The 70157-nt window shown below is 32.9% G+C and overlaps 7 protein-coding genes, 1 long non-coding RNA gene and 2 other non-coding genes across 16 annotated transcripts in view; 2 read left to right on the top strand and 8 right to left on the bottom strand.

The window, feature by feature from the left end:
* The window catches only part of MOR1 (ARM repeat superfamily protein), a 19630-nt gene extending 10616 nt beyond the window's left edge, over positions 1 to 9014 (top strand). Inside the window, exons 22-54 of one of the 4 annotated variants that reach the window (XM_085739648.1) lie at positions 1 to 2; positions 136 to 241; positions 319 to 398; positions 485 to 634; positions 756 to 831; positions 1017 to 1141; positions 1240 to 1350; positions 1427 to 1576; positions 1672 to 1746; positions 1836 to 1917; positions 2035 to 2150; positions 2222 to 2320; positions 2405 to 2479; positions 2567 to 2662; positions 2752 to 2853; positions 3258 to 3359; positions 3552 to 3734; positions 3813 to 3924; positions 4239 to 4315; positions 4393 to 4472; positions 4926 to 4985; positions 5101 to 5227; positions 5442 to 5564; positions 5646 to 5723; positions 5809 to 5967; positions 6124 to 6282; positions 6447 to 6544; positions 6628 to 6784; positions 6859 to 6975; positions 7556 to 7651; positions 7766 to 7837; positions 7954 to 8239; positions 8322 to 9014. The exon at positions 1 to 2 is cut by the window's left edge and continues 106 nt beyond it. In XM_085739648.1, coding sequence (XP_085595774.1) covers positions 1 to 2; positions 136 to 241; positions 319 to 398; positions 485 to 634; positions 756 to 831; positions 1017 to 1141; positions 1240 to 1350; positions 1427 to 1576; positions 1672 to 1746; positions 1836 to 1917; positions 2035 to 2150; positions 2222 to 2320; positions 2405 to 2479; positions 2567 to 2662; positions 2752 to 2853; positions 3258 to 3359; positions 3552 to 3734; positions 3813 to 3924; positions 4239 to 4315; positions 4393 to 4472; positions 4926 to 4985; positions 5101 to 5227; positions 5442 to 5564; positions 5646 to 5723; positions 5809 to 5967; positions 6124 to 6282; positions 6447 to 6544; positions 6628 to 6784; positions 6859 to 6975; positions 7556 to 7651; positions 7766 to 7837; positions 7954 to 8239; positions 8322 to 8590 — 3800 coding nt within the window. In that variant the 3' untranslated portion in view covers positions 8591 to 9014. Of the gene's footprint in view, positions 3 to 135; positions 242 to 318; positions 399 to 484; positions 635 to 755; positions 832 to 1016; positions 1142 to 1239; positions 1351 to 1426; positions 1577 to 1671; positions 1747 to 1835; positions 1918 to 2034; positions 2151 to 2221; positions 2321 to 2404; positions 2480 to 2566; positions 2663 to 2751; positions 2854 to 3257; positions 3360 to 3551; positions 3735 to 3812; positions 3925 to 4238; positions 4316 to 4392; positions 4473 to 4925; positions 4986 to 5100; positions 5228 to 5441; positions 5565 to 5645; positions 5724 to 5808; positions 5968 to 6123; positions 6283 to 6446; positions 6545 to 6627; positions 6785 to 6858; positions 6976 to 7555; positions 7652 to 7765; positions 7838 to 7953; positions 8245 to 8315 lie in introns of all 4 variants that reach the window. The other 3 variants (XM_085739647.1, XM_085739649.1, XM_085739650.1) reach the window with 3 other exon arrangements.
* A 2883-nt stretch (positions 9015 to 11897) lies between these two features.
* LOC146957980 (vacuolar acid trehalase) lies at positions 11898 to 15027 on the bottom strand. Its single transcript, XM_085739646.1, has 8 exons — positions 14809 to 15027; positions 14461 to 14534; positions 14158 to 14199; positions 13599 to 13640; positions 13025 to 13108; positions 12516 to 12603; positions 12230 to 12327; positions 11898 to 12140 (listed from the first exon to the last, which is right to left on the bottom strand). The coding sequence occupies exons 1-8, from the start codon at positions 14960 to 14962 to the stop codon at positions 12123 to 12125; spliced, it is 600 nt and encodes a 199-aa protein (XP_085595772.1). The 5' UTR covers positions 14963 to 15027; the 3' UTR covers positions 11898 to 12122.
* Positions 15028 to 20385: 5358 nt separating this feature from the next.
* Positions 20386 to 26032, bottom strand: LOC146957979 (serine carboxypeptidase-like). The gene is made up of 9 exons (XM_085739645.1): positions 25648 to 26032; positions 24641 to 24809; positions 24396 to 24515; positions 23780 to 23923; positions 23541 to 23694; positions 22830 to 22918; positions 21888 to 22146; positions 21637 to 21770; positions 20386 to 20779 (listed from the first exon to the last, which is right to left on the bottom strand). The coding sequence occupies exons 1-9, from the start codon at positions 25962 to 25964 to the stop codon at positions 20651 to 20653; spliced, it is 1515 nt and encodes a 504-aa protein (XP_085595771.1). The 5' UTR covers positions 25965 to 26032; the 3' UTR covers positions 20386 to 20650.
* Positions 26033 to 27715: 1683 nt separating this feature from the next.
* LOC146957978 (uncharacterized) lies at positions 27716 to 31005 on the bottom strand. Its single transcript, XR_015024499.1, has 2 exons — positions 28627 to 31005; positions 27716 to 28499 (listed from the first exon to the last, which is right to left on the bottom strand). It is a non-coding gene; the product is annotated as an uncharacterized LOC146957978 (long non-coding RNA).
* Positions 31006 to 32878: 1873 nt separating this feature from the next.
* Positions 32879 to 32951, top strand: TRNAR-CCU (transfer RNA arginine (anticodon CCU)). Its single transcript has one exon. It is a non-coding gene; the product is annotated as a tRNA-Arg (tRNA).
* A 1106-nt stretch (positions 32952 to 34057) lies between these two features.
* On the bottom strand, positions 34058 to 37018 carry LOC146957976 (zinc finger protein). The gene is made up of 5 exons (XM_085739644.1): positions 36855 to 37018; positions 35623 to 35928; positions 35418 to 35505; positions 34605 to 34671; positions 34058 to 34344 (listed from the first exon to the last, which is right to left on the bottom strand). The coding sequence occupies exons 2-5, from the start codon at positions 35780 to 35782 to the stop codon at positions 34288 to 34290; spliced, it is 372 nt and encodes a 123-aa protein (XP_085595770.1). The 5' UTR covers positions 35783 to 35928; positions 36855 to 37018; the 3' UTR covers positions 34058 to 34287.
* Positions 37019 to 41154: 4136 nt separating this feature from the next.
* TRNAE-CUC (transfer RNA glutamic acid (anticodon CUC)) lies at positions 41155 to 41227 on the bottom strand. Its single transcript has one exon. It is a non-coding gene; the product is annotated as a tRNA-Glu (tRNA).
* A 449-nt stretch (positions 41228 to 41676) lies between these two features.
* LOC146957974 (Papain family cysteine protease) lies at positions 41677 to 44124 on the bottom strand. The gene is made up of 4 exons (XM_085739631.1): positions 43451 to 44124; positions 42929 to 43048; positions 42461 to 42704; positions 41677 to 42241 (listed from the first exon to the last, which is right to left on the bottom strand). Exons 1-4 carry the CDS (start codon positions 44087 to 44089, stop codon positions 41937 to 41939), a joined length of 1308 nt encoding a protein of 435 aa, XP_085595757.1. The 5' UTR covers positions 44090 to 44124; the 3' UTR covers positions 41677 to 41936.
* A 7478-nt stretch (positions 44125 to 51602) lies between these two features.
* On the bottom strand, positions 51603 to 53011 carry LOC146957973 (uncharacterized). The gene is made up of 2 exons (XM_085739643.1): positions 52079 to 53011; positions 51603 to 51877 (listed from the first exon to the last, which is right to left on the bottom strand). Exon 1 carries the CDS (start codon positions 52978 to 52980, stop codon positions 52108 to 52110), a length of 873 nt encoding a protein of 290 aa, XP_085595769.1. The 5' UTR covers positions 52981 to 53011; the 3' UTR covers positions 51603 to 51877; positions 52079 to 52107.
* Positions 53012 to 68322: 15311 nt separating this feature from the next.
* Positions 68323 to 70157, bottom strand: part of LOC146957972 (protein indeterminate-domain 4, chloroplastic-like) — a 4392-nt gene continuing 2557 nt past the window's right edge. For all 4 annotated transcript variants that reach the window (XM_085739640.1, XM_085739638.1, XM_085739642.1 and 1 more), the window contains exon 4: positions 68323 to 69540. In XM_085739640.1, coding sequence (XP_085595766.1) covers positions 68487 to 69540 — 1054 coding nt within the window. In that variant the 3' untranslated portion in view covers positions 68323 to 68486. The remainder of the gene's footprint in view (positions 69541 to 70157) is intronic.

The raw sequence follows: 70157 nt of genomic DNA, 5'->3' as shown, positions 1-70157 counted from the left end.
AGGTCTGTTATCTGTTTTTTTTTTTTCCCCAGTAATTCAAGCTATGTCGTCTGTGATTGCATGTATTTTAAATACTTCGATTTTTTTTTTTGGCTATAAAAATTTCTAAGTTTTGATGCAAGTCCTCTTTTGCAGGATTTAATTGATTTTCTTAAAGAAACTGGGCTGCAGTCAAGTGCAGCTGCTACTAGAAATGCTTCAATTAAACTCTTAGGTGTTTTGCATAGATTTGTTGGTCCAGGTAACTTTGCGTTGACTTTTTAAATTTCCATCTCTCACTATTTATTTGGGTTAGATCTAATGTTTTTTCCCTTGCAGACATAAAAGGGTTTCTTACCGACGTTAAGCCTGCACTACTGAGTGCTCTTGACACAGAATATGAGAAGAACCCATTCGAGGTATGTTGCGTTTGGTGCTGTATCTTCTATGTAGTATCATGATTTCTAATACTAATTTTATTAATTTTTTATTTGTTTTGTTTCAGGGAGCATCTGCAGTTCCCAAAAAGACTGTCAGGGCATCAGATTCATCTTCATCTGCGGTAGCTGGTGGGCTGGATAGCTTGCCTCGTGAAGATATTAGTGGAAAGATTACCCCAACTCTCTTGAAGAGTTTTGAAAGCCCTGATTGGAAGGTTTGTTTGAAATAATCTTGTATTAGATCACCTTTTGTTTTGTATTTTTCGCTTGTTTTTAACTGCCAGTAACTGAGCAAGTACAATTTTGTGTAATTGCATTACATTTTGCTTAATGTAGGTTCGTATGGAGTCTGTTGATGCTGTAAACAAAATACTGGAAGAGGCTAATAAGCGCATTCAAGCAACTGGAACTGGTAATTCATTAGCATTAGTATTTTGTGCTTTTTAAGGTTTTAAATTTGACTGTCTGCCCTTCCCATCTCATTCATCTGCTTCATAGACTCGCATGCTTTGTTTTATTAATTCTGAGTTTTATCCTGTTCATTTTAAAATTTGTCAACCTTTGAAATTGTTACCGAGTGATGATTGTTGTTACCAGGTGAATTATTTGGTGCTCTTAGAGGACGGCTCTTTGATAGCAACAAAAACATAGTCATGGCTACCTTGACAACAATTGGTAATGTTGCATCTGCAATGGGTCAAGCTGTAGAGAAGTCAAGCAAAGTTAGTGAATTCTGTTCTGATTTAGTATTTTCTTTCCAGTTGTTAATGTTCTATTTCCTTTTTCAAATGTTTAACTTTATTGAAATGGTTTATTGCAGGGCATTCTGTCTGATATATTGAAATGTCTCGGTGACAATAAGAAGCACATGAGAGAATGTGTACTGAATACTCTAGACTCTTGGCTAGCTGCTGTTCATCTTGATAAAATGGTCTTTCCTTTCTCCTGATTTTGTATTCTGTTATTCTTCTCTTTTTGTCTTTTGCCTGAACATGATGTTACTGTAGGTTACATATGTTGCAATTTCTCTGGTTGATTCCAAACTTGGTGCGGAAGGGCGTAAAGATCTTTTTGATTGGTTGTCTAGGCAACTTTCTGGGTTAAGCAGTTTTGCTGAAGCTGCACAACTGCTGAAGCCAGCCTCTTCTGCAATGGCAGTATGTTCTGGTTACTCAATCCTGTCCGTCATTATCTAATCAGTTCTAATGCACAATTTCCTTGGGTTTAAATTTGTGATGGCTCCTTTGTGTAGGATAAATCCTCTGATGTTCGTAAGGCAGCAGAGACTTGCATTAATGAGATCCTGAGAGTTAGTGGGCATGACATGGTATGTTCGATAATAATGCTGGTTTTTCATTCATTGTTTCCCTAAGATTCATTTGATGCCAAGCATAAGTAAATTGCTTGTTTTTTTAGATTGAAAAGATAGTTAAAGATATTCATGGACCAGCACAGGCACTTGTTCTTGAGAAGCTAAAACCCTATGGAGCTTTTCAAGGTGTGTTCTTCGGTAGCCAAGCTTATTTTCCTACCCATGTTTGATGCTTATCATGCTAACTATTTTGCCTTTTATACTTAAAATTTCTTACCCCCTACCCATAACGTGTGTCCTCAGAGTCATTCGAGCCAGCCAGATCAGCTTCAGTGGGAGTAACATTGAAAGGTGTTACGAAGGTTGGGAAATCAACTGCCAACGGTGTTTCGAAACCTGGAAATAGATCTGTATCTTCGGTATGTTGAGTTTTCCTTTGTTGATTACTCTTTTGTTTGTTTGAATTTCTAACTGTACTTTCATCATTTAGCGGGCCGGGGCAATAAAGGGCACTAAATCTGAACAAATATCTGCACAAGATATAGCAGTTCAAACTCAGGCCTTGCTAAATACCAAGGATTCAAATAAGGTATTGTTGGCTGAAGTATTTACCAAACATTACTTAAAAACTTCAAAAGATATATGGTTGAACGGCCAATTTTCTCACATGCAGGATGATAGAGAGAGATTGGTTGTTCGAAGGTTTAAGTTTGAGGATCCACGAATTGAGCAAATTCAAGATCTTGAGGTGACTTGTTTGAGGAATTAGGAGTTATCATGTATAACTCAAGTTTCCTATAATGATTGAATTTTAATAAATGGTTGCGTTTTTCAGAATGATATGATGAGGTATTTCAGAGAGGATTTACATAGGAGACTCTTAAGTGCAGATTTTAAGAAGCAAGTTGATGGACTTGAAATTCTGCAGAGGGTCTGTTCTTTTCACATTCGTTATAAGTTGTGTGCTTTTTAAGTGTTGAATGTACTGTTAACTATACAATCTTCTACTGCACATCACAGGCACTTCCATCCATTGCTAAGGAAGTTATAGAAGTTTTGGACATTCTTTTGAGGTGGTTTGTGTTGCAGTTCTGCAAATCAAACACAACATGTCTATTAAAGGTACAGTTTAGTTTTCCCTTCTGTTTTCACCGTTTACTTTCAGATTTCTTCTCCTCCTATGTTCTTTGGTTATGAAGTGTTTATGGCCATGTTTGGATTAGCAACTTAATTAAGCCCTTATAGCATAAGCATTCATCATTATGTGTAAGCTATTTCTATAACAAAAGTTAAAATAAAGTCAAACTGTTCTCATTTAAGCTTTAAACTGTTTCCATAAGTGTTGAAGAGTCCCATATCGGACAAAATATGGCTTGAACATGTGTTGTGCGGGCAATCCTCACCTCACAAGCTGGTTTTTCTGGGGATGTGTTAGGCCCAACCACGATTTCTAAGAATAAGCTATCATGGAGAGCATATGGAAATAAGCTAAAAACAGATAACATTTATGCAATTTAATTACCCAGGTGCTGGAATTTCTTCCTGAACTGCTCGACACTTTGAAGGATGAAGGGTATTCTTTGACAGAGTCTGAAGTTGCAATCTTTCTTCCTTGCCTTGTAGAGAAGGTTTGTTTTAACAAATTTGATAAGTAGACATCAATATTTCAGCAAATTTGTGTTTTTGTCAGTTTAGTAACTTTTGGTTTCAGTATATGTAAGTAGCTGTGAGTAGTGAACTTTCTTGGGTGCTACAAAAAATGACGAATTTAATTCACAAATGAAAGTAAGTAAAAGTCTGATATTCTGTAATTGTTGCAGTTAGGGCATAACATTGAGAAAGTACGTGAAAAAATGCGGGAGTTGACTAAACAATTTGTTGTAGTTTATTCCGCATCCAAATGTTTCCCTTATATATTGGAGGGGTTGCGCTCTAAGAACAACCGAACTCGAATTGAATGTGCTGATCTTGTAGGATTTATTCTTGATCATCATGGGGCAGAGGTATCGTTGCTAACACATCTAGTGAATTACTGTTTTCAGTATTATTTTAGATATTTATTCCTTGGATTATGTGGACAGATTAGTGGGCAACTAAAGTCATTGCAAATTGTTGCAAGTTTAACGGCCGAACGGGATGGGGATATTAGGAAAGCTGCATTAAATGCACTTGCCACTGGTTATAAAATTCTCGGTATGGTATAACCCTTCACAAATCCATCTTCATTGAACTTGTAAAAGATTTGTTCTCGCCCCTTTCTATTATTTTTCTGAGGTTGAAAAGGAAATTTATTTGTAAGCAAGTATATCTGCATCATTTAGTTGACTTGGGCTGCTGTGTTTCCTCCTCCATATTTAAACTACATGACTCATTCAGTCATTTATGTCCTTATATATGGATGAAGTGATTATTTTTCAAGAATTCAGATGCAAAAATTTGGTTTATTTTTTATCATGATACCTTTTGGCCTGTCTGAGTAGTTTTCCTTCCATGACATTGCTATGCAGGTGAGGACATATGGAGATTTGTCGGGAAACTAACAGATGCTCAAAAAAGCATGTTAGATGATAGATTTAAGTGGAAGGTAAAGTTCTTACCTTCTTCATTTCTCCTCTCTTTTTGATATGCTGCATTACCGATGAAGGTGGTGTAACTTGACAGGTCCGGGAGATGGAAAAGAAGAAGGAAGGAAAGCCAGGGGAAGCTAGGGCTATTTTACGGCGTTCTGTCAGGGAAAATGGGCAAGTTTTTTAATTTATGTTGTATAGTTAAAGCATTATATATCTTCTAAGCTTTGATATGCTGATTGTGATCATCAAATATAAAACGAAGACATAAATTTAACCGGATTGTTTTGAACATTGATATTTCGTTATATATTTGGCATGAGCCCTATCTAGCTTTTGTGAGAAGATTGATTTTCCTTTGTGATGATGAGTCCTAGAAAAGGCCGGAATGTTTACTCTTGAAATCTTTTTATGTTTTTGTTTTATTAAGGTGTTAGATTTTTGTAGATTAACAACTTAAGGTAAGGAGTTAAAATATTCTGAAGATTAGGGAATAGATGAGAAAAGGCTGGAACTTGTACTCATAGTTTAAAAATGATGATGATTAGAAAATGAATTAAGTCAATCTCTGTTTCTATGGTCAACATTTAAATTTAATATTCAAGATGTTCTTGCTTCAATTACCAGGTCTGATGTCGCAGAGCAAAGTGGAGAAATGGCTAGATCTCTTCCTGGTCCGTTATTGAGGTATGGAAATATTTTTGTTGAGTTTTTTTTCTTTCTTTTACCCCTATATAACAACCCCCACCAAAAAAAGTACACTGCTAATATTATTCTTAATCATCTTGCTTATTAATGTCAGGAGAAATTATGCTCAACCTGATAGTAACATTGAGAGACAATTGATGCCTCGTCCTGTGGCTGTTGCCAGTGGCCCCACTGATTGGAATGAAGCACTGGACATTATTTCTTTCGGTTCTCCTGAGCAGGTGGATGACATAGCATAGCATCTTGCATTATTTTGAATATCTTCATCATTATTTGTGGGACAACAATTCTTGCATTAGTCATCCACTTTGAAAATTGGCAATTCTATTCACACATAGATACATGATACATCGTTGGAGTTTTTTTCCTATTCCCAGTTTGGTTTTGGAAAATGGTGTTTTTGCATCTGTTTTCAAAATAATTTCTGTGATGCAGTCTGTTGAAGGAATGAAAGTTGTTTGCCATGAGTTGGCTCAGGCCACTAGTGATCCAGAAGGCAATGCCATGGATGAACTTGTAAAGGATGCAGATAGGCTAGTTTCATGCCTTGCAGATAAGGCAAGATAGTTTTGTCGATAACTCCTCTTTGTTTGGAGAGAAATCATGAAGTATTAATGTTTCTTTTGCTATTTCAAACAGGTTGCAAAAACTTTTGATTTCAGTTTGAGTGGGGCTTCATCGCGGTCCTGTAAATATGTGCTCAACACTCTCATGCAGGTAAATGTATTTCCCGTTTTTCTTCAGGGTATATTGAGATTATTGCGTCTTTTAATAATTGTTTCTATTTACAACCCCTTTACAGACCTTTCAAAATAAAAGATTAGCACATGCTGTAAAAGAGAGCACTCTTGACAGTCTCATTACTGAGCTTCTTCTGTGGCTCTTGGATGATAATGTTCCACGCATGGATGATGGAAGCCAGTTGTTGAAAGCATTGAATGTATTGATGCTTAAGATTCTGGTAAGAGACTTGCTTTTAATTGATTTGTTTTTATTTTGCTCTTTTGTTTGAAATGAAACGTCATATCATGGTAGTAATGATAATGTTTATTTTTTTATTTTTATGCTGAAAATAACAAATGCAAGTTAGTTTACTGACTAGCAATCATCATTACAGGATAATGCAGATCGAACTTCATCCTTTGTTGTCCTAATTAATCTTTTACGTCCGCTAGATCCATCAAGGTGGCCTTCACCTGCACCAAATGAGTCACTTGCTACCAGAAACCAGAAGTTTTCTGATCTGGTTGTGAAATGCCTTATCAAGCTTACAAAGGTAACATGCCACCCAGTAGCAAAAATCTTAAATTATACAGTATTATTGATAATTGACTGGATTTTTCATCGTAGACTCAGCTGAAATTTACATAATTACATCTAGATAGACTTGATCTTTAAAACTTGGTTGCATTATTTCACATGCATTTTGATGCGATTCAGGTCCTTCAGAGCACCATCTATGATGTTGACTTGGATCGCATACTTCAAAGCATCCATCTGTACTTGCAAGACTTGGGAATGGAGGAAATTAGGAGAAGGTACATGGCTATAGCTATTGTTGTTGCATCGAGTTACTTCTATTTGACTAGAATCAATTTTATAAAATGTTTCAATTTAACAGGGCCGGTGCTGATGACAAACCCTTGCGAATGGTGAAAACTGTTCTGCACGAGCTTGTTAAGCTTCGCGGTGCAGCAATAAAGGGTCATCTCTCAATGGTTCCTATCGATACGAAACCTCAACCCATCATCCTTGCTTACATTGAACTTAATCTTGAGGTAGGCATTAGATTTTTTGGGGGGGCTTTATATACATGTGTTAATATATATTCTTTCTTACACTTGAACTTCAGACTCTGGCTGCTGCAAGAATGTTGACTGCATCTGGACCCGGGGGGCCAAACCATTGGAATGATTCAGCAACCAATAATTCAGTGGCTGGAACACATTCTGCTGATGCCCAGTTGAAGGTACCATTATGCATTATTTGTTAGTGTTTTGGGTATCGCAATTAGTGCTCGGATGGCATGCATGCTTCCTTAGGCATGGCATTTTCTATTTGTAAATTATACATCACAAATTTTTCAATAGTATAAACGTATCTTATACATGAATATGATGGATAATTTTATGATGCCTTAAGGTGTGGATGAGTTTTTGATTGTATTCTAATGTATAGAAGGTCGTAAAAACCTTCACATTATAGTCTACTAAAATAGTCTATTTTATGCAAGAAATAGTTTTGAATTTTTTGTCACCGATGTTTAGTTTTATTCCCTGCATTAAGTTTATCTTGAATAAAGTCAGGATGTATTTAATCTTTAGCTTTTATAATTAATTTTTCAAACTTTCATGCTATTATACTTGGAAATTTAGTAGTTAAAAGCATACTAGGTCTAATGCCACTGTGCTTTCTATGTCTACATATCTCAATTTAATCAGTTTTACTGTTTTTTGTGCTTGTATGAGTTATTGCATATATGATCGTAACTGCAATGACCTAACATTCATTGTCTTCTGTTTCTATACTTGAAAATAAATAAATTGTAGCAAGAGTTGGCTGCAATATTTAAGAAGATTGGGGAGAAGCAAACTTGCACAATTGGTCTATATGAACTTTATCGGATTACTCAATTGTACCCAGAGGTATCGAATTAAGTGTATATTCAAGTTTCATGTTATTGTTCACATATCAATAAACCTCTGGCTTGTATCCTTTTATTTATCTTATATTTGATTAAGGTTCTTGGTTTACCATAGGTTGACATATTTGATCAGCTTCAAAATGCCAGCGAGGCATTTCGCACTTACATCAGAGATGGTCTTGCCCAGGTTGATGAAAATACTTATGTGCTTAACTGAACCTGCATTATTATTTCTATGTTTATGATTGTGACGAGTACAGTTGAGTATTTGACAATTGGCATTTGATTTTAACATTTCGGCAGATGGCAAAGAATGCTGCAGCTGGAAGAACTCCGTCAAGCATGCCAATGCCTACTCCTCCACCAGCATCTTTAAATATATCTTCCCCAGATTTTGCACCCCTCTCTCCTGTAAATGCAAATGCATTGAATGACGCCAGATTAAATGTGAAATCCGAACCAACAAATTTCAATCTACCGCCATCATCATACAGTGAGGAGAATAGGGCTGTGAATGCCTTTGCATCGAGAGTGTTAAGTTCTGATTACACCTTAGGTGACCAAAGAAATGATAAATTTATGACTGGAGGTATGGTAAGTTTTGTTTTTCGTAATTGTTTATTTTAAAGAAAGAATATTGACTTGGAGAGGTTACTCAACTGCAGTAACAGGTGGGACGTTGGATGCAATCAGAGAAAGAATGAAGAGCATGCAATTAGCAGCTGCTGCTGGGAGCACAGAATCTGGTACTAGGCCATTGACAAGTGTTAACGACAACTATAACCACGGACTTCCTCATAGTCAGATTCCTCTTGCATCCGAACATGTTGGAGCTGAAAATACTTTGCAAGGTGGGGTACATCCTGTGGATGAAAAAGCTTTGTCAGGGCTTCAAGCACGGATGGAACGACTGAAAAGTGGATCCCTTGACCCTCTGTAGCGTGATTAAGGTAAAGGGAATTAATTTCCTTACCTTTCCTAGATTTTGAGGACATATTTGCCACTGATGCTGTGGCATGCAATCATAATTTTTAATGCGGGTGGATATATATTGAATGTATAGTATAGTCGATAGAGCCGTTATCCATAAAACTACAGAGATTCTGATGTGAAAGAGAATCAGATGACCACGCCATCATTTCCCCTTATCCTTTGTCCACTAGGCCTTTGTATATTGTAGCTGTGCTGTATTTTTGTGACAGGAATTATGTAGATTCGTCCATTCAATCCAATCACGACCATTTCAGTAGTGACGGGTTTCCTGGGGTTGTATTTTTTAGCTTTGTCAGAGGAAATTTTGACATAGAATTGCATCTATTTATGCAAATGATTGTAGGACATAGTGTTTAATGTCCTTTCATTAACGTTTCGATTGTTTCATTTCTACATATTTTATTACATTCAGAATTACTATACTCCACGATATATTAACCCACGAAACACAAAAATTAACTTCTTTCTTTTCCGGAATACAATTGTGGCCTCTAGGGTGAGGCTCAATTAAGCCCCTCACCAGTATACCATTCCATTTAACTGTTAGATTAAATAAGTACATGCAATCTCTTTATTTATTCCCCACTGGATTACTTCTTCCTTTCTCCCCAACATATCTCACTACCGCATGGAGCTTTTGCACAAACCATGCGGTTTGTTGTCGCTGTTCCAGCTTTATTTTTTCCCATCACTACGTACTCATTCACTGACGAGTTTACAAACTAAGCCTTGTAAGATTTTGCCAATTTTCCTTCAGATTTCAAATATCCAAGAATGCGTCAAAGCAAGCACCAGGAAATGGAAAAATCTAGTTCGTGATTATCAAACAAGATAACATGGAAGGAAGGTGTCGTTGTGGCCAGGGGAAAAAATAATCTCTATTTCTCACCTCAATTGAAAAATCCCAGACGAAATTCTGTACAAAATCAAGTTAACGTAGAAGAAATATCAACCAGGACAAAGTGATTAACAATAATGTCATACACTGTCGCTCTCTCTCTTTTCAGTTGTATCATCAAATATTTAGTTTGAATTCATCCCTAAAATGTGTTAAATATCTCAATGGGGAGAGTGTGATTCGATTATTGCTTTGTTACCAATTATACCATTTATTAATTATTTTTTAATCCTATACTGATGAAAAGAGAGTAAATAGATAAATGTGTCAATTAAGGGTATATTTAAAAAATTTAAATGGAATAAAAACAATTGTGTTTGTCTAAAACAAATTTAAAAGAATAAGAACATGGAGCAAAAATAATTAGTAAGATAATGAGAATAGGAAAAAAAAAATCAACAAGATAATGTTCATTCTTACTAAAAACCAGCCAAAACATGTTTCGAAGAGGGCAGGAACATATTTATGATGTATTCACATTTTTACTGCTAAATAGTACGTAAGTCTTTCATATGAAATTTTACGAACCATGCAAATTGACATCACCAAAGTCCAAAGTGAGTTGCTTCCCCTCTTTATTTTTATTTTTAAATTAAGTAGATTAAATTAAACATAAAAAATACTACAACCTTACTAGAAATATCATCGATAATGCTTCTCCTACTAACGGTGAAGTCCGCAAAATTTGGAAGAGAAGATATTCTAGAAATCAATTTCATCATGTATTATAAAGCGTCAATTAAAAACAGTGTTAGCTTGGAAGAATCCGACATATAAAGTTATTTAACGAGTGAAACACTTCAAAATCTGCTCGTTCGTAAAACTCCGTAGACATTACAATCGTACCATTTCTCATTTTCCTTTTATCTTTTGTCAATAGAAGATTTGATGTGTCTTTTTTGTTCAATATCTTCGTATACTCTCTCTTATTACAAGTTGTTCTAGGTTTCGCTACATAAATTTAAAATACAATTAACTAGATTTTTGACCCGTGCTCCGCTCGGGTTTATTGTAAAGGGATTGACATGTGAATAATAAAATGCAATATATAATAGGTAACGGTGAAAAAATAACATGTGATAATCCATAGTAGACAAAATAAAACACTTCATAAAATGTATGAAATCTAAAAATATTATAAAAGAAAAATCGGTAATCTTATCAATAATTCGGGTATATATAAACCAAATTTACATAGAAATTAGGGTAGTCGGAAAAAAAGTATAAAATAGAAGGCATCAAACGTGATCATTGATATGCTCATAGTTTCTAGAACAAACGTGCAACATCAAATAAGTGTAGAAAATATTTTCTTCAAAAAAAAAAAAAAAGGCAAGTGGATAGGAATGAAATTGGTGCGATGCATTTTTTTAGATGGAATTTGTTAGGTTAAATAATTGCAAACCTAATAAAGCAATTGAGTGGGAAAAAATTAGGTTAAATTGCTGCAGACGTAACAAAATTAATAAATAAGGATAAGTGTAGAAAATATTTTCTTCAAAAAAAAAAGGCTAGAGGATAGGAATGAAATTGGTGCGATGCATTTTTTTAGATGGAATTTGTTAGGTTAAATAATTGCAAACCTAATAAAGCAAATGAGCGGGAAAAAATTAGGTTAAATTGCTGCAGACGTAACAAAATTAATAAATAAGGATATCATAAGTACCAAATACAGTGTTCGGAGAGTAGGCAAACATGATTCTCTACAAGAAAAAATCTGGATTTATTCTTGAAGTCGTCCATTTAAGAGATAGTCTAAATACTTGTACCAAAAAGGAATGGAGACACTAATACTTCGTTATACTGTAAAAAGACATAAAATGAGATGTTGTTTTTGTTAAAATGACGTATAGGAATGAGGGACTATTAGAAGCATTTTCGTAAATAAAATAATGGCTTAATTGCAGTTTTGGCCCCCTATGTTTTAAGAAGTTGCGATTTTGACCCCCTAACTAAATAAACTACAAAACTGCCCCCTAAATATTGACTTTTTTGCAGTTTTGCCCCCATGCCAATTTTGACCAAGTCAAAGCTGACGTCGCCACATATTTATTTATTTATTTTTAATTATTAAAAAATAAAAAAATATAAATTTTTTATTTTTTAATTAAAAAATTTATAATTTTTTTATTTTTTATTTTTTAATTAAAAAATATTTAAAAAATAAAAAAATACACATGTGGCGTCCATGTGTGCATTGACTATGTCAAAATTGACCTGGGGGCCAAAACTGCAAAAAAGTCAATACTTAGGGGGCGTTTTTGTAGTTTATTTAGTTAGAGGGCCAAAATCGCAACTTCTTGAAACATAGGGGGCCAAAACTGCAATTAAGCCTAAAATAAAATAAATACCCAGATTTATGTAGAACATCAATTTTTCTGAAAATTTCGAATAACAAAAGACTCATCCAATCTTCCATACTTTCCAGGTCCAGTAGGCATATGCTCATAAATGATCAATTGCTAACTTACATAATAGTTGCAATTAGTTTTTTATATGCTTCAAATCTAAGTACATTCATATCGATAATGCGTATGCATATGCTCCGCGAGTGAGCTCGTAGAATTCACTGGGAATTTTATCACAACTGCTCTCCAGTCTGCACGCGATAAAAGATGATTTCACATAACTATAAGCTCAAAGTCCAAAGATAGTGATAAACATTGACACTAGAAAATAAAGACCTACCAACATCTCATGATCTCCCGTGATTTCTTCTATCAACTCATATAGTGGTTTGTTAGCACTGTTGGGAACAAGAGCCGCAAACGCAGCTGGTTTTAGTCCTGCATAAAAAAAATTCACATTGCAGTAATTACATGTGAACACTAAACCAGCAGATCTATCATTCATGCATAGAAAATGTGGCAAACTCAGAAATATTTAATTATGATTTCAATGTTAACAAACCAAAAGGGCATGATTGATAAAATCAACGTGTGAAACAATTCAGCACTGAACAGATTTTGGTTACCAGTTTCAGGGAAAGCATCAACGAACATCATCATCTCCTCTCCGCTTAAACCAGATAAGAAACATATTCGTGGAAGTGACTTGTCTATCTGCAATGCAAGGCACAAAATGCTGAACACGTACTTAAAAATTCATTCATGCATATTACTACTTCAGAAAAGAGAAGCATTGTGACCCGCTAAAAAGGCCTTGGAACATTAGAAACATTTATTATCTAATATCATTTATTCATTGCTACAAAGTTCTTGATTGGTATGCTTAGAAAATTAGATTTCATAATCACTCTAGACATATGACAATTCTCCATAAATTTGATATAAGAAAACCTATAATCAATTAATCATGACCACCTGCTTAACAATTCATGCAAATAAATGATGAATTCTTAAGAAACTGCTGTCAAAAATCACAAGGGAGAAGCTTATTCTCATCACAAATTCATTTCTACCAATTAATATATTTGTTAGTACAAACCTACAAATTCATGAACAGATGGAGAGGGAGTTCTACCTTGACCTCTTCTAAACTCTCTTGTGTTGTATGCATTACATCCCAAAGCGAACGCGTAAGCATGTCCTTGGTACAATAGATGACCTACAATGCAATGCAATATGTTAGGCTTTCTCTTCTTTTTTTTTCATCAATTTATTTTGGATGTATAAGACTATTATACCTTCAAATTTTGGTCACAGATTGGGGAAAATATAAATACTCATTCATTTTCGTTGTTTTTTTAAATGCGGTGACTACATTTGATTGTGCTATTTCTGATTTAGTCTATCAAAATTCTTGATCATTTTTTAAGAAGCGTATAATCTCAAAGCAATTGTCTGTAGAGAACTAAATGTAGCTTATTGCATTATTTAGGTCAAAGAAGTCATCATAGATTGAAAGACGTAGTTGTTATGCATCGGAACAATCTTTTGCCATTAAAGTGGAATTTTTTTTGTTTATTCAGACTGTTGGAAATAATAATCAAATAATTAATCTCCCTCTCTCCCAGCTATGAATAGGATTTTACTCATTGATCTTGGTATGCAGATAAAATACGAACATGAAAGGAATTAAATAAGATGTTTGTTACCTTCAGGAACTCACCCTCTAACTCTTTCAAAAACTGTTGAATCTGCACAAGCTCAGATAAACTACGATTGAATGACACATTTGGAAAATAATACAGTGGCTAGATAATTGAATGCTAATATATGTAGAGAAAGATGTCACTAGATAATCATTGTAAGCTTCTGCCTATATCCATTTTGTAATTTACTATAAGCAAACAATAATACTATTATAAAGCAGCCTTCATGCTGTAATTGTAACATTTTACTTGCAGAAATTTCCTTATAGTGTAAAAAATTTCAACAAGAGTTGCTCTATCAATAATTTTGGGTCATCTTGAAAGCATAGACAATTAATCAGAGCAATGATTGGCTTAGAAATTCATGTACGTTGATCAGAATGGACACACACTTAATTCAACGGGATACAAAAGAGAGATCGAGGAAAAGGCACAGCTGAAGGCATTTCTAAATGATTTGATTAAGGTAAAATCTATCAACACTAACAAAGCATATGAATCTACCACAACATTTCTTTATAAAGATTATCATATCCTATTGCATGGATGATGGTAATGTAACCTTAAAATGTTCATCTGCTTCAAATCCCAACAACAACAAGGCCTGCAAAATAAAAGAAACCTCTGCAGTTAACTACGTTTGAATGAGTTCGACAACCGTTCTAAGTTTTGGTCCTAAGTTAGATTGATTGAACATTCTTTCGCAAAAAAGTAACTCAAATTGGACTCTCAAAGGTAAATGCATATAAAGTGAGGACAAAGCATCCCCCATATGAGTTTTGTGCAGAAGTGTTTATGTTGAAAATATTTGCTCATGACAGATAAACATCATATTTCAAATGAGTAAAAACTAACCATGACTTACAGGTGGACCATATCTAGGATCCTCAACATTTATAGGAACAAATTTTGAATCTTCAACTAACTCATTAGGAAGTCCTGCATGATAAGCAAAATAACATTTTTAAATAAATTTGAGCACCAACTTTCAAGGAATGAGAGTATAAACTAAAGCAACAAGACCATCCATGTTTGGATAAATAGTTTAATCAAGTGTTTATAACATTAAGTACACATCATGCAAGTTCTTATGTATAAAATCAAATTATTTTCATAAGTTATCCAACTCATGGAAATAAGCTGAAAACAACTTATGAACATATGTTATACCATGTTTCCATATGATAGATAGATACACTCAAATAAGACAAACCTTCAGAGGATGCTCTTGGAGTCCAGTTGTACTTATTAGAGTTGAAAATGGAACAAGAAGAAGGAGAAGACATTGAAACATGGGAAAACATGGAACATGAAGGAGGCATTCGGGCGTGACATCTCAACCAGATTCCAAGGCCAAATGACATCATTTTGCTTCCTCTGCAACTTTCCTAAGTTCTTTTATCCGTTTGCTTCTTCTACTCATGTTACACGTGCACGCTCATAAATACATTACTGTGTTTTATATCTATCCATATATCCATTTATTATGATCTAATAACAATGTTTAATCTCTGCCATATTAACCAGTCAAAAAATATGTTTACCATATCATGGTATAACAAAGTGAAAATTGCCGTTCACACATTCCATATGGCTGGGACACACATGTAAAATACCCTTTTACCCCCTCGGCAGTTAACTGCCGAGGAATTTGAAATCCGGCTGCAGTTAACTGCCGAGGAATTCCTCGGTAGTTAACTGCCGAGGAAAGCTGTTTCATCAGATGAAACAGTCACCTGCTCCCCCTACACACTATTTTCTCATCACCTTCCATACAACTCCAATCCAACCCAAAATCCTAAATTATTTTTCATCAAATCTTGATCCAAAATGATTCAAGCATCAAGCATAGGATGATTCAACACACTTTTGACGTAAAAAAACAGGTATTGTGCATTTTATTCGGTTTATTTTTTGGATATGTTACACTGTCATGGTTGGTTTACAACGTCAGTCACGTAACACTGGCATGGGGAATCTCGGTAGTTTACTGCCGAGGAAAACCTCGATACCTTACTGCCGAGGAAAACCTCGGTAGTTAACTACCGAGGAACACTTGGGAAAAAATTTTGGAACGAAAAAATGGCAGCTACTGCCATTTTTTCCAAAATGTTTTTTCTTTGTTTTTTTTGTTTTTTTTGTTTTAGTTCATTATGGCATTGATGTTTATGCATTAGTAAGTTGTTAATTTATATTTTTGTGTTGTTTAATTATAGTAATGACCGAGAACGCGGAAGATGTTTCGGGAGAGACAAAACGTAATTTTGTCCAAATTTCCGGAGATGTCAAACCGTCTAAGGTTGAAGTCAAACCAAACATTGATGGAGCTTCCGTCCATGTTGAAGCTTCTAAATATGTTAGCCCCGGTGTCGTCCCACTTCAAGCCCACGAAGTGGACACGGCTAGGTTTTTTTCTGACGACATTAAGTTTCAAGATAGAGAAGAATTGCTTGGGTGGGTACGGTGTCAAGCAAATAAGGCGGGATTTACAATTGTTACACAAAGATCAAGCTTGATCCATCCAATATTGCGCCTAGTGTGTGAAAGGAGTGGAGCTCACAAAGTGCCTAAAAAAAAACCAAAGCATGCGACAACGGGCTCAAGAAAATGCGGGTGCTTGTTCATGATTAGTGGATATCAAAGTACGCAAACAAAGGAATGGGGATTGTACATTCTTGATGGAGTTCACAACCATGCGATGGAGCCGGCTTTAGAAGGACACATTCTTGCCGGTAGATTAAAGGAGGATGACAAGAAGATTGTACATGACTTGACCAAGAGCAAGATGCTTCCAAGAAATATTTTGATACACTTGAAGAACAAAAGACCACATTGCATGACAAATGTGAAGCAAGTGTACAATGAACGTCAAAAAATATGGAAGGCAAATAGAGGTGACAAGAAGCCGTTGCAATATCTAATCTCGAAGTTGGAGGAGCACAACTATACTTATTACTCAAGAACACATGGTGAAAGTAATACAATCGAAGATATCTTTTGGGCTCATCCAACATCCGTTAAGTTGTTTAACAATTTTCCAACGGTTTTGGTTATGGACTCCACCTACAAAACCAACTTGTATAAGATGCCAATGTTTGAGGTAGTTGGGGTAACTTCGACCGATTTGACATATTCGGTTGGGTTTGGATTCTTGATGCATGAGAAAGAGGAAAACTTTGTTTGGGTTTTAAAAATGTTGCGTAAACTTCTTACTTCAAAGATGAATATGCCTAAGGTGATTGTTACCGACAGAGATGAGTCTTTGATGAAAGCGGTTGGAATTGTTTTCCCGGAAAGTTATGGTATGAATTGTTACTTTCATGTGCAAGCAAATGTTAAACAAAGGTGCGTCTTAGATTGTAAATATCCGATGGGAAAAAAGGATGGGAAAGAGGTGAGTAATCGCGATGTTGTCAAGAAGATCATGAGGGCATGGAAAGATATGGTTGAATCGTCCACTCAAGAGTTATATGCAAATGCATTAGTGGAGTTCCAAGATGCTTGTAGTGATTTCCCACCTTTCCTAGCCTATGCCATGACCACCTTGAATGAAGTGAAGGAGAAAATAGTGAGGATATGGACAGACCGTGTGTTGCATCTTGGTTGTAGATCCACCAATAGGGTAGAATCGGCTCATGCTTTGGTGAAGAAATATTTGGACAATAGTGTGGGTGATTTGGGTACTTGTTGGGAGAAAATACATAACATGTTGTTGCTTCAACACACTGCGATACAAACAGCCTTTGGTCAGAGCGTTACCGTGTTGGAACATAGATTCAAAGATGTCACTTTGTACTCCGGCTTAGGTGGTCATGTGTCTAGATATGCTTTGGACAACATTGCTATGGAAGAGTCACGTTGTAGGGAAACGTTGTGCATGAACAAGGAAATTTGTGGTTGTGTTCAAAGGACATCTTACGGCTTACCATGTGCATGCGAAATTGCAACTAAACTCCTTGAAGAAAAGCCAATTTTATTGGATGAGATACACCACCATTGGCAAAGGTTACGCATGGGAGAAGAAAGTAATGAACTTGGTTTTTCGGTGGATGATGAGTTGAAGGGTATTGTAGAACGTCTCAAGAAACTCCCTTTCCAAATGAAGCTTGAAGTCAAGGAGGCTTTGCGGCAATTGGCATTTCCTGAAACCACCATGATGTCTCCACCACCACAAAAAGCAACAACCAAGGGAGCCAAGAAAAAAGTGGACATTGCGAGGTCTAAAGGAAGAATTACATCCACTAGCCGGATCCCTTCTTCTTGGGAGGTTGTTGATTCCCAAAATCCGGATAGTCAACCGTCACCATCACCAACAACATCATCATATAAAAGGAAAAAAGGTGCTCGTCTTGGTAAAGCACCAATTTCCCCACTTCCACCACCTTCTCGGTATCCAAAGCCTAAGGCTATCCCGGTTATGAGGCCTATTGATTATATGCCACGCTTCATGCTTCCATTTATTGAAAAAGTGGTGGATGTTATTGGCGATGGACATTGTGGATTCCGGGCTATAGCCGAGTTCATGGGCTTAACCGAACAAAATCATCTCATGATTCGTACACATCTTATTCAAGAATTAAAAGATCATAGAGATGATTATGTTGAAGTATTTGCGGGTGAGGATCGTTATAACTACATTTTAAATGGCTTACATCCTCCCGCAAATACAAAATGTTGTGCACATCTTGTTGATAAGTGGTTGACTTTTCCGGACATGGGGCACATTGTTGCCAATTATTACAAAAGGTGTGTGGTTGTGTTGACAAATCTTGAACTTGGTAACTCGGAATCTTTTTTTCCACTAAGAGGGCCACCACCGCCGGGTAAGCAAAAAACTCCCATCATGTGCCTTGGGGTAATTCCTAATCACTTTGTGCTTATTTACTTGAGGAATGGTTGTCCACTACCTCCATCATCTACGGAGTGGCACAATCACAAGAAACAAGATGCAGTGACTTGGGAAGATGAGTATTTGGATCAACATGAGTTGTTCCGAAAGCTCATGGCTATTGAAAGTGGAAACAAACCGCCAAAACCACAAAAGGAATCAAACAAAGCGGCGCCTATTTTGTTGGACACTCCCGAAAAACCAAAGCAACAATTTGAAGTTATTGCGGAAGATGAGGAAGATTTTATGTCACTTGATCTTCTCCAATCACTTGGCAATTAACTAGGGATTTTTTTGTCGGTGTTGGTCCTTTTTTTTGGTAGAAATTACACCGACGTATATTTTGGGGTCAAAATTGTAATGCCAATTTTTTGTGGCCAATATATAAGTAACATTATGTAAATGATATTGATATATATGATAATATGACTTTTATTGACTTGAAACTAGTGCAATACTTATTTATAGCTTATTAATGTTTACGCATTTGATTTATTCGTTATTACATTCCATTTAATTTTGTTCTAATCTATGATTATTTTGTTAAAGCTTTTGTCAAGTGAAACATGTCAGAGGTTGCAAGAATTGAAGGTCGTGATAGGTATTGCGCGTTTAAAAAGACGGTTAAGGTTATGATAACACCGACGAACTCTATTGATGATTTGAAGACACAACTTAACACTTATTTTGAGCATCTTGGTGAAAATCAATATACACGTCACTTGTCTGCTCTAATGCCAATGATAGACCTAGGAGAAGATAGAGATGAATTCGCATGGAAAACGGCAAGCTATATGCCTTGGCTTATTAAAGACGATAGCGACGTCGGATTTATGTTTAGGAATATGGTGGAAAATAATGTATTATATATATATGTTCGTTCCATATGCAATTGTAATGAATGTAAGTAGGGATTTAATTTAATGATGTGTAATGACTTGTAATGTGTTGTTTGATTATGGACACTATGTTCCGTTTTGATGAATTTCAAACTTTTGTGTGGTTTGAACCAAATGTCGGTTTGATTTAATTATGGACATATGTAAAAGATATTGTATTTTTCTTGTTTATGACCGAGTTTCATTGTTGTATAATTTGAATTGCATATGGAAATGCTCTGGTAAAATTACAGGTAAAAACTGGCCGAAAAATGGCTTGGAAATGCTTAGCATTAATGCAGAACCTGCTGTCTGCATAAATGCTTTCCTCGGCAGTTAACTACCGATGAATTCCTCGGCAGTTAACTGCAGCCGGAATTCAAATTCCTCGGCAGTTAACTGCCGAGGGGGCAAAAACGTATTTTACATGTGTGTCCCAGCCTTCTCTAATGTGTGAACAGCAATTTTCTAACAAAGTTGTAACTTGTAAGTAAACGTGTAAATATATATTACCATGTATTTCTTAAAATTCTATAAAATATATCTAAAAAGTAAATTGTCTACTAGTAAATTGTGATTAATATACGCATGTGTTCAATCGAATCACAATAATATAATAATATCATTGTTATGTTGTTTCTAAAATATTTATATAATAAAATGTGAGTGAATCTATGTCTAATAAAACATTAAACTTATTGCACATACAAATTAAATCTTTTAAGTTATAAAAGAAAATAAATCATTAGTTAACTTTTTTTATCTGCTTTTTTGTTAAAAAATATAGATAAACACACAAACTAAAACTTATACTGAAATTATAACATTTTTTTTGGTGAAACATTCGGTGCTTTACAATTATTTTTTTGAATAAGTTTTTTCAACTAGAGGTAATTCTATCGAGACGTTGGACGCTAAACATGAATACCTCTTCCAACCAAAATTTGAACATTGGTTCGTCACATTGTTGAAGTGTAGTTCCTTCACCGGACCCAACCCAAATAATACTATAAAGACTATTAACTTTTAAACAATATATTGTTTATTAAAGAAATACGTCAACTCCTTGTATTGTTTGCATTATGTTTAAACATTAGATTGTAGTTTGGGGAGTAAGCAACCTCTACACATCAGATTTTACCAAAACACCATATATAGACATAACATTATATATGAATCATTCTTTTCTTGCATTGCCTTGATTCTGTCACTTAAGATGGTATGAATTCACTAGTTGGAGTTCTCTTTTCATTTCATCAAATTGTTGTTAGACTAATTGCAAGAAGAGATTACATCTCTGCAACCAATATTTCCTCATCAGCTCCAGATTTGGAAAGGGTTCCACGAGTCCACTTCTTCAGCATTTGTAAGGAAGCTTTGGGCTGGTCCATTGGAACCATATGACCCGCATCACGAACCTGTTTTTTGTTACACAAATACCAAACTGAGTCAGGATTTACCAATCTATGCGGAAATTTGGTGGTAAATGAATTATAGACACGGTCTAGATTACATCTAAAAGACAGTTCTTATAATCACATGTGCGGCAACAACAACCAAGTCTTATCCCACTAAATGGAGTCGTTTTTATAAACACATGTGGCTATAAAAAAGTTAAACAAGAGTTTCTGAAAAATTAAGAAGCAGAAACTAATTTTAACTTATATTTGAGATGCCATTATTTGTATTACAAGGTTATTTCGATATTTAATTCTCCACAAGTACTTGATGAAATGTTTATTCAAACTGGCCCTCCTAGATAATAATGAGGCCAAAATATACATACGTGTAGCAACCCGGCAACATCCGGATATGTAACTCCAAACCGAAAACAAGAGGGAAAAAAGACAAAAACTGCACTGCTGCTAACAGCTAGCAGACACGCTAACAGCATACCAGCCGAGCCAGTCACACTAAAAACTCCACCTCTATACCTTCCAGTACTGATGCAAAGGAACTCCTCTTGAAAAAACAAAAAACCAGCCGCACACCAGCAGGATTTTCGCACCCTTACTGCCCTCACAGCACAGCAACAGCAATCTCACCAAATAACACAAAAACTCCTTACCTCAAGAGACACATTTCTTATAATATTGATGGATAGCTTACACAACAATGACAACTTTCTATTTGATTTTGGAAGACAGTCATACATATGTAATGTACCTATGTATGGGGTGTGTTCATTCGAGATTAGAGTTATATAATGTTTTTGATTGAGCTTTGCCATCTTTTAGCACCAAAAGAAAAGGAAGAGTTATACACAGAATGATACCTTTAGAAAACTAAGAGGTCCATAATTCTTCAATACTCCAGCTTCCGAGTCATCAACTGTGAAAGGAACTTCGGGTGAGGCTGCAAATTCTTTCTGGCCGGACCATTCCATGGCATGAACCCATCTCGAATTACCTATTCGTTGAATTCATATTACCGGGGAAAAAAAATCATCAATACCCCTTAAAGGTCCAAGTATGAAATGTTATAGTTCAAAACAGATCTAAAATCTGGCCAAGCATAAATACATACCAAGCCAGTTGCAGATGAGATCATATTCCCCAGCATAAACAAGCAAACTGATTCCATCCTCAAGCAGGGCAGGAATACCGACTTCAAGATTCCTCATCCAATCCACTAGCATAGCCTGATAAACTGTAGAACTACACGATACAAAATCAATATCACCAACCCCTAGTGCCTTCCGAACAGATCCTTGGTTTAGGAACTTCTCCATGTTTGAAAAATCATAGCAAAGATTCCCTTCACACTTCTTTCGGATGTCGTAGTACTGCACCACAAGTTAATAATTGCTGGTCAAAATTTTAAATATGGAACATCCATGTTCTTTCAAGACTTCACATTCTCCATAAATGTCCAGACAAATGCCTAATAGTTTAAATATTAAGCAGCAATATAAAAAGCTTTTTTGACATTTGCTAAAAACAATTATCATTTAAAATTAAAATATCCCCCACTAAGAAAGTGTCAAAGGAAGACAATTTATATTGCGGGACAATGTTTCACATTTTTTTTTTTTTGACAAGTGACAATGTTTCACATGTTTAACCATGTTAAACATAACCTGATAAACCTGTTACTACAACATAATATGGTGTGTGGGGGACTATTTTTTCCAAAAGAAATTATTTTGGGAAGCAAAGCAAAAAGTGACAGACAACAACAATTTGTTCAAGACAGTTAAAATCTTCTTCACTTCTCACTTAACAGCAAAAAGCTTTTTAGGAAGAGTGATTCTTTAACACAGTATCAGAATTTCTATGAAGTCTGCAAATAAGCCTGTAATTTGGATCATGCTTCAGCTTGTGTCATATAATTAATTATTAGCTATTGATGGCTTGCAACTATCAACTTACGCTTAATTATTAGGTTCATAGGCACACTGTAAACTTAACAAAATAGAGTACTACGACATGTAAACCACGCAGAAAATGAAGTAACTGAGTTACTCACATTGATATCACCAGCATGTGACATGATGGAATTGAATATAGTATTACAAACAAAATATGAAGCTGTGCATGCGATTTTTCCATCTGTGCCTGAAAGGATTAAAACAAGTATTAAGAAACATAACAAAAGCTAGTTAGTTTACTATGAGAGTGAAACAGAGACTTCTAGTCCTTCGATGTTTCAATTACATGAATAATCAGGATAGTAAAAATTACTATAAGGTGCCATGATGACTGGAAATAGTAAACTAGTTCATTTAACTATAATACGGTGCAAGTAAAATTTTGTAAGAAATTCATATAATGTCAAATAGATTACAATATAAGAATAGCAATATGCATTTAATATTAAGATAAATATGTATTTATATGATAAGACACGTTAAATTATATATAGGTCATATATGCAGTTTAAATAAAATAACTGTAGTAAGTTTTAAATTACTTAAAAAAAATAGCAAGCCTAAGCATGAATTGAACCTTATGATTGATCCATTATAAAAACCTATGTTCAGATTCAAATTTAAAATTGGATATTTGGAACTGAGCAAGGAGGCCGAACTCAACATACATTCATTTCAAAGAAAGAAAGAAATACTCCAATGCATGAGTTTGTTCATTTCAATAAGAACCTTAGTTTCCAGCATACAAATATGAGAAGAAACGTTACATTGATTGAAAGGATAAAGAAACAACATCACGTGTAAATTACCACATAGTTTGATTGCCAATTCACAGGCTGGAACCATCACTTTGTTGATGCGGTCATAGTCAGCCTGTTTAATTACACCCATGTCTAGTGCATAATCTGCGTAAGCTTTATACTGAATTGCAGGATCAGTGAGCCCATTACCAATGGCAAATCCCTGTTCAACCATTTCAAATAAGATAAACAAGGTTTCATACCCTTCAATATGTATCTCAAATAGAATAGTTGAGAATGTAACAAACCTTCAAGTTTATATGAATTCCTTCTTTAGCTTTGTTTCCCTTGTGCACACGAGCAGCAAAAGCCGGAATATAATGACCGGCATATGATTCACCCGTGATAAAAAAGTCATTTGAAGCATACTCGGGATGTTCACCAAAGAAGGCCTGTAGGGAAAAGAAAAAACATGTTATCTCAAGATATCACATGTGAAGCTCAGCAAGGTGCTCTTATCCAATATAACGATAACTAAGAAATAATATGTTTTGCATTTCAAAGAACAGCGACCAAGAAATGTAAGGAAAGGAAAACAAGTTTGTAAATACAAACTCCTGTTTGCAAAACAATAAATATAATTCAAGTATATCATATTAAATTTCTGTTTGGATTACTTGTTTGACCTCATCTACTAAAAATAAGCACTTGTGCGACTGTTTGAGATAACTTATGAAAACAACTTATAACATGTCCAAAAGTTGTTTTCGACTTATATGAAAATTGCTTGACTTTATTTTATTTTTTGTTATAAAAATAACCTATACATAAGCACTAATATGTTAAGCGTTTATGCTAATAAAAAAGGGCCAATGCACCGATGTTTTGTATAGCTAACATAACACTTGGAGAAAATACAAGTACCTGTAAAAAGTCATAGAGGTCATTGCTGACACCGTCTTCATCATGACGAATATCACGCTGATCAGTAGTGTAACTGAATCCAGTTCCAGTTGGTTGGTCAACATATAGTAGGTTAGATACCTACAAGGTTACCAACCAATTAGTTATGTCCATAAATACTGATCACAAGAAACCAAGACCATAGGAAAAACAGTTAATTGAATGACACAACACAAGACATCAAACAAATATAACAATATAATTACCTTGTCCCAACCAAATTCATTCCATACAAGGGACAAATTGTTAGCAATTTTGAAAGGGCCATTTTCATAAAACACAGCCAATTCACTGCTACAGCCAGGTCCACCTGTCAACCATATCACAACAGGATCCTTCTTGTTTTTCCGGGATTCAAAGAAAAAGTAGAACATCCTGCACATAAACAACCAAACCATAGTAATGAATGTTTAATTTGTATACACTCTCAGCAAATCACAACCAATCAAATGAACGGTTTTGAAAGAAATTATGAATAAAGCTAAATGTTTATAATGATCTAACAACTATGATTGATTGAAAGTTGAAACTGTAAAACATCTTAAGTAAACTACCAATTCACCGCTTGAAATTGTAGGGGTTGGGCATTTACACCTCTTACATTTGCGATAATAATGTAACTAATTTGACCGTAAATTAGATACAAGCCAGCCCAGTGGCGGTTTCACCGCCCGGCGACCCCGGGCACGCTCCCGGGCTCCGGCCCAATTTTTTTGTTATTTCTTATGTAAATTCCTCTGAATTTCTTATATAAACCCCTATAAATTGAGCAATTTTTTTAGATTTTTTGATTATTTGCTTGCAATTTCTTATGTAAACACCTATAAATGTGTTGCAAATTTTTTTTTGCCCATACTTTGTAATAATCCTGGCTCCGCCACTGAGCCAGCCGAATGATCAAGTTGCTCAATATAATTCAAAGAAAGAGTCTATTTAATTTCAAGGTGTAAATAAATACTCAAAACATTTTATAAAACATCTTTACATTGAATAAAATCCAAAAATATATTATTATATACACAAATTCTCTTTGTTCTCCAACATTCCTATTCCAGAAAACGACGCATAGAAAATAAACAATTAAATTCAACGAAGCAATTACTAATTAAATAAACAAAACAAAAACAGTTGCAAAAAAGAATTAAAATAATAATAGTAATAATAATAATAAAATTGAAAATGAGAAAGAGAGAAAAAATGGAATATGAATTACTTAGCAGCATGAGAGTGTTGAATGGGATAATATCCAGCACGATGAGCCAAGTCATCAATGGAAACTCCATCTTCGTCTTTGCCGGAGAAATTCGGAAACCTAAGCGGCTTCTCAACGATGATCTTGTTGTTGCTGTTCTGATTCTCCTCCACATTGGGTTTGGTGTCGAGGATGTTGATATCGTGAGGAGGGAAGAGGTTGAGGTTTCTAATTAGATTCTTCGCAATCTCATCGTTGATCGTAGCGGCGGAGGATGACCGTGGGGACCACAGGAAAAGCACAACCGCAAGAGAGAACCACAACGTCGTCGTCTTCATCGTGATGTTGCTTTGCGTGCAAATGAAAAAAATGAAAATGCAGAGAAAGAGAGAGTGGGGGAAAAGGTGGTTACGATGGTGTTTGTTGTTTTCTTAAGATCCAATTTTTCACGACACGTGTCATAACAAGGAGAAGCAAGAACGGTTAGTTACTCTACTTCTGTCAGACTCAAGACTCACTCATACATCATCTCTCTTGAGTGAGTCCAGGGGTTTAATAGTAATTTTGCCTTTATTTTCTCTTTAACAAGAATTTTTTCTTCTTTTTAAATATCATTCCTCTTTTTAAATAAAGGGTGACACACTGTGGTTGGTTGGCCAATGTCATAGGCACTATATAATTATAGATTTTAAAATCCCATGTATTTGGCCATTTTTGTTGTCAACATCTTATTTTCACTTATTCTATAAACAAAAAATCACTCTTTTAAAACTCAGAATTTCCTGTAGACCTACTATATTCAGAGAATACCTTCTTTTATAGATTGTATGGCAAAAAATTTTCCGGACATTAAAGTGTTTGGAGTTTGGTAAATATAGGCTCTGTTTGACAAGGTCAAAAAACGAGTTTACAACTTATAGCAGATAGCTTATAAGCTCGTCTGACAAAAAAAACTCTGTTTAGTAACGGTTTTTTATAACGAGCTTATAGCTTATTTCACGAGCTTATAAGTTATTTTTCAGACTCTATTCCAAATAGCGTTTGAGCTTATAGTTTATATCTTATCATTTTTTGTCTCATTTTTACCCTTATCACTTTAACAAAATTCCATATTTACCCTTTGTAATAAATAACCACGTTTAAGAAAAACATGTTACTTTTAATCCCAGATTTTACTTTAACTAAATATATGCTCACGCTTTTATTTTTTTTACAAAATATATGCTTATGTTTACCTAAATAAATATTACGTTATGTTTAATTTTGTTTTTAAGTCTAAAAACAAAATTTTGTTTTATTTTGGGTCAATACGTTTAATTTTGTTTTAGAGGGTAACAATTAATTTTTTTAAAAGGTTTTGTTTAATTTTTTTATAAAGTCTAAAAATTGAAATAAAATCAATTTTAAATAAAACATTAGCCAATTTATGAATTTGAAAATAACATATGAAAGACATATTAAATTTAAACTATGAAATTTTAAATATCAATTGATATTTGATACAAATTTTATAATGAATTAAAAATACCCTTTTATGTCATTTTACGTTTATAAGCTAGTTAAACCGCTGATTTTACCAAACACTTCAACTAGCTTATCAGTCGTCAGTCATCAGTGTTACCGACACGACACCGACACTTGTATTACATAAAATTATTTTCTCAAATTATTACCGGTATGGGAGTATAAGTGTAGGTATTGAATTCTGTATTTGTCGATGCTTTATAGATTAAAATAGTATTTTTTTTTTTTTGAGGGATTATAGATTAGAATAGATCGTATTATTTTCAAGATAGGTTGTTTCAAGTTTCAATCACTACCTCAGTTAAAGGTGATTTTTTTTTTTGAACAAGCAGTTAAATGTGATTTGATTCGAATTGTAAGGGAAGTATCTGAATTCCTTGTGAATAATTGACATGAAAATGAAATGGAACAATCAATGTTTGTAGAAATTTAATCCAAATTCTTTAAGGAGAAAAACCAGATGTGCCGGTTAGAGTTCATTTTTTACGAGGTGAAAAACCAGATAGTCTCCATATATCATTCTCTCCATTTCTACCATTTAGAGAGATAAAAACACACACAAAAATTAAAAAGTAATTAATGATATCGGAACTCATTTAATGGTAGGACCCATTTAATAGTAGTATAGTGATTATGGAATGTAAGCAATATTTACAATGGTTGGAGAATAATCTCCTTAGCAGAAATGGAAAGATAAATGTGACTCTCACCATAAGAGCACCCTACCGGTGTGAAAACAATTCACACTCAGTCCTCATTTCCTAATTACTCCAAAACTTTTCCTTCCCATCCTTCCCTCTAATTATGGGATTCTCCATGCACTCCAATCATCACCCTCCAATCCCTGCTTGCCACCTGTCCACTCTGTTATCCTTGCCCCATGCGCACAGTTTTCTCCTTTCCCTTCCAGCTGTCCAACTATCACTTGAGCATCTTCTGTCACATTTCCTCTTTTAGCCTTCCTCTTATACACGTACTTAATTGGTGGCCTAACACATGCTAAGTCATATTATAGAATTTTTAAAGCTCGTTTCCCATTCATATAACTTCAGCACCTTCACATACACGAGCTTCAAAAGTAGCCTTAAATCTCTCATCTTGTGCTACCATAAGTTTGCTTTGAAACTTGTGTTGTAACTTTGCAACTGGTGCATTGCAAATGCAAAGTACTGTGATAACTATCATGAAAGAGGCAATTGTAGCTAGCTCAATGGCGCGGAAAAGCATTACCAAAGAGATATATAGCTTGAAGTTAGCAGTCCACGTTTGATGAAACGAGTAAGGAAATTCTCCAATTCTATAAACATAGACAATCACATGATTCATTCTCGCCTCTAGAATGTGTCAATCTAGCAGAACAGGATAACCTCGGTTAACTTTTATAATAATTATATTAACTATTAATCAAATTAGGAACCTTGATTGATTGGTGATCAAAATATAATTAGTATGGCAATGGTTGAAATAATTGAATACCTTCATAGACTAGAATCTATTGGTAGAGAGTTGATTATGACCTTGCAATCTTCATTCACCATTACCAATGCTCACACCATTTCAAACTTGGCAAAAGTTGAATTTCAAAATGCCACAAAGAATGCTGATTTCCAAATGCACCCAGTGACCTTGCAATCTTCTTTCTACATTCCTCTCCTAATTTGCTGGAAAGGGGCATTGAAGAGGTTAGCAGCCAGTACAGTCTCTATATATGTATATAGTTGGCTGCTTAAGATTAAACAAAATGACTATAACCTCATCCTTGATGACTCTAACAAGCAAAATGAACCCAAATATATGGCACCTCAGGTAATAATATCAACAAACCCATTGATCCAAAATTTAACATCCTAATCCAAGACACATAATGAGCCTTTAGAAGATGTTGCAAACTGGTTATCACTACTTAAAATACATACAGCTCTAATTCATATATAAAAAATAGAAATGCTAAAAAAGAGAAACAGTTGCAACTGCAAGATTGTACCACAAGCACAATGATTAGGTAATAAGTGCAGTGACAAAAGAGTGTCAGTTGGATAATACAAAAAGCAAACGTAGCAAGTGAATTTAAAAGTTGGCAGAACATATATCACATTCAGACGAATATAGATGCAATAGTAAAATATACATTAACCAGTAACTAGTAAAATATAGATATAAAAAGAGGTTGCCACCTGGATCAGATTATTTGAATTTTGAGACAAATAAAGGAACATCCTAATCAGATTTTTGCTAATTAATATCACCAAAAAAATTGTACATATCAGGATGAGTGCACATCATCTTTTTCATGGTAAGCAGTACATATGTGCAAATATCAATATAAATATAAAAAAAACGCCGCAAATTTTATCAAAACTACTGTTACAGCCAATCAGCAGGTTGATAAACTAATAAGTGGAAGAAGATAACAATTAATATTCTGTAGCAATTAAGCAAAGAATAATAATCCCTCACCGACATTCTGAAAACAAGAATTAAAACAAATACGAATATCAATGATAAAACCAATGTAAAATAACACGAGATCAAATTGAACTCCAAATACTGAAACCAAACTGAAGAACACCAAGGGGCAAGATCAAATTGAATAAGAGAAAATGGGCGACTGAGGCGATAGGGTTCATGTGATTTCAAGAGCGGCAGAGTGATGGAGGCGGTGAGATACTTAGGTGATTATAATTAGGGTTCAGATTATAGAGTAAACTAAAAGTAAGAGAATGTGAGCTTTGGCAACCTATAAGGTGACATCCAGAAGCATTGGCTAGAATTAAAGGGAAGAGGGTTTGAACGATGGGCGGAGTATCTAGATGGCCTTTGAGAACAAATGACGAACCATTTGGTTCTAACACACAAGCACAACCACAAAGGAACATGTTTGATCAAACATACGAATTAAAAGCGGAAAGTTTGATGGTAATTATCAAATTAAAGACAATATTCACATTACAACCAAGTATATTAGACTTCAATAACATGATTTGGCGGATCTACTTGGTAAAAATATAACTAAGTTACAAATATGACGACAATCAATAACTTCTTTATGGTCTCCTTAATTTGGTTTAACTAACTAATTTCTCCTACATTTTCTCTTTGATTGCCAAAATTCTTGAGTTTAATTATGAATAAACAAGAATTGCTAATCATATTTGGCAGAAAAGGAACAACAACAAAAATGATGTAATAAGCAACAGCATAACAAACAAGTTAACTAGACAGGGGTTCATGGCACCATCAGAACCTCTTCCAAAACCTTATCAATGATAGCACATTGAATGCTTAAATGAATACAATATTCTTAATAATACCAGGGACATATGAACCTTCACAAGGTTCTTTGTTTCATGAAGCCTCTCTATCATGAAACAAACACACAACAACCCATTGCATGAACCTAGGATATAACTATAATTCTTTATCATGCCGCTGAAACTAACAGCGGGTTGAATAGGAGGACTAGTTGTTGATTGGTTTTCAAATAATGACTTCAAAGAGTAAGATACTAGTTTTGTGGATCCTGATGGAAGAATAGAAAGAAATTGTATGTTTGGATCGATTCGAAATTGGTTGTGTGCGAATTGGGGATCGGAAATAATGGTTTTCCATGATTTGCATACAGACCTAAACTGCAGAAGAGATCTTACCGGAAGCCTGAGGAGGATCTCGATGATGAGCTCTTCCGGTAAGACGGGCAAAGGACGGAATTTGTGAAAATAATTGGTCACCGGTCGGACAAAGAAGAAGAAGTTGAGTGCATACCATGTTGTTTTCACGACTGCGGCGAACATCATTCTCGATTGTTGATTGACTTGTTCTAATCAAAATTAGAATATACTCGTAATGGAAGAATTTTTAAAGCTACCATTTGTCAATTACTTTTATATTTATATTTTTCAATAAAATTAAGTAATATATATTTGAAAAATTAAACTTTGTTTTTTTAAACATAGTTTGTTTGTTTTGTTTTAAAAATAAAATTTGTTTCTTGTTATCTTTAAATTTAAACAAAATTTTGTTACCTATGATAATGGTTCCTTGAAAAGTTAAAATTTTATAAATAATATGAGGGAAGTTAATTTTTTCTTAGCTTTTGATTAATATGAAGTTGGAATAATTTTGATACAGACTTAAAATAATTAAAGAGATATGCATAATATTTAGAAAATTGAAAATTGTTTGTTACGGGAGAAAAATAAAGCGCGCAAAAAAATAGGAATTTGTTGGAGAAAGAGAGTAGTAACTAACAACTGTTTGTTACATATTAAATTTATTGGAAAGATAAAGTGTGTGAAAAAAAATTGAAAATTATTAGTGAATTAAAATGAGGGTATAATAGAAAAAATATACAAAAGTACACTTCGCTGTTTTTGTGTTAAAATTCTAAAACGACACTTAAAAAGAAACGGATGGAGTGATAATTATGATTTACTATATAATAAATCAATACAATTTTTGCACAGGCACATTCAAACTTTACTCATACTTTTTTATTTTTTACATCTTTAATTAATTTAACACTTTAACTTTACTCAGGCACATGTTCAATGACGTAAATGTTGTATAGAGCATTTGTAGCTCAATGGTATTGATGAAGAAAATTGCTATTGACACATTAGCTTTCGCTAGGACACACATGTAAAAGACGTTTTTACCCCTTCGGTAGTTAACTGCCGAATTATAAAACCGGCTGCAGTTAACTACCGAGGAAAACTTCGGCAGTAAACTATCGAGGAAAATTGAAAACTTCCTTCGGCAGTTAACTGCCGAGGAAACCTCAAACCTGTTTTTTTTTTTTTAACAAAAACCATTAATTCTTTAAACCTAAATTTTCCTTAATTAAATTTAATTCTTTAATTATTTTATGGAATTAAACATAATTCTTTTTATGATTTCATTAATGTGATTTTGTTGCCATAATGAAGAAATATGGATTTTGTTGCCATTAAATACACGATTCTTTTTATAAAGTTGTTGATTTCATTCATATAATTTTGTTGCCATAAATAAAAAAATATGAGATCCTATAATTACTACATATTCAATCACGTTTCTTAATTAAAAAGAGGGTTTTTTTTTTTAAGAATAGAAGAGTGGTTTTATTTGTAAAAAAAAAAGGTATTATTGATAGAATAATAACAAATATAATTATTTGAAAGAGAGATGAATAATATTTGAAATATTATAATTTGTCTACAGCAAAAAAAATCTGAAATATTATAATTAATTACTAATAATTACAAATATAATTATTCTATCATTTGTAACGTTTTTGTTGTTGCATTTTTTTTTATTGAATCATCATTTTAGGTCCATTAACTACTGATTGCAGATATTATTCATCTCTCGTATTTCTTCATTTATGGCAACAAAATCACATGAATGAAATCATAAAAAGAATTATGTTTAATTCCTTAAACGGATTAAAGAATTAAATTTAATTAAGGAAAATTTAGGTTTAAAGAATAAAAAGAATTAATGGTTTTGTCAAAAAAAAAAACAGGTTTGAGGTTTCCTCGGCAGTTAACTGCCGAAGTTTTCAGATTTCCTCGGTAGTTTACTGCCGAAGTTTTCCTCGGTAGTTAACTGCAGCCGGTTTCATAATTCGGCAGTTAACTACCGAAGGGGTAAAAACGTCTTTTACATGTGTGCCCTAGCCAAAGCTAATGTGTCAACAGCAATTTTCATTGATGAAAAGATGTACTACTTAATACAGACCATAAGAACTGCGCCTGTAGCTCAGTGGATAGAGCGTCTGTTTCCTAAGCAGAAGGTCGTAGGTTCGACCCCTACCTGGCGCGTTTTACTTTTAACCTTTATTTGACCCCTACCTGGTGCGTTTTACTTTTAACCTTTACTAGACCTTAACCCGTGCGATGCACGGGTTTTTTGTTAATTCTTATGCATTTGAAATTCAGTAACATATTTAACTATGGTCATTGTTATTATGAACAATTTTACATGCATAGAAAGACGACCCCTACCTGGCGCGTTTTACTTTTAACCTTTATTCGACCCCTACCTGGTGCGTTTTACTTTTAACCTTTACTAGACCTTAACCCGTGCGATGCACGGGTTTTTTGTTAATTCTTATGCATTTGAAATTCAGTAACATATTTAACTATGGTCATTGTTATTATGAACAATTTTACATGCATAGAAAGAAACAATAAAAGAAAAAGAGGAAAAAAAATCAATTCACGGAATTTAGAGAATAGGAAAAGAATCTAAAAATCATGATGAATCTTCAGATCACTTCAAATTATGTATTTCAATATAAGTCATTCAACCCATGCAATCAAAGTTCTAACAACAATTAATACACCAAAATAACTATTTAATTTCAATTCATCAAAATAATTGTTTGAACAAATATTTAAGAACAAAAAACGATACGCGTAACTGAAGGGAAAGAAAATGACAGTTTATGAGAAGTGGAAAAAGTGGGATAAGAAGCGGTTAATGAGAAGTGGAAAAGGTGGGATAAGAAATGGGGGGTGCAACCAGATTTCTAACAACAATTAACACACCAAAATAATTATTTGAGAACAAAAAAGAATGCTCATGATAAAAGGGAGAGAAAATAACAGTTTATGGGAAGTGGAATAGGTAGTGGGAGGCGGTTTTAGAATTTGAAAGCGAAATAAATATAACAAAAACATGTGTGGCGTAATGGCAAAAACAATGAAAGATGACCATCAATAACGTTGTTTGACTCCCACCAAGGAATTTTTTCACAAAGCTTTTTTAAGCTAATCAAAAAGGGCGGGATTAGGGTTAATTAGGGTTGCTTTCAAGACTGTTTAACATTTAGATATATAAAGATATTTTTACTTTTTCACAATACCTTTTAACTAAATAGATACAAATATTTTTACTTTTTTCACAATAAAACTTACTAGATAAATGGTGCAAAAATAATTTTTTTTTTTTTTTTTTGTGAATAAATAAAGAGGAACAAGAGTCTCCTAAGAGAGGCACATAAAGAAAATCAGGAATACAATAAAAAATATCAACCCTGAAGAATACTATTACATCAAATCAAGCTATGCTAGGTGGTTAATTGAGGTTATTGCTGGTTAAAGGGTATTACACACTTCTTGTTTCAGTTACTGTTGCACAAGAAGCTTCAACGATTTATTCAAAGGTGCCTTCTTCGTCAAGCCAAATATCAACTAAGAAATCTACCATCTCCTGTATGAGCCACAAATCCATAAAAAATATGAATCAGTACACTGAAAAAATATACAGAAAGCTTTAAAGCAGGTAAAGCTACAACACCATATTCAATGACTTCAAATAGTATAGTGACTATGCAAATATCTAACTCTAAAGAGCATCAAAGAGTGATTTTCCTTTCTCTTCAGTTTCAATTAGCAGATTTTGTATGAACATATACATTTTAATATATTACATGTATTCTTCTAGGTAAGGTAAGGGTATTGACATCTTACAGGCAAGGGTATTCGTTCAGCAAAAGGTTCGTGAGTAGAAAGTAGGTCTTCGTATGATGTTGACCAGCTGAAATAAATTAAATAAAATTGTGAGAGTTGTCATAAAATGATAGCCAAATAAATGCATAAAAACTATGGAAAGCACATTACTACAGTATATCTATAAACCAATTCTACTAAAACACAGGTTTAGACATTATCCCCAAAACTATCATATCACTTGAAAGGAAATCAAACAAAAGTACAGAGTATGTTTTGATCAATGCTCTTGATAAGAGAGGCACATTATGTTTTCAAATCTTGTGTATTTGAATAAAGCTATTAGCAACCAAACGTTTGTGTGGCACGTACATTGTGCCATCTAGAGGGGAGTAAAAATATTTAGGGTCAGTTTCAGTTCAGTTCAGTTCAAGTTCAATGCAAAGGGGGATTGAGATTGAGGGGGTGAATTGAAAATGTGAGAAACTAGAGGGGAGTAAACAGTAAATTTACCCTGAAAAAGACTATACGAGTATATGCCTGATTAGAGTTTGTAGTATTTAAGTAAGAGTAAGACCAGAAAAGGGGAGCATGATTAGATGGGTAATGAGTTATGTTGATTCCAATCAGCAAAGTAATTTTTTCTTAAACATGAATGCAAAAATGTGAAAGATAAAACCCCTTCTAAGTCACTATCCCATTTATTTTTTTTTTAATAGTTTTCTCCCTCAAATAAAAACAGATGATGAAAACCATTCAAACCTGCCATCATTAGTGTTAACAACGAATGAAACTGCTGTAAATGAAAAGAAAGGGAGCTGGATTGGGGTATACCTAATAATTGGGTCCTTAGGTGTTCTTGGTGAATGCATAGCCTTATCGCCAACCCACTTTTTTCTATTCTCATGCCAAGCATTTGCAGCTGCATAATATATTCACCAATATTAGGTTTTAAACAACAGAGTAAAAATTATAATCGTGTGGAACCATTGTGATAAGCAAATACAAAACCATGAATCCATGATCATGAAAGACTCACCATGATTGACAAAAGTGGAAGTTTGCTTCAAATTTTGCTTCCCGTTTGGACGAGAACATCTGCAGGTGTTTTCACTTGATCTTTTTCCTTCATCTGCAGGTTTAGAATGCTTCAAAGTCTGTTTCCCATTGCAATGGGTACTTTCAGCACAGACCTCCATTGTATTCCACAATAATTCTACAATGAATACTAATAATTATATCCTTCTAAAGATTAGAAGTACCTCCAAGCTTCCTAGCAGTTATCGCCAATCGAATGTCACAGGTTTTGAAAAGAACTAATGCTCACTCGTCAGTGTTGCTGCCGCTGCATAAGAAAAAAGCTTCAATAGAGAAAAACTACACAATTTCATACAAAAAGAGGAACCGTCATCACATTTTCTAGCTCTTCCACAGCAGTATGATTTAAATTTAAATTGCATCAATAACCTATGAAGCACGGACACTCCTCAAATTAGGTGTGTCCCGGTGTCAACACACGTCGGTGTCTGACACAGACACGACACCGACACATATGTTTACACCAAATTATGTATTTTCTCAAATTATTATCCTGTCGGTGTCTGGTGTCTGGTGTCTGTGTCCGTGCTTCATAGTCGGTCAATAACTGAACAATTTGTTTATATAATCTCGGCTAATTATCTAAAACCTCAGTACTATTCCCATCAAATACTTGAATTTCATTAATTAATTTAACTAACTTTCTTTCCAGATCTGAGATGAAATAAAACACAGTAGAAGAACACAGATGTGATGTGTTACTTTAAGATCTTAAATCCACCTCAACTGAAACAACCAAATATTTCATTATTAATTAATATAAACAAAACTCCAAAAGAATTGTATAGACCAATCAAGAACCCGCATTTTGGATTAGTGATAAAGTTGAAGCCTTGTGTCGGTTACAAGTGTATGTGTCGGTTACAAATGTATAATCAAATTAATCAAAATATTAAATAACACGTTTTCATATAGAAAACCATGAATACTAACTAGTAACTAGCATGCACACAAGAAACATAAACTAACAAGCAAAAAACAGAGAAAAACAATAAAAGACATAAACATTTTCAAACAGTGAGTAATGCATTCAACAAAACAAGTACAAAAACAATAACAATAACCCAATTGAGATCTAATTCAAAATCAAGAAACCATAAAACAAAACATGATCAAAACAACATAAATATAAGATTTTTCAATCATGTCTTCATAAAAAATAAATACTCTTACCAAAAGAGATGAATTGAAGCAGAAAGAGATGAAAACGTTGTCAAGATACAATTATGAAAAATGGGTATGCTTCAGAACAAGCATTAAACCACAAGAATTAACAAAAGGTGCAATCTTTTTCACTTCTCTGTTCTGTGTGTTTTTATTTGTTGGATTTTGTGTCTGTGGGCGAGTCGCAAGTTGTCTTGTAAAAAAGGGAAAAAAAAAAGTGTTTTTTTGAATATTCGATTTTGTGGATTTTATTTGGATAATTGTAAGGGTGGCATTTAACATACACACTGCACAAATTTGTGCACCATACACAAATTAAGAAAAGTTATTTTTGAACCATTAGATTAAAAGGAACATTGATCTTTATTATAGTCTGTCCACACCATATCTTTCTTACTTTGTCTTCAACCTCTCTTCATCTCCCTCCTTTCACCACCACACGTCCACCACCATCAAGATTCCATTTAATCAAAACAACCATTTTTTCTTACAAAATAGCACTTCCTTGTTACTTTAACTTCAAACCCATCACTATTTCTCAATAAAGATTCGACCTTTTTGAAGAACCCATGATGATGATGAATGAACAACTCTAGAACAGCCCATTTTTTAAAACCCATTTAAAATTTCATTCATGAATCACCTTTTGGTTTTAACCCATAATCAATGTCTTACGTGTTTCATCCAAAGTAGTTGGCTTTGAAGTTCCATTTCACTGGGTGGCGCCGCCCACAGGAGAAATGGGTTTGCTGGGTTCATGAACTTAAACCCAAGTATGAATCGGTGTGGAAGAAAGCTGGAATCTTTGATTCTATTATGAGTACCAAGTGTCACATACTGAGAAATCAAAACTTGTTTCTGTTTTGAAGAATTATGATCAAGTTTTCACTTGTTTATGATTTGAAGAAGCAAAAAATGTTTTTTTTTTTACAACTAAAAAAATAGTTTTGTTAATGTAGTTTATATGTGAGTTTGTGGTGGTGGTGCTGTTGAGTTTGGTGGTGGTGAACCGGTGGTGGTGAAAAGAGGAAGATGATAGAAAGGTTGAAGACAAGTGAAAATGATATAGTGTGGAGAGACTATATTAAAGATCAATGTTCCTTTTAATCTAATGGTTTAAAAAACAATGTCCTTGACTTATGTATGCTGCACAAATTTGTGCAGTGTGTATGTTAAACGCCACCAATTGTAAGGGTTGTTGGACGGTAGTTGTTAGTTGTAAATTGGAAGAAACGTGTAATAATTGTGATATGTCTACATTGCCCATTACCAACCATTAATAGTCATAAAAAGTGGATAAGGATATAAAAGATGCTTGAGGGTGTTTTGGTAAATTTGTTTTGGCTGATTAGAACCACATGGTGTTTCCTTTTCACCTTCGCTGGCGTGGTGGCCAAGTAGGAGTTATTTGGTTTGAGGTTTGCATCACATACACATAAGGAAAATCTGGGTTGATTAGGTGGACCAGTAAGGAAATATGTTATTTTAAATCAAGATAATTTATTTATTGGTTTTAAAATCAAAATATGTAATAAAAAAGATTTTCACCTTATTATCCGCCTAAATTGTTGAATTTTTAAAGTGTATCAAATTCTTCTCATTTTAATTTAAGCATTCACAAATCAAATCAAAGTAATTGATTGTATGGTGAGATATGAAAGCATTCAATCAAATCATTCTAAAATCTCTCTACAAAGGATTTTCTTTTTTATGATAAAAAGTTTAAGTAATTTAGATCACGGAACTCACTAAGTGTTAGAAACGGTATTGTCTCAACCAATTTTGATAAAAGTATTACAAATTGTCCTATCAACTAGATCTTAACGTTGACAACGAGAACGAGAGTTGAGCTCATGCTCATGTGGAGTATGAGTATTTTTTTGTTTTTTGTTGACAAAGGTCGTATTAGTCAATTTCTTACCAACTAAATGATTTAATTCATATATATTTTTAGTTTAAATAAATATTTTTTGAGATTGGGTATGAGTGAAAATACATTAGACCGATTTACAAGGACTTACATACTAGTCTACGTCAGACTTTTTTTTTTTTTTTTTAAATAGAATGCTTAGACTTTTTAATAAATCTATTAAGCTAAAAATGGTAGGTCAAAGATAATTAAAAAAAAAAAAAGCTTCTAGGACCTATAAAGTTATTCTATTTAAGTCAATATTAATATTTTTTTTAAAGAAAATCAATATAAATGATATTATTTATTACTACTTTTATTATTATATTAAACTTTGTATTTTGAATTAAGTTATAAATTTGTTAACATTTTTAGTAATTTAAGCTTACCTCTCTACATTCACTGTTCACATATCTTTTAAATGTGTTATTATAAACTAGAGCTGAAATACGATATCATATATAGTAGAATTCACTAGAAAATCATGTTAAATATCAAAAGAGAATTTAATCTCATTGATCTATTAGTATGCTAGTCTATTTAAACATATATCATATGAAATACACTTTTAAATAGACTAAAAAGTCATACTAGACTTTCAAGAGGCTAGACTTTGGCCCAAAAAAAAAAGCTTATGACAAGCCATATGTCAGACTTACGCCTTAAAATTTTTGGCACGATTGACTTAGGTCTTGCAAAGCCTAGCCTATTTCCACCCGTAAGATTGGATAGCCTAACTAGTGCTAAGTGATAAAGAGTTGAAAATCCTGATTCGAACCCGGAAGAAGGACACAAAATAATCTAATAACTAATTACTAAAATTTGTATAAAAGGAAGGGGTAGTAAGGTGTTGGGCTGGTGAAAAGACTTATGTTGTATTAAAGATAAAGTTGATCCAGATGTGTGTGGGTGGTTCGCAAATGGAGTAGTGTGTCGAGTGGATCATGGTGAAAACACATCTTTTTGAAATGATCCTGGGTTACAGGGAGTACCATTGTGGGTAAGAGCTAGGTGGTTGTCTGAGTTGGCAGTAGATGGTAATGTTTCAGCAGCGAAGTGAAGAGGTTATGGTGGGGGGTAGACAGTTCAAGGTGGATGATATTACTTGCTTGGGAGGAGGAGCATGTGGGAGAGTGTATTTCTATGTTCGATAACGTTATTTTGTAGGATAGCATGTCAGACAAATGAATTTGGAAGCATGATCTTGAAGATGTTTATTCTAGCAAATGAGTGTATCATTTATTAACCCAAGTGGAGCAACATATTCACGATTCTTTCACAGAGATTATTTGAAACAACATGGTGCTTTTTTTTGTTTGGAGGCTTTTGAACAAGATGATTCCTACCAAAGACAATTTGGTGTGTCGCATCGTCATTCACTTGAATTCGTTAGTATGCTTAGGGGTTGCAAAATAGAGGAAACTATTAATCATATACTTTTGACTGTTTTTTTTTTTACAACATTTTGGATTGATGTTCTCCGTTGGTCAGGATCAAAGTGTTTTGCCTGTTGTTGTGGGCTACATGTGTTTCAATTTTTTGGCTCCCACTTGTTTTATAAGGATATCCGTTACTGTTTTCATGTTATCTGGATGACATGTATTAGATCAAAGGTCATCTGGAAGGAGTATAATTCTTCGAGTTTTTTTTTTTCCGCCAAAATCTCATCTAAGAAGCAACTATTAGATCATGTTAAGCTTTATTCACATCGATGGTTTAAAGCTCAAAATGCCAACTTATTTTTCGACTTTCATATGTTGTGGTCTTACCCTTCAGTTTGCATTGGACTTACCCTTTTGTTTTGTTTTCCTTGATCACTTGTACTCTTTTGTTTCCTTGGGATATCTTATGCTTGATAGGGGTTTTTTTTATCTATATTTATTTTGGCTTTTTTAGAAAATAAAATCGAGATGATTTATTTTTAATTTCAAATTAATCACGTGTAATAAAACGCATCTTCCTTATTATGTGAGTAATCCAAAAAGATAGATAATAATTTACTATTTTACACCACTGTTTAATTTAAATAATAATTATTTTAAATCAGTATAATTTATTTTTTAATCAAGCAATTGAACTTTATTAAAAAAAAATCAAGCAATTGAATTTATGTGGTTAATAAGTTATTACCAAGTGAAACAATTTCAAATAACAAATCCCTATTTTAGAACCAAATTCATTCATGCTAAATACAATTTTTACATATATTTCGATTCATGCAAATTACAACTATTTTCACATGATATCTTTTTGGCATGTCCTACTTAAAAAAAAATTGCAAGAACAGTGAATATCAAGAGCACACCTCAAAGAAAAAAGGGAAACATTAAGAGCAAAAATATCATTAACAGAGTTGTGTGAGTTCATGTTATTACTTCAATAAACAAAAATAAAATTTATTTCCGTTGCCGGGACTTGAACCCGGGTCTTTCGGGTGAGAGCCGAATATCCTGACCAACTAGACTACAACGGATTTGTGATGATTCTTCTTGAATTAAATATAAGAAATATTCTATAGGCGCGATCAAACTTTCCTATTTCCCCTGTTTTTTGTTCATCATTTTTTTAGAATCTGCTTATAGCTCATATGAGCTGTGAAAATATATTTCCACAGCTGTTAAAAGCTTATAAAACAGTACATTGACTGTTCTTGTTTCTAATTTGAAGTTAATACTCAGAAGTATAAACGTTTTAGTGTAATATAAATAAGGCTTTTATAGGTGAAGTCATTGAAAAATACAACTTTTCTTATAAGAGATGTTTTAAAACATTGCTTAAAGTTGCTACATGAGAGAAAAAAGGGACTATTTCATTTTAGCTTAAGCATATATAATCGTCAACATTTGAGGTTTTTCTACCATCTATCTTAACATGATATTCTTAGATTTTGGAATTGGTTATTCCCAACGTGCCACTTTCAAATGTAGAATTTTTTTGTCAGGTCTTAACACCTTATAACACATATATTCCTAATCATATCATATAGCATACGTTACATCCACACACTACAATACATTTCTTAAGAGGGAACTTAAACTAAATTGGAGATGCAAACTTATTACAATTTGGTGTGGTGAAGTCTCTTACATATATCACACCTAATAGGAAAGGAACTATTTTGCTATAATAAGAACTCCACACTTTTTCTGTCTCCATAGCAAAGCAAGAACAGAACTAGGTAGCTAATAGGAAGCATATGATTTGTTTTCTGCTGGTTGTGTTTGAGCCACCATTGCAGCAGAAACCATTGTGTTCATTCCACACATACCATGCCCTCTGCAAAGCTTGTAATACCCTTTTTCTCCCCATTTTTCTCCCCACGAATTCTTGATGATCCAATATGGTTTCTTGCGAAGCCTAAGAATCGAGAAACCTTGTGCATTATAACCCACAAGCAATACACCGTGGTTCAGCATTCTCTTGCTACATATAAGAGGGCATGATACACCACCAATGTAAGTTTGCATGAAAACCGCATTTACCCCCACTGCACATGATTAGAGTTCATGATCATTAATATCAATTTAAACATTAAAGATCGACAAATTAATGTCGCGCATACTATGTAACACCGACACTTCAGGTTTGTCGAAGTCTGATGTGTTGCATGTGATTACATTCAATCAATGTGAGTGTCCGTCTAAGTTTCGCAATTCATCACACATGCATATATGTTAGAACTTTGTAATTAATTAAGGGGACTTACTTGCAAGTGGACCGTGATTAACTAAATAAGCAGCAATTTGGTTCTCATCCACAGGTAGATTGGTGAAATTTGTGATTTTAACTGCTATTTTCTTTGGATCAAACTTGCATTCACCCTTACCACCAGTGTACGGGTATGAAGTTTCCTCCTCTAATCCACCAGCCTCAAGCAAATAATTATAGGCATTTGTCATAAGACCTCCATTACAACCATTATCACATGATGTCTTATCTGTTATGTCACACTTGACAAAGGCAAAATAGTAGAACAAGAAATATCCAGTTAATAAAACAGAAGATTAGCAAGAGCATAGTTGGCTTGAATCATTGAGAAATTCATCAAAAATTTATTTAATAAAATTGAAAAAAATTTATTCATTCTATCATATTTTGAAGTATAGAACATAGTTAATTGGTGACAATAAGTGTCTTCAATGAAAAAGTCATAAACATAGAGATGCTTATATACCTTGCTGTCACAGTCCACAAGCTGTTGTTCACTAAGACTGAGTAGTTTTCCTGTGGCAAGAAAATTGGCTCCTTCTATAGATCCTGTAGTGCTGAAAGCCCAGCAAGATCCACATTTACCCTGTTTCAAAATTAAACAGTTTTTATTTAGGATAATGTTTCATGGACACCATTTTTTTATTTATTTATTTAAAAGAAATGAGAAACAGCATATAAAAATTAAAACTTAAATAAATTACATCCCGGCCTAATCATTAGAAACATAAATAGAAATAACTTCACATTTTTTTTAGTATTCTAATGAAAAATGTAAACAACTTGAACTAAGTCTTATCCTCATTGTAAATAAAAAAACAAAAACTAAGTTTTATCATATTCCTATTACTATAAATATCACATTGTTTTCATTTTATTTATCTAATTCTACAGTTTTCAAATACTTCTTATTAACCAAACTAGAAATTTCAAACATGGAATGTGTAGTTGAATCAAATTAGCATATATAATAAACTCATGCATGTACCTGCATCTTGACTCCAGTAACAGCCCCCTTCTCCCTCCAATCGAAATTCTCCGGCAATCCTTCCACATCCAAGGGCGGTGCAACCTCGCCAACTCCGTTTCTCGAGGGGAATCCACCTCTAACACCGGTATAGAACCGCTCAAACTCCTCGTCAGAGAGATCAGAGAACTGAGTAACACCATGAATTGCGGTTGGATCAAGTGCTTGGTGTTCCACAGCTTTGACCAAGTTTTTGGCAAAAATCCCAAGGCGTAGTAAATACTCTTCCCTTGTAGAGTAAGTTTTGGAGTAATCTTGCATGAAAACTTTGAACTTCTTCTCAGTTTTCAGAAGCTCGTTGTCTTTGAGTTCAAGCTTTTTAGCTACATCCTGAATCAAGTTTTCATGGCGGTGAAACGCAGTTGATAGGGTTAGAGCGTAGAGGAAGATTGTAACACGTGCAAAACACGTGAGAGATATGATTGGTTTTGTTACCATCGCTGTGCTGCTAGTGCTACCTTCCTCCGTTTTGCTTCCACGGAACTTGGATGGTGGGGGTAATGGCGATTTTGACCTTGTTTGAGATATAGAGCGTTTATGTATGTGGTTGTGGCGGTTGGTGAGATGAGGGGTGTGATTGGAGGGGAAAGGTGGCAGCATGCAAGGGTGAAGCTCAACATGCAGCTTAACACGTGGAGTCAAACTACCTTTGGGATACTGGATTTTTATAAAAAAAATAATTAAAATTATTATTTTTCACTTTTAATAATCTCAAAAGATACGACAAATTGAGATATTTTCGGTCCAAGTAAACTTAACTCAGTTGGCTAGGATGCAAGGTTCGGATTTGAATCCTAAACACCACCAAAATTGGGATATTTTCAAGTTTAATTAGTGATCTCCTTTAAAAATAGAGTGGTGATACGTTAATAAAGTTATTTCGATTTTTTTTTTTTGAAACGGCAAATTTTATTACGACCGAACTCTCGCAACTCGCAAAGAGACGGATAAGAAAATATACAAATGTGACATGTTGTCGTGTGATCTTTACCATTCTGTCTAATATTCTCTTTCAATAAGATAAAATTACAAAAATATCATTTCACATACATGTATATAATTAAAGTAAGGAAAAAAGAGTTAAGATAACATTAGAAAGATAACATTATTGTTAAGAAAAAAGGTTTTAACAAGAGATCCCAAAGTTCAAATCCAATCCAATCCGATATTTGAGAAGGCAATAACGTCAAAACCCTTAGTAGCATTCTAAGTCTGGCATGAGGGATCTATATGAAATTATAAATACAGAAGAATATCATATAATATAATTTTAAAAGATATACTTAGTCCTGCAAAACGTCATGGTAAAATGTTCATGTAGTGAAATCAACACAATTTTCCTCTAACTCCAACCCTTCCTCCTTCCTCCGAAATTTTTTTTCTTCTGCCCTCCATGTGAAAAAAATTGATGGGACTACCCCTTGTTGAAAAATAATGATGCTATTGCCCTTGTTCTTGGTATCATTTGGCGAACACTGTTTTTTTTAATTTTTTTTATGTTTGATGTTTGGTTTGGCGAACATGTGCATATTTATTATTATTATTATTATTATTATTATTATTATTATTTTATGTTTGCTATTGCTCGGCTAACAGCCTTTTTTCCTTTTTATTTTTTTATTTTTTTCATTGTTTATATTTTTTTATAATTTATTTTATATTTTGGTTGATAGACAAAAATGACGAGATGCTTCCTCCAAAAAAAAAAAATGACGAGATGCCGTGACCGCTGCATATATAATACAATATCCTATTGTTTTGTACCGCACAAAAGCCTGCATATAATTAAAAGAATTGCTAAATCGGACGCCGTGATCGAGATTCAAACGCCAACTTCTCAACTTGTGTGTGAATTTTTAATAACTTTTGTCACTTTTGTGATTCAACCAAAAAATAAAAGAAATTATTTTAAAAAAACAATAAAACAAAACGGAAAAAAAAACAATAAAAGGTTGTTCGTTAAAACCAACAACAAACATGATAATAAAAAGTAAATAAGAAAATGGCTGCTCGCCAAATCAAACATCAAACAGAAGAATATTTTTTAAAAAAAGTGATGTTCGCCAATTGATAAGGAGAACAAGGGCATTTGCATCATTATTTTTCAACAACGGGTAGTCCTATCAATTATTTTCACATGGAGGGCAGAAGAAAAAAAACTCCCTTCCTCCTCTAGTCTTTAACTTTGTAGATTGTAACATTCCAACATGAGTCTTTTTGGCGTGTTTTGTCCTTACTCACACGTTTTTTGAGAAATTTTACAAAGGTCATCCATCCAAAGATTACTCAAAGTCAAGCACGCTTAATTGTGGAGCTCTTAAGTAATTGGCTACCGAAAATAAGGTGCATCTTGTTGATATAGATAGTTTCAAACAATTCTTTTAAGCATTTCTTCAATCATGGAGTTTCATACATGCATAGTCTCAGAATCCCTTTCACTCCGATGTGATTTGGATGCCTAGAAGCTGCCGAAGCCGGAACACTCCCCACCCTCGTTAGCCTCGGACATTACATAGATCACTTTGAAATAGATCTCCACTTTATGTTTCAATATGAATATTTCAATAAAGTTATTGATTCTTTTAAATTTTAGTCATGGAAGTCCTTTAAAGAATATGGTAGAGAATAAATTAATAGTAAGCGCATAAACTTAATGACCAAATTGACGGTAAGTTGTTTTGGAGAGCCGGCCCTAGTTTTCTATTGAGAGAAACTCAAACTTCTCTCTAAACTTTCTTTCTCTTTCGTTCATCGAAGAGGGGTGGTTTTAGGTCATTTTTGACCTAGAATCACCCCTCTACATCTTTTTTTTTCCCTTTCCTTCCAATCTAAATAAGTGGTTTCACATATATCAAGTTTTTTCTTTTGTGTTTTTTGTGATTTCGCCCTCAAGTTTTTTCTTTTGTGTTTTTTGTGATTTCGTCGTCTAAGTGCGGCGTTGTGTTGTTCGTCGTCTTGTGCGGCGTTTGATTTCACGTTTTGTCGCGGTATTCGTTTAATTCCTATTGAAAGATCTACATCAGTCAATTACAAATTAAACCAATGATTTGGGCGTTAACGTTGCAGATCCGGAAACATGGGTATTTCGGTGACTTAGGTTTTATCATATTGTTTGTAGGCATTTTTCCGTTGTATGCTATTAACTTGGGTGCTGTGAGTTTGTTCGCAGATTCACCCTTTACGTTTTTAGCGATGTTTGCATCTGATGTACTCTATCGATTTGAATGAATGAATATCCTTTTGTTTTTGTCAAAAAAAAAATTGATGGTAAGTTGTTAAAATATGAGTACCGAATTGATTGTAAGTTGTTTAATAATAAAGACCAATTTAAAAATTTAATAGAGTCTTAGATCTTTTTAGAATATTCATAAAATCAATGATCTATTTGATAGTGACATTCAAAATAGATGGTGTTGAATTTTGTTTAAGTTTTTTTTAAGGGGTATTTTGTTTAAGTTTGTGACCATAGTTTTTTTTTTGGGTTACTTTTGTTCATTACACATATTTGTGACCATAGTGTTTCCTTTCCCTTCAACTTCAAGTATTTAATCCATCGTCTTTTCTCTCCTTTTCTGCGCTTATGTTTACTTTTATATACTTTGGAACAACACCATTTTGTCTGCACAAGCAAAGTTGTAAAAGAGTTTTAGTGAAGAAAAATCGTAAACGTATTGTATACCTTGTATTTCTGTTTTCTGCATTTTCAATGATTTTTATTATGCTACGTAATATTAGGTTTGATTATTACTCTGGATACATTTTTCGACAATTGTTTCAATTTTAATTCATGAATATTATGTTTCCCTAAGAAAAAATCATGAATATTATATTCATGAGTGAAAATTGTAACAGAATGTGAGTTGCACTTGCACCTCAAATTTGATGGCAATTGGATTTTCAATTTTTTTTTCATTCATTTTTTGAAATCAATGAATAAAATCCATTCAAGATAATTAATTTCCGCAGAATGCTGGCTGTATAGTATACATTTGTCGGCAGAACTTATGTTGTCCTGTTCTAAGACTAATCAATGTTGGTCCAGCACCGAAGGAAACGAATGCAATCCACAAAGTTTATTAGATTATAAAACAAAAGCACAAACATTTATAAGTATATTTGATCTAAGTTTATTGATGTATTTGGTACAAACTTTTGTCCAAATACATTGACTTTATTTGAGATCGGAGCAGTATTATACTATACACCCTCCGGTCACTATTATAAGCAAAAAACAACATTTTGGATTCATTCATTTAATGATGTATGTGGTCTATAATAAAGACCAAATACATCATTAAATGAATGAATCTAAAATGTTGTTTTTTGCTTATAATAGTGACCGGAGGGTGTACTTGTTTCCTTTGATCAGGTATCATTTTTTTTCTTTTTATCAGTTTTGTCATGTTTTTATTTAGGGCAAATTACACCCACCTCCCCTGAGTTTTACCTAAACATCACAAACACCCCCTCTAGTTTTCAAAATTCAGTCACCTCCCTTCATGTTAACACCGTCAAACTTTTGTTAGTGAAAGGAAACTGAACTTGTCATTTATCTTCTTCTCCCTCGTCTTCCTCTTGGTCATATATAATATATATAGATATATCTATGTTTTGTGCCTCCATTTGTTCGTCGGATCAGCTCATATGTTGGTGTTGATAAGAGTTCGTGATCTGTTGTGTTCAGAATCCTTTCTCTTGTACTTAACTCTGATGAATCCTTAGTTATTAAAAGATCGGCTTGACAAGATGATGAAATATTCCATTAAGTACTACATATATGTAATAAAAAAGTGGCAATTTTATTGAACAACCAGTTTGAGCAAGTGACAATTATACTCATCTCTATAATAACAAGTGTCACAGTTTCTAGTGTTTCTTATTTCAACATTTTTCTTTATTCAATACAACAGATCTCATATAAAACAAGGTGGAAATTATCAATTGGATCTTCTAATTTAACCATCCCTTAGACAGAAATATATGGTCACGACTTACGAGGATGGACACAAGGTAGAATTACATAATGAGAAAATAATTAACCATTAATTGGGATGGAAGATTCAGTATGAAAACCATAGAGAAAGAGAGTAGTCTCATACTCATTTTGGGACGTATGCAAATTATTTCTACTGTTAAGGGAGTCATAAACGGCGTTAGTGTTTATGGGAGGTGTGTGACAATTAATGAAAATTTAAGGGAGGTCAATGATCATTTAAAAACTAGAGGGGATGTTTGTGATATTTAATCAAAACTTAAAGGAGGTTAATATAATTTTCCCTTTTATTTAAGTGCATGGAAATTTTATTGATAAAGAGTACAAGGCTAACCTAACCATTTCAAAAGAAAAGATAGAGACAAAACAAAACAAATGTCACACAACTAGCCTTCTCTTCCTCTCTCTCTCTTCTCTCCTTCTCAAACCCTTAACCGTCATCCCTTTCTTCTTCTTCTTGTCAGACGGGTGATTTAGGGTCAATTTTGACCCAAAAATCACCCTTCGAGTTGTTTTTCCTTCTATCTTAATTGAATACGTGATTTCACATATTTTCTGTTTTCGTTTGTTTTTGTGATTTCGTCGTCTCTGAACGACTCTGTTTGTTTTGATTTCCCGTCTTTGTGCGGTGTGTTTTTAATTTCCCGTCTTAGTGCGGTGTTTATTTGATTCATGTTGAAAGATTAGCTTTGAGCAAGTCTAGATCCGATCAATGACAATGACTTCAGCGTCGTCAACGTTGCAGATCCGGTGACATGAGTATTCCAGAGGCTTGAATATAGTCATATTAATCATATTTGATTTGTAGGCATAGATACTTTGCCGTTTATTAACATGGATGCTGCGAGTTTGTTCACAGATTCATCCTTTCTGTTTTTAGCGAATTTGAATTTGTATTTTATCTATGTACTTTATCAATTTGAATGAATGAATATCGTTTACTTTTGATAAAAAAACAAAAACAAACCATATACTAACACCAACTTAGTGTCTTACTCCCTCCGTCCCTTAATGTAACCACCCATTTGATTTTATTTTTGTCCCTAAATGTAACCCCCTTTTCAAATTACTAGATGCATTTATTACTTTTTTCCTAAACATACCCCTAATTAATACTACTAATTTGTCTTGAAATATGAATAGTCAAATTTATTACACATACAAACAAAGGACAATTTGGTAATATTAATACACAAAACAGACACATTAATTACACTGACAACCTTTCTTAAGAAATGTGAAAAAAGCAAAGGGGGGTTACATTAAGGGACGGAGGGAGTATTTATTTATATCTAGGAGTTATAACACTATTCAGGAAACAAACAAGGCACTTCCTTCTGTTTAGCCAAAATCCATTGCAAAGATGTAGATTCTATGCCAAGTTACTAGTTCAGTATATCATTTTCATGTTTGCCTTGGCCATACGATAGACCAAAATTTGAGAACAGAATTGGGCCTGTTGTAATGTACCCCCTCTCACCTTCTTCCTCAATTTTGGTCCAATCACACCATTAATCCTAAATTGAATTGTCTGTACTTGTGGATATTCATGTAGCAGTCCAAGAAATTACATGCCCCTTTCCTTGTCTCTCAATCTGATCTTTTAAGGATCTAACATAACATTTTTTAAGGATCTAACAAAACTTTTTAAAGAGCTTGGCAAAGCCTAAAAACCTACTTAGATGTTTATTTCCTTATGAACTTTTTAATAGATCATAAAACTACCTCGAAAGAAGAAAGTGAGAGATGTGATGATAAAATAAGAGAAGTACATGGAAAGTATTTTGGTGGCGAAATCTAAAACCTTCTTTAGTAGTAATATACAAAGTAGGATTAAATACATATTCATATGATCATTTTTTAAAATATGTTCATATTCTCGAAAAGTTTAAGCTGTTAATATTTGTTTGTTTGTCTAACCGTGAAAGAGGCATGTTATTATAGGTGAATGTAGAACAACAAATTGACAGTTTTTTAACCGAATGCTGGCTTTGTAAAATGGATATTATGCACTAATTGGTGGAAATAACAAATTTTGACGAGTTCCCAGGTTTGATTCTGTGATAGTACACCTTAAACAATTGGTTTATGTACTTCGATGAATTGCTGTTATCTGTATTGAGTGCACCTTAAACAATTGGTTTATGTACTCCTATGCATAGATGGTTGGAACGAGGGATGTCTATGTATCAAAAGCAGAGTTTATTCATTCTTTTGGCAACTTATGGGGAATGGGGTATTTTTTCCTTTTTAATGAAGGGGCTAAACTAAACACAAGACATATCAAAGTTTAGCAATACCAAGTCTTAACTAAATACTCTCTGTTCTATAATAAGTGATCGAGTCGTTTGTTCATTTCATATATATTAAGAAAAAATGTATAAGTGAAAGAAAGTGAAAAATGATTTTAAGTGTGTTGTCAAATATTGGTTCATTCTACGTTATTGTAAAGTGAAATATATTGAATTTAGAGTGATGAAAGTAGTATTAATTAAAATTATCAAAGGAGAAAAAAAAGTAATTAATATTGTATTGAAAAGTGAAATGAGTTAATTATTTTGAGACTATTTTTTTTTATAAATGACTCAATTATTTTGAGACACAACAAGTATCAAAACACACAAATTAAGATTGTCCTCGTTAGGTTTCGGGTTCAATTTTCTCCATTTATTTTTTGTTCTTGCTGAGGTGGTGTAGCTTTTGATGTAGTTTCTCTCTATTGGCTTTGTAGACTTAGTGCTTTTGTACTGCTTATGGTGTGTGCTATTTTTTTCGTTTGAAGTGTTGCACCTCTTTTTGTAGTGAGTTGTAGTACTCATTGTACTCTTGTTTACATTATAATTATAGATCTTTCTCGCTAAAAGAAAAAACACACACATTGAGACATGATCCTTGGTTCACATATAACAGTGGGATAGTGGTCTTTTTTTAATCTTTTGAGAAGCATTATTCTTCTATTTCTTTTAGGCTTCTCTTAAAAGTGCTACCAAATTCACTTTTAAACTAAAAAATTATTTGTACGGATAAAGGTAAACCAAAAAAAATTAGTAGAAACAAATAAACACAGATTATTTTTGTCACAAGAATAATATAAAAGGGGTCATAGATGAAAGGGACAGATTACTATAATAGGGGATATATATTTATTTAGCTTGTGAGTCAGCTTGATACAAAGCCGAACTTTGAAAATTACAATGCATGAAAACAACTGCAGACACATGCATATTGGGGCAGTGCCTTACAGCTGTGGATAATGAAACAAAAACACAAATTAAATACAAATAAACGCAGCCCTCTAAACAATCTTAATCAAATGCTGACGAAATATATGTGAAGAATCCCCTTGATCTTCTTTGTGCATGGCTTTCTTTGCTTTCACACTTTCTGTTTAGATCCTACACAAATGCAAATATACATTGGTCTGTCAGTTTATGTCTGATATACTCTAATCCCTTAATAACCAAATATGAGACAAATATTAATTTAAATAAAACATAGACTAAAATATTAACCAGCAAAAGAATGTTTCAATGCACAAGAGATGGGAAATTTTGTACTTAATAATATTATAATATATATGTTGCATGAAAAGTTACCATATGGTGTGATGCCAATTATGGGCTATCTAGTTGTGGTAAGGTGGAGGAGGTGATTTGTAGTAATAGTGTGGTGGAGGTGGGGAATGGACTGGAGGAGGAGGAGAATGGTAAACTGGGTGGGGAACGTGTGGGGGGTAGGTGTGAACTGGTGGTGGTGGAGAGTGGTAGACCGGTTTTGGGTGAGGGTAAGTGTGAACTGGGGGTGGAGGAGAGTGGTAGATTGGCTTAGGGTAAGTGTGAACTGGTGGTGGTGGAGAGTGGTAGACTGGTTTAGGGTGAGGGTAGGTGTGAACTGGGGGTGGAGGAGAGTGGTAGACTGGTTTAGGGTAGGTGTGATGAACTGGGGGTGGAGGAGAGTGGTAGACTGGTTTAGGGTAGGTGTGAACTGGGGGTGGAGGAGAGTGGTACTTGTATGGCTTCTTGTGTGGTGTTGGTGGTGGTGGGGAATGGTAGACAGGGTGAGGGTGAGGGTACTTGTGGAATGGGGGTGGTGGAGATGGGTATTTGTAGGACTTCTTTGGTGGTGGTGGTGGGGGAGAGTGGTACACAGGGTGAGGATGAGGGTACTTGTGAACTGGGGGTGGTGGAGAATGGTAGACTGGGTGTGGATGAGGGTACTTGTGAACTGGGGGTGGTGGAGAATGGTAGACTGGGTGTGGATGAGGGTACTTGTGAACTGGTGGTGGTGGAGAGTGGTAAACTGGTTTAGGGTAGGTGTGAACTGGTGGTGGTGGAGAGTGGTAGACTGGTTTAGGGTAGGTGTGAACCGGTGGAGGTGGAGGAGATGAGTAATGTGGTGGTGGTGGAGAGGAATAGGAGTATTTGTTTGCTGAAATTTCAGATGGGAAACTCAAAAAGAGGATGGCTAATGCAAGAGTGAGAGCCATTAGGGACCTCATTTTTTCTTCTTAGAAGTTGGTTTTGGTTTGTGGAAGAATGCTGGGGCAAGTCCCCATTTTATAGTTGGATTCATTACCATATTTAACTCCAACAAAGCATCTTGATTAGTTAACTTACTCACCTTCTAGGAAACATGCATACATTCATATTAAAATATACCATAAGGTTGGCTATCTTTGAATTATTACTTATTCTTATTGACTTTTAGAGCAATGTGGCCCTAAGTATTTTGGAATGGTTGCCATCCAAATTGCTTTAATTTGGAGCGCGAATTTGGTTTTGGAAGACAATCTTGTTAGCTGAGAAGGAAATCAAATCGCTAGGACTATAGAAACTTTGACACTACCTAATTGATTTTAGTTTTAGTTTGCCCAAAATGAAAAGACAAGAATGTAGCTTAATTATTTTTGATGTGTAAAGAAAAAGATCTATTGATCATCATTAGTTTCTAACATTGTATTTTCAAAATGTTTTTTTTTGCACAAATCTCGGAATGGTTGATTCATTTATTTTTCTAATCATTTTGTTTTCATACCTAATTTTGAGATTTTGAAAATGTGTGATTTATATGACAGTAGATTATGTTTTTTTATTTTTATGTAGATTGTACCCTAGATTATGTTCTAATATATGTCTCTCTTATATCAAATATCATTTGTGATATCAACGGAGTTGACATAGATGGTTGAACCTTTTGCTCGCGTTAGATTTAAGTAGAAATTTTCACATTGAGAGATTATACAATTCCATTGTAAATCTTTGTTGAGGTTTGTGGTTCTCCCTAGCAAGTCTCGAATCTAAATTTCATGGTACTAAGATCTATTTAATAGTTGTATAATTTAAGTGTCATTTAAATTTATTATTAGAATAATTGAAAATGTAATTATCGGTCTACACAAATAAGAACAAAATCTTAGAATTGTTTTTACAAACGAGTCTTTCTTTAATTTATAAAACTTTCATCTAATAATATCTTTAATGGTCTTGGAATATATATTTATATATTGTAATAAATAGATATTAGATATTGAGCATCACTTGGTGGGTAGTAACACAATATAAGCAAATACATGCATTTGGTCAAAAATTTAGACTAGATACATATATGTTTTTGCTTATGCTTGAATAATATACCTCAGGATCATGACAACTTTTTTACCAAAGAATATTATGGTATAAATAATACAACTCTTGACTCTATGATTTGATACATAATAACCCTACATAAAATGGTATATCCCTTCTCTACTTTCTTTATAATTATACATGTCATTAAACATATATGACAATGATTTTATATATATAAATGTAACATCCTTTCACTATTTGATCTAGATCCGGGAAAAAGGGGTCGGAGAATACTTGCATTTTGAAATAATCGTTTTTAAAGTCATCTTTTATGAACTTAGAGTAATGTGATGAAGATACCTTACTCCGAGGGTTTGTTTAAGGGGTTTGCTCTACATTTGTTCTCTTCATGTATGCTCTACTTTTTAATTTATATTTGTAACTATATATCAACACATTTTATTAAGCAGATCATCCAATTGTAGTGTTGTGATTCTTTTTTAAGCCTCAATGACTTGCTGTAAATTTTCTAGAGTAAATGTTACTAGCATAAATAAACATATTCGATGGTAGCACATTCCTAAGAAAACAAAATGTAGTAATAGTTTTCCTCAAACAAAAAATGTACTAAGAGAAAAACACCTTATGAAAGATTTTTGTTTGTGCACTGTAACTCCAATTTAGCATCTCGATAAGTTGACATATATTGATATTATTATATATAAGGCTGGCGGGCTATGTTAACTATTTGAACTACTCATTCATATTGACATTTAGAGGAACGACCCTAAGCATTTTGGAACGGTGACGACCCAATTTGGATTTGATCTAAGGTGCAGGCAGTGAGAACAGAATAATTAAAATAGCTAGGTTTGTTGAAATGTTGGCACCACCTTTATTATTATTTCCTCAAAAGAAAAGACAAGATTGTCACTTAATTATCACTATTTTGGATCTGTAAAGGAACATTTCTATTGATTATAATTTCTAAGGTTCTAACACTAAACTATTCTAAAAAAATAATATCTTCAATTTAGTCGTATCTCAACAAATTAGTTTCTAAAGTATAGTATAAAAATAATAAGTACTACCTTAGTCTCTAATTTTTCTTTGTTTTTCTTTTTGGCAAAATCTTACTCTCTAATTATAAGCTCTCTTTAAAAAAAAAAAAAAGTTCCCTCAATATAAGCATATTTGCTAAGAATCATTAGTCTTGCAAATAACTAGATACATGTAGTATTTTTTTCCTAACAAATATATCACTTATTAATATATACCACTGATTTGTCTTGAGAATTGCAAAATAAATGTTGAACACATCTATATGCAAAAGATTTGTTTTTAGTAATAATAGTCATTTTTGTACACAATTTTTTCGGTTTAAAAAAAACAGTATAACACAAAATATACACTACTATAACTTCTTTCTCTTTTTGGTCAAGACTACACTACTAACTTTTTTAGTATATGTGAAAATGTCAAACGAGCTTATACATAAGGAAAGATGTAGCAGTATTTAAAATGCATGAAATATATGTTGCCCATTGTTAAGATGTACTAGGGACTAAAGGATATAATTTCATATATTTTAGAAAGAGCAATGATATTTGTACATCCATTTCATGACAACTTTAGTGACAACCTTATTTTTCTCTCTTTTTATTGGTAAAAAACAATGGAGAGAGAAAAAGGAAGAGAAAGGATAAGACCATCATGTGAGTATGAGAGAGAAAGTTGTCACAAAGTGATTGTACAAATATCATTTCTCTTTTAGAAACTAAAAATAACTATTTATTACTTGTATACATCTCTTTTTGTTTATGGACAAATTGATAAGAATTACCTGGAACTCACACACATAACTGCAAGAATCTTAGTTCAAATTCGAATGAAGATATCCAACTTTGCAATATTAATATTGTTAGTTGAGCTATGTCCTAAGGACATTTAGTATTTGTATATAGTTTAGAAACCAGATGGATGGGAAAAAAAAATTAAAGACTAAATATGGGTTTATTCATTCTCAAAATTATTGACTCAATCCAATATTAAGTTTCACATTTGCAAAAGAGAAATGTACCAAAATAAGTGCTATTGATTATTTGATATCTTTTTTTTTTGTCAAATAGTTTAGTGTCTAAAAATTCACATCTAATGAATAAATGGAGTGTCAAAACACTTGTATATTATTATGCAATGTCTTTATTAATTGAGTTAAAGTATCGAAAACATTTGATATTTTATTTCAATTCTATTTTTAAATTAATATTGTTTTCATCACCGACACACCTTCAGTTTTAGTGCTTCACTTTCAGCACACCTTGTGCGGGGTGATTCACTATTGGTTTTAGTAATATATTCTATTTTGGCTTATTAAAAAAAAATTGTTTTCATCACTCTTAATCTATTATATTGATCTATAAATTTAAGACAATAATTTACAATCACTAATTTAAATTATTATATTGTTTTATTTATTTTACAGTTTTTCTTATAGTCGGTATAAAAACACCGACACCTAAGCTACCATTTAGATGGACAGAGAGTATATTTTATTTTTGAAAATATTTCATTTTCATACACACCAGTCAAAAAAATATATATTTCATTTTCATACATGATTCGGAATGTTTTTTATATAAGATTTCGAATCGTGAATACACATATGGCTGTTTTAAAGTATATGTGATTTACAGGGACCGCCCTAAAAAAACATAATTTCCGTAAATATCAATTGAATAGTTTATTGTTCTGAGAAACTAATTTACATTATTCACAAAAACTTCCCCATTGCCTTTGCGTTATAAAATGAATTAACACAACTGGTCAATGATAACTTGGGCGTCTGCTTCGTAGCTTTTATGTTCAGAATTTATACAGTAATCAACTTTTTTTTTTCTTCTTCAAGTAATCAACTTTTTTTAGTGATGTTATATGAACTAGTAAAAATTAATAAGTAGTATTCAATATTGTATAAAAATATGTCACTTGATGTGACTGAGATAAAATATAGTTAAGAAAATCAAATGATACATGTATGTACACTATAAACACAAGGTGTTGAACAACGTTGTCAAAATAATATTATTGTTTTTTACCCAAATTAATGATTAGCTTGTGTAAAATATGAAGGTAAACTCAAACAACTGTCGGTGATCTTTTTTTGAGAGGACCACTTGGTGCAATTTGTAAAGTGATCTTTTAATTGTTCTACTAATACGTCTACAGCTGTCTCTGTATGTAAATCTCATTTGAAAATACGTCGATTATTTTTTTTTTAAAAAAAAGTACACATCAATTTAACCAACATTGTTTCACTACAAAAATAATTAAAGAATGATGTTAATATATACACACACTAGACGAGTTTAATATATTATCTATCATAATTTTTTGATAATTATTTCTAATTTCTTTTAATAATACGTGTCAAATTGTGAAATAATACTTTTACTAAAGAATAGACCGTCCATTTATATAATTTGATTTGAAGACTAGGCATTTTTTTATAAAAAAATGAAGACTAGACGATTTAGATTTTTATTACACGACAAACCATAAAAAAAAAAAAAAAAATTCCTCCTCTACATAATTTTTTAAAGAGCCAATCTAAAAAATGCATGCTCTCGGTGTCTAAGTCTCAAACCGATTATCTCGAGGTTGAAGGTTAATTTTTACAACCAAGTGATCTCTTCGAAGACAACAAAACTCACACTCTTTTTATTTAGAAATTTTTACAACCAAAAGTATTGAATTGGATCAGAATCAAATGTTTATTCAATCAGTAATTAGTTGGTCATATTATGCAATCAAAGCTGGTCCGGATCATGGTGAACTTTATAGACTTTACTCATTTCAACTGTATATAGTTTGATGGTGAGCTTTGGAGACTTAATGAACGTTTATTTGACGTTTGAAGTTACAAACTCAAATTTCAAAGAAGTTACAAATTAGATTTTGCAATTACCGTGGATTTTTGCCTTGATTTTTTCTACCATGCCGTCAGACAAACACATGCTTAACATAAAATTTTCAATAATTAGTTAGAGACCATTGAACAAAAATTGAAGTTTGTTTTTACTTTCATATTTCATAGTCAGCGTTGTATAGTCTAAACCTGGACTAAAATAACTTTGCTAACAAAAAGAAAAACTTTAGACTAAAATAAAAACAAAATTGTACTGAAGTTCTTATTTTCCAGAATGCACTTTAGGACATGTGTATATCTTGATATTGCTGGGTCTTGACTATGAATTATCGAACTCAGCATAACGCATACGCATTTGACTTTGGGTATAATGAGTACAAGAGTACCACTTGTAGGTCACCAACCACTTGGGTACTCAAGTTTTAGTCTTAATTAATTGATTATTAGTAGTGTAAATAAAATAGTTTTAGCTAGCGCAAAAAAAAAAGAAGCATGTTGGTTGATTTTTTCAGAAACAAAAAAACACAAAATAACTCAAAGCATGTCGGTTAATTGACCCATTTTTTTTATGCATATATAGTAAGTAATATAGATTAATACTATATGGTTTCTGTCAAAAAAATAAAAAGATTAATACTATATGGTGTGACATCTATTGCCAGTGTCCATTTGCATGTGAGTCAGTCAGAGCACAGTTTCACGCTATAAACAATATTTTCCATAAATAGTAATTTAATGTAGTAGGTGATGACTAATCCAATGCAAATCTTAATTTTGCCTCTTTCAGATTGAAAAAAAAAAAAAAAAAGTGTTTTCCGTGTTTCCTGTGTAAATATTTAAAAAAAGCGAAAGAGATTGAAAACGATGTAAATGTAAATAAAAATAAACGATGTAAATGTAAATAAAAATAAAGAACGTACACTGTATATGTTTTTTTGAGCCATTAAGATTAAGAAACCAGGTCCCTCAAAAAAAAAAAAAAAGGTTAAGAAACTAGGTATTTACTATTTCCACTTAAAAATGTTCCTTAAAATTAATAGACTATGAAACCAGAAACGATATACATATAGACATGGTATTGCAATTAAACTAAAATTTGGGACTTGTTCAATTTCTAGAAAACTTGGTAGTTCAAAGCCATCATCAAAGTTAATAAAATCTTCAACTGGGTTGCACCAAAAAAATAATAAACTTCAACTGGGAATCTTTTTTAGCCGATTTCATCAACTTATTAGTTGACATCTATCTACCTTGCTAGCTCGACGAAATGTAGAGAAAATCTTTTCAGATCATGATTGAGCTTAAGTATAATTTATTCATGTGCATATGTTTCATCGTGTCATACAGGACACGAATATATCATTTAAATTAATAAATATATCATTCATTATTTTTTTTAAAATATGTAAAAATTTATGAAAAATATAACATAAAACTTTGTTTTATTTTTAATGTAAGATTTAATTTCACTACCCAAAAAAATGCAAAGATTTAATTTATATGCACCATCTTTGCGCACGCATCTAATCACATTTCACAATCCGAAAATTTGTGCGAACAAATCATAAAGGATACCTATAAATGCAATGCTATATCTCTAGAAAAAAAACATCAAGAATTCTTCAAGAATAAAAAGCAACCAATCACAATACACTATTTGCCACAATTCAAGGAGGTGTGGCTGAAAAATAGGAAGTGGACAAATAAATCATGCAATTAAAACTTGCCACATGTGTCTTGAAAAATTCTTGATGCTATTTTTCTAGATAAATAGCATTTTCCATAAATTATAGCCATTTGTTGTGTAAAGTTGATATTCATTCACATCTCACATCGAGTAATGAAAAGAAAAATGAGATTGATGGTTAATATAAAAGAAAAAAGAGATTGGGTACTTATGTGTCATAAAAGAGTTTGTAAATTTTTCGTGCAAAAATTGTAATCGAAAGATTAGTTTGCAATTTTTCTGTGCAAAAATTATAATTGTATGAGAGGGTTTGCAATTTCCTAGTAAAAATATGCAGGTTTTTGTAATAAATATTTTGTTGAGATATTATAGCTAGATGTAGGTGTGAAGTGTCGAATCACAGTCTTATCATTTGTTTTGGGTAAAATATGCATTTCATCCCTGCAATTATAGACCATTTGATTTTTCATCCCTGAGCTTACTAATCCTCCCATTTTGCCCCTATAAAAATTAATCATTTGAAAATTCGTCCCTCATCAGAATTAATCACTGCCACGTCACTGATTTGATGACGTGGCACTGCTAATTGAATCATATGCACGCAAAATGACCAAAATGCCCTTAGTAAGCTCAGGGATGAAAAATCAAATGGCCTATAATTGCAGTGATGAAAAACATATTTAAGCCTTTTTTTATCTATTTTAATTTTTTTTGTAGAAAAATTTAATTAACAATGAAAAAAAGGACTACAAGAGTCTTTACAATCAACAAAACAAATGTACTCGTGAGCATAGCTCAGTTGATATGGACAATGCATAATATATGCAAGGTCAGGGGTTCAAACCTCGGTCACCACCAAAAAATCAACAAAACAAATTATCTAAAAGGGGACAAAAATGCTCAATAGAACTTTACAAAGGAAATGCTCAATTATCTAAAAATGCTCAATTATCGTCCTTCTTCTGCTCCAGACCTTCATCCCTCTCCTTCCCACAATTCCAATAGCCATCATGAATCAGAGCCAAGCCATACTCAAGTTTGTGAAATTCCTCACGACACAAAAGGGAATGTTAAGGATTCATGATTTAGATTTCCTAAAGAAAGAGATTGAGAAAAGGAGGACATGCAATTGCAAAGTACTACCGAATATTGATAGAGATTGCCATATGAAATTAAAAATAAGCAATTAATTAATAACGAAAAGGGGATTAATTAATTAATTAATTAATGGAGTATATTTTATAAACATTTTTTTTATCTCTCTCTCCATATATTTGTCAAATTGCTTCTCTAGATTATTTGGCCTTTTCTTTGTAAAGTTCTATTGAGCATTCTTGTCCCCTTTTAGATAATTTGTTTTGTTGATTTTTTGGTGGTGGCCGAGGTTTGAACCCCTGACCTTGCATATATTATGCATTGTCCATACAAACTGAGCTATGCTCACGAGGACATTTGTTTTGTTGATTGTAAAGACTCTTGTAGTCCTTTTTTTTCATTGTTAATTAATTTTTCTACAAAAAAATTAAAATAGATAAAAAAAGGCTTAAATATGCATTTCATCCCTGCAATTATAGGTCATTTGATTTTTCATCCATGAGCTTACTAAGGGCATTTTGGTCATTTCGTGCGCATATGATTCAATTAGCAGTGCCACGTCATCAAATCAGTGACGTGGCAGTGATTAACTCTGATGAGGGACGAATTTTCAAATGATTAATTTTTACAGGGGCAAAATGGGAGGATTAATAAGCTCAGGGATGAAAAATCAAATGATCTATAATTGCAGGGATGAAATGCATATTCTACCCATTTGTTTTTGTCTCTTATACTTATTTTGTGGTTGTGTTTATGTTGTTTAAAGATTTCTTCTTGGTATTTTTTTTTGTCAATAATTGGTATAAGAACAAATTTTTCGATCAAAGGAGGAAGATAAGTTGCGTTGCATCATTCATTTGATTAGAGGTTAGTTCAGATATTAGTTTTGTGTTATAGCTATTTTAAAGTTGGATGTTCCTTGCAAAAGCATTCACAACTTTGTTGGCTTCACATTGAAACTTGTAGCTCATAAAAGAAATCAGAAATATGAGAAATTCTTTGAGAACAACCCTTTACCACACCCTTTCAATATTAGCTTAATTGCTTCCTACGAATTTGATTTAGCGATTACCCTTTTAAAACCATAATCTATATATGACTTTATACAGATGTGATTTGCTCAAAGATCCACCAGTATAGTGGAGCAAGCTATGAGAATAGCCGAAAACCCAAAAATAAAAGTCTCATATGAGTTACGAACCAATCCACCTCATGATGTATGATCGATCTTTGAGACTTCCAAGAATAATAAATACCTTGCAACTGTGAATGAGAATGAGAAACCACTTATTTCAGCAATCCATTTCACCCAAACATTTTTTTTTTCCTGACTCCGTTACTGGGAAACTTGGAAGACATGCATTGAAGAAGCGAAGAGAGAATTTAGTTTAGCCACTACTAAATCACAAGTGATTAATGAGCTTCCACTTGGACGAGTACTTCAGGAGAACCCAATTTCAATTTATAGTAGCAACAACTTTTAACCAGACTTTACTTACCTCGACTAAATTCCAGATTACTAGGTCTCTTTCTCTTAAAAACCGGATGATTAACACAAAAAGAATCTTGGCAAAACAATCATGGACAAAATTCTAGAAATATTTTCTAAAGTATTTCAATTTACAAATTTGGCTACCTGAAAACTTATCTAAAGTGTTGCAAAAATTCATTCAATTTTGCAAAAGTTTTTCGTACCAAAAAATGTTTTACGGGAACAAAATCATATGACAAAAAAGGTTAAAAATTAACATTTCTGTAGCTTGCAGCTATCTATCTTATCGAACAAAGATTCTCTACCACTTTTTTTTAGTCAAATGAAGGAATTTTATACTCTCTGCCCCTAAACTTAATCTTCATACTTTAGAAAATCTGTAATATGAAAATATCAAAATATCAAATTTGTAATAAGTGAAAATTTTGGAATATTAAAACCCACACTCCTTTTTTCATAAATATTTTCAGCATTTCCTTTTTTTTTTTTTTTTTTACTTTTAAGTGTGACAATTTCTTATATGAATTTCTTTTTAGAATGTGACAAATTCATAACATTCAAACCTGCACGTATTTTTTACGATGTAGTGTTAGCTTAGCCTATAATATGATCAATACATCACTTCTTTTTACATGTTAAAAAAAAAAATTAATGTTCTGAACTTTTTTAAATGTGAGAATCCTGAATTTGGATTTTTAAAATGTATGGTTTGTGGGGGAATGGGAACTAGGTGTAGAACGTACTAATAAAACTTTAAGGTGCGTTTGGTTAAGGAGAGAAGTTGTAAAAAGAGAAACAGGTGAGAGAGAGTATGGAAAGAGAGAAGTATGTGAGAAATACTCCATCCGGTCACTATTATAAGCAAAACTTCATTTTTTAAATACATTGAATAATTAATGTATCTAGTCTTTATTATAGACTAGATACATTAATTATTGAATGTATCTAAAAAGTGAAATTTTGCTTATAATAGTGACCGGAGGGAGTAGAGTAGATTTGAGGGATTGTTTGGTATAAGAGATAGAGAGAAGAAATAGAGAAGAGAGAAGTATTACATGTTTTGAAAAGTACTACAATACCCTTATGTTGAATAACATTTTCAACCAAATAAATTTATTATTTTATTTAAATACATTTAATTAATTAATTCCACTACTCATTTTAATTAAATAGAATTTATTTTTTTAATAAAAGAAACAATGAAATATATATATTTTTTAAATTAGTAGGAGCATACATTTCTTTTGTAAAAAAAAAAAAGAGCATACATTTCCAAAATACGGGTATATATGGAATGTAAAATTCTTCCTTCAAAAGAATATGTAACGTAAAATTTTATAAAGTATGAATACGTATGAAAAAAAAAGAGCAACACTGCATTAATGGAATTGACAGTAAAATTCTATAAATTCACTTTAGCTAAAATTCTATAAATTCGCTAAATTCATATGAAAGTAAAATTCTATAAATCATGAATACGATCCCTCCAAAAAAAATAAAGCATGAATACGTATGAAAAAAAAACACTGCATTAATGGAATATACGTATGAAAGTAAGGGTGCGTTTGTTTCAGCTTTAAAAAAAGTAGATTTTGTGTCAAAAGAATCTAGAGATTTTTTTTTAGAGATTTTAATAAAAATCTGAAGTTATTTGTGTTTGCCTACTATCCATAAAAATCCATTTTTAAAAAAAAAAAAAAGTTCTAACATGCACATGTGTTATCTCTTTGTTGTTGAAAAAAATAGATTTTGAGAAAAGCTAATCCTAATAGCTTTTCATTTTAGGGTCAAAATAGATTTTTTTGATAAAATGATTTTTCTAAAAATCCTAAACAAACACTTAAAATGAAAAAAGTGATTTTTTTTAAGGGAAAAAATAGATTTTTTTTTTGAAAAAATCTGGAACAAACAGGCCCTAAAATTCTATAAATTCACTTTCAGATTTTTTTTTTAAATAATCACTTTAGCTAAATTAATGGAATTGACAGAAGGGTATAATAGGAAACACTCAAAAATATTACAGCTCCTTTCCATTTCTTCTCAGTTTTGGAGAGAAAGGATTTTGGGTGGGACCCACATGTTTTTAGTCTCTCTTCCCTATTTCTCTTCACTACCAAACAGGGTAACTTCACTATCTCTCTTCAATTTCTCTCTTCCTTCACTCTCTCTTCTCTATTTCTACTCTACCAAACACAGTGTAAGAGAAATGTTATTTGTACAACTATTTTTGTACAACTTTTTCTCTCATACTCACATTATCTTCTTATTCTCTCTCTTTCTTTTTCTCTCTCCGTTGTTTTTGACCAATGAGAAGAGAGAGCAACAAGGTTGTACCAAAAGTTGTATAAAAATGGTTGTTCAAATATCATTACTCAAACTTTAAATGGAAGATTGATGAAAGGTAGAACCCAAAAAGGATTAAACTCTCTTGAAAATTGTTCTTTAGACACCCATATTTTATTCTCAGGCATCTCAAACAGACTATTTTATCCGGAACGATAATTAATTATCGTTCGTTGCTGAACAATAGTTAACTCCCGTTTTAGGAACGATAGTTAATTGTTGTTCTCAGGAACGATAGTTAATCATTAGTTACAAAGGAAAACTCACAAGAATATACATTAAACATAATAAAACACAATACATTAAACATAATTTCAATAATATAATTTAACAACGTAAATCAATATAATAAAACACACATAAGATCACAAATCAACCAAACTGATTTCTTCATTTGGTCTATCCATGCAATCCTTAATATCTTCGTAGGTCTTGAACCTAATCAAACTTACCGGAATATCCAGAAAAGATCTGACCAAGGAAGCGTCCAACTTGATCAGTCATTAGAACTGTACTGATAAAAAATTAATAACATGGTTCTCATGTCGTCGTTCCTTAGCTTCATCTGGGTGAACTTAACACTTTCATATGAGTCAACTAATGGACGACGATACTCAACACTTTCCACCTTTCTTGTGTCTTTGTGGTTGAGTCTACTGTTAATTTGGTCTAATACTTATGATCCTTCAAGTCAGACGGTATAACATTAACCAAAACCCTAAATTACACATTGGGTTTTCCCCCACTACAGAGTAAAATGTGATGACTTGGTGTTCAGATCTACTGAATAAATATTCGTGATTTTATGGTGTAGTTTGCAAATGAACCAAACACATTAATTTATAGAAGTTTTTGTGCATCGTGGACCACAAAAATCGTCGGCACAATCTAAACCACATAAAATACCCTAAAACGACAATTAACTACCGTTCAGAAGCAAACAACAATTAACTACCGTTCATCATCAAATGGAGATTAATTGTTATTGAGGGTAAAATGATCAATTTAGAATGTTTGAGAGCAAAACATGATGCCTAAAGAGCAATCTTGAACTAGCTTGCATGGAAACCACATGAAAAAGGTCCACAATGACGGGCCTAAGTAACATGATTTGGGCTTTAAGTAATATAATTCTGATCTTTACCCAACAAAAATTGCTCATTCCCAACTGAAATAACTATAATGTCCCTGCGTGAGTTAACTCACGCTAGTGTAAATCCTGTGAAAATCTCTGCGTGAGTTAACTCATGCAGCGTGAGTTAAGTCACACAGATTTAACACTAGCGTGAGTTAACTCACGCAAGGGTATTTTTCAAATTTCAGTTGGAAATGAGCAAAATGTGTGGGTAAAGAGCAGAATTGTAAGTAATATAAACCTACCATATCCAACGTATCTTTGTAAATTTGTGTGTTAGTAGACTTCAATCAAAATTAAGTATACAAATAAAGGTTTGTACTTAAAACAAAATTAAGAATAAACGGTCAATTTGTTCCCAAACTATCAATTTTTTCACATATATAGCCTTTAAATTATTAAAATCAATTAAAAGATCTTTAAACTATGAAAAATATATCAATTTAGTCCATAAACCATCATAAAAAACAATCAACTTTGTCAACTAAGGGATTAAATAGTAATATGTGAGAATAGTTAAGGACTTTTTGATTAATTTTAATAGTTTAATGATGAAATTGATGAGAGAATGATAATTGATTTTAAGTAAGGTATACAAACCTCTCAAAAAAAGAAAGAAGAAGTAGTTAACTATGAGAGAGTGATAGACTAGGGGACACCCAAACCCCACAAAAGGTCTATCTATACACATCAACTAAACTGTGAGATAAGTTTTTCAGATAAAAAGATCGAAAACCAACTTATGTAATAAAACATATGAGTGGGTCATTTCTTTTTTGTCAAGTAGTCTAACAATTAATTTTTTTTTTAAGGTGAATAAGTGGGGTGTCTGATGTTCAAACCCATATAATGTAATGTACCTTATCAACTGATTTATACTCACGGGGACATATATGAGTGGGTCTTTAATTGCATTGCAACAATAGATTTGAGTGTAGAGTTTGTAAGTAATTATAATCATAATGTATCCCGATTCATCATAATTGATTATTTTTAAAAAAATCACAAATGTTAAGACTTTTTTTTTCTTTTTTAAATCTACATAGAGAGGTTTTCTTTTTATGCACCTTTGCTTGTAAAAATGTGGAATTTAGGACGTTTGAATGAATTATTGAAGTTACTCAATCTAAAGAACAAAAGTTAGAAAAAATGTAACGAGGGTGAAGACGAAATGAAATGACTGGGTTGGTTGGTTAGTAGTCACTCACTCACTCACGGACGGGTGATTCCCATGTGAAGAAGGAATTTACATGCGACAAAAGTGTCGCAGCTATTTTACCAATAATTACAATAACGATCATTTGCAGAGACTAGTGTTAATGTGTACAATTTGTGTTGCATATGTTATGTACCACACACTCCTCATAAAAATCTTCCACCAAATGAACAATGACGTTAGATCTAACCCTATATATAGCCAGCAACGACGACATGCAAATTCAAAGGTAGTCAACTTGTACAAGAATATTTATTTATATTACAATGAAAAACTAAAGGGTCCTAGTGTTAAGAAAAAAAGACGTCAACAAAATCACCTGAAAAATATGCAGGGTCTCTTTCTCAAATTTATAGTATTATTAGTATATATAATTAATGGAGTTGGTATATTTCTTATCAATTAAGTATAGACTCTATATACCACCAAATAAATAAATAAATAAATAAAATAAGTATAGACTCTATAATAATACTAAAAATAACTTTTATATAAATAAGTTTTGATATTTAATTAGTATTATTAAGAGCCTATAAATAACTTGTAAGGTGATGTCTATCTACCACTTATAAACATATTGTTATATCATTCTCATTCAATGTGAGACTCTACCATTTAACATTTATATAGCTTGTAGTATAATTTTTTTATTACATATATTTTAATAATGTATTTTTAAAAGTAAGGTATATATTAGGTAAGCAATACTACAAAATTTCTTGCTTTATTTTAAAGTTAATGTACCTTTAGTTAGTTAGTATCTGTACGTCGTGTATAAAAAACAAAGATGAAATTGAACGGAAATGAGGCCATGTCGCTTCCATTGGAATATAGCCAAAACGTGAAGATTCTTAACATAACAGAGTACCAACATCACACTCTCGTTTGGTAAGCATTTGTACGTACAAGTAATAACAACAAGTCAACAACTGGCTATATTTACCGTGGCGTATATATGTTTTTGACATTTCTGTCTCAAATCTATAAAAAAAAATTGGTGGACAATGATGATGTCTCGGTTTGTAAAACCTAACACAACTAACAATGCTGAAATTCTTAGGTTAAATGTCTTCCCTTAAGTTCGATCACGGAATCTCATCCTATGCGATAGAGATAGTTTAAATGGTGTTGATCACTTTCTCCAAGGAAAAAAAAAATAATGTCTCAAATCTAAAATTTCTTAGAAGAAAAACTATAAATTACTATAATGAGTCAATTATTTTAATTTTTTTTTATAAACTTTATTATCTCATGTTCGGTAACACATGAAATTCAACAAGTGAATTTATTACATCTCTATCACATCACAGTCATAGAGAGAGCAAGAGCAAGAGCAAGGAAAGGGACGTGTTAAAATAAAATAAGGGATTGTAGTAATTTCTAGAATTGGAACCTCATTTTACCAATAAACTACACTTCTTTTAGGAAAGCAAAAATAAAATAAATAAATGTTTTAAACAAAGATTATTACTCAAATAAATAATTCACATGTAACTAACAAGCAATATTTCCTTAAATTAATAAATTTCTCTCCCTAACCTTCATTGCAACATATTTGAGCTTCCAAAATGTTGAGTTGAATGTGCTGATTTTAGGTCATGATTCAAAGAAGCCATGCTAGTATTCATCATGTCACGTTGTTGTTCACTTTGTGAAAATCCACCACTCATGTTTCTGACCATTCCTCCAACACCAAGAAAATCTAAAGTTAATTTATCAGATCCACCAAATCTCATATTAAGATTGCTTTCATTGCCAAATATGGATGATGTGTTTCCATTTGCAATAGAGTTTATCAATCCATGAAGATCGTTGTTGTCATCATGATCATTTTCCATACTTGAACTTCTATTTCCAAAAGTGACATTGATGTTGTTGTGATCAGACACAACAAAGTCCCTATCAGCTGATTTATGATCATTATTACTACCTTTGTTATTGTTGGTAGAATTAGTTGAACCAATTTGAGAAGCTTTTTGAAGCAATGCAGTGGCAGACATGTGAGGACTAGACATGTTTTGACCATGTTGCATTGAATGGACAAAACCAACTTGATGATCACTTAAAGGGTTATTGTTGTTAATGTAAAGTGTTGTTCCTTGGTTACTACTCAGGTTGTTGAATTGATCATGAACCATAAGGTTGAAAAGATTGGAAGAATTTGAATTGTTTGTATTTGTATTGCCTTGAAGATCAGGAAGATGCATTAGACCATGTAGTTGTTTGTTTAAGAATTGTCCTTGTTGAGATTGTTGTTCTTCAAAGGATTGATTTGAAATATCACTCATATTGAAGAATGGTGATGAAGATGGAATTGAGTGTCCAAATGATGAAGAGTGATTTAAAGGTGGTGATGATATTAAGTGTTGTTCAAACTTTGGTGGTGTTGATCCAAGGCGCAAAATGTTGTTATTGCTAGTGGATGATGTAATTTGGTTCTGATGATTTTGCAATTGATGGGATATTTGGCCTAAACTAATGTGATGGTTTGTGGCATACAATTGATGAGTACTCCCAAAAGGGTTAGGGTGTCTTAATACACTCTCTTGTGCTAGTGCATCACAAAATGCCCTATGAGTGATGAAACTGTCACGCCTGCACCAAAATTAATCACAAAGAATTAAGCAACATATATATCATTGACAATTTTTTTTGGGTGGGTATAATGTAGACCCCTACCATTTTTACTAAAAATGAGTTTTATAATAATAAAAAATGAGAACATATATAATATTTTATTAAAATTTACCAAAAAAGAGTTATGTTCACCTTTGGAAGTTCATATTATAATCCCATATTTTTGTGTAATGAATATGAGTAACCTAATTGATTATATAAATTATAATTAAACCCACCAAATACAAAGGTAGCCACTTGTAACAAATTATTGGAAGTTCATATTATAATCCCATATTTTTGTGTAATGAATATGAGTAACCTAATTGATTATATAAATTATAATTAAACCCACCAAATACAAAGGTAGCCACTTGTAACAAATTAAAATGAAAAAAAAAAAAGAAGGTTAATTGATTTAAGTGGAATTAATTGAAACTAGTAGTAAGTTGAAATTAAGTAAACTACAATAGAAGTAGAGGGCCCATGGGATTATGCCAAAATATGAAACAAACCAAGAATTTCTAAATCAAACTTCCAATTTGAGGTCTTTCTTTGATCAATAAAAGAGAGAATTGTTTGCAACTATGATGAAA

This window comes from Medicago sativa, chromosome 1, assembly GCF_051527215.1.
Source record: "Medicago sativa cultivar Bolivia chromosome 1, Bolivia_mono, whole genome shotgun sequence".
Taxonomy (NCBI): Eukaryota; Viridiplantae; Streptophyta; class Magnoliopsida; order Fabales; family Fabaceae; genus Medicago; species Medicago sativa.
This window is presented reverse-complemented; position numbering and strand designations above follow the sequence as displayed.

What these genes read in the sequence shown, in the direction of transcription:
- LOC146957980 (XM_085739646.1), bottom strand. Translation starts at nt 14,962, where the DNA reads ATGATGTCATTTGGCCTTGGAATCTGGTTGAGATGTCACGCCCGAATG. An exon ending in TCCAAGAGCATCCTCTGAAG is followed by an intron (nt 14,535 to 14,808) that starts GTTTGTCTTATT and finishes CTTATCATGCAG; the next exon opens with GACTTCCTAATGAGTTAGTT. An exon ending in TAGAGGGTGAGTTCCTGAAG is followed by an intron (nt 13,109 to 13,598) that starts GTAACAAACATC and finishes ATTGCATTGTAG; the next exon opens with GTCATCTATTGTACCAAGGA.
- LOC146957979 (XM_085739645.1), bottom strand. Translation starts at nt 25,964, where the DNA reads ATGAAGACGACGACGTTGTGGTTCTCTCTTGCGGTTGTGCTTTTCCTG. An exon ending in GAATTCATATAAACTTGAAG is followed by an intron (nt 23,695 to 23,779) that starts GTTTGTTACATT and finishes ATGGTTGAACAG; the next exon opens with GGATTTGCCATTGGTAATGG. An exon ending in CACATGCTGGTGATATCAAT is followed by an intron (nt 22,147 to 22,829) that starts GTGAGTAACTCA and finishes CTTGTGGTGCAG; the next exon opens with TACTACGACATCCGAAAGAA.
- LOC146957976 (XM_085739644.1), bottom strand. Translation starts at nt 35,782, where the DNA reads ATGGAGGTCTGTGCTGAAAGTACCCATTGCAATGGGAAACAGACTTTG. An exon ending in TTCCACTTTTGTCAATCATG is followed by an intron (nt 35,506 to 35,622) that starts GTGAGTCTTTCA and finishes TATATTATGCAG; the next exon opens with CTGCAAATGCTTGGCATGAG. An exon ending in CTGAACGAATACCCTTGCCT is followed by an intron (nt 34,345 to 34,604) that starts GTAAGATGTCAA and finishes TGGCTCATACAG; the next exon opens with GAGATGGTAGATTTCTTAGT.
- LOC146957974 (XM_085739631.1), bottom strand. Translation starts at nt 44,089, where the DNA reads ATGCTGCCACCTTTCCCCTCCAATCACACCCCTCATCTCACCAACCGC. An exon ending in TTGTGGACTGTGACAGCAAG is followed by an intron (nt 42,705 to 42,928) that starts GTATATAAGCAT and finishes GCCTTTGTCAAG; the next exon opens with TGTGACATAACAGATAAGAC. An exon ending in TAATCACGGTCCACTTGCAA is followed by an intron (nt 42,242 to 42,460) that starts GTAAGTCCCCTT and finishes AATCATGTGCAG; the next exon opens with TGGGGGTAAATGCGGTTTTC.
- LOC146957973 (XM_085739643.1), bottom strand. Translation starts at nt 52,980, where the DNA reads ATGAGGTCCCTAATGGCTCTCACTCTTGCATTAGCCATCCTCTTTTTG.